The sequence below is a fragment of the Lotus japonicus genome, chromosome 1 (assembly GCF_012489685.1).
Source record: "Lotus japonicus ecotype B-129 chromosome 1, LjGifu_v1.2".
Classification (NCBI taxonomy): Eukaryota; Viridiplantae; Streptophyta; class Magnoliopsida; order Fabales; family Fabaceae; genus Lotus; species Lotus japonicus.
In genome coordinates, this window is record NC_080041.1 from 116,300,990 (window position 1) to 116,370,120 (window position 69,131).

At 36.6% G+C, this 69,131-nt stretch overlaps 10 protein-coding genes and 1 pseudogene across 13 annotated transcripts in view; 6 read left to right on the forward strand and 5 right to left on the reverse strand.

Annotated features, from left to right (window-relative positions):
• Positions 1–2,161: 2,161 nt before the first annotated feature.
• LOC130729623 (heat shock cognate 70 kDa protein-like) lies at positions 2,162–4,473 on the reverse strand (annotated as a pseudogene).
• Positions 4,474–8,761: 4,288 nt separating this feature from the next.
• LOC130729626 (putative disease resistance protein At5g05400) lies at positions 8,762–10,979 on the forward strand. The gene is made up of 3 exons (XM_057581434.1): positions 8,762–8,941; positions 9,103–10,314; positions 10,649–10,979. Exons 2-3 carry the CDS (start codon positions 9,116–9,118, stop codon positions 10,734–10,736), a joined length of 1,287 nt encoding a protein of 428 aa, XP_057437417.1. The 5' UTR covers positions 8,762–8,941; positions 9,103–9,115; the 3' UTR covers positions 10,737–10,979.
• Positions 10,980–11,307: 328 nt separating this feature from the next.
• LOC130720932 (uncharacterized) lies at positions 11,308–12,302 on the reverse strand. The gene is made up of 2 exons (XM_057571640.1): positions 11,502–12,302; positions 11,308–11,400 (listed from the first exon to the last, which is right to left on the reverse strand). Exons 1-2 carry the CDS (start codon positions 12,300–12,302, stop codon positions 11,308–11,310), a joined length of 894 nt encoding a protein of 297 aa, XP_057427623.1.
• A 3,048-nt stretch (positions 12,303–15,350) lies between these two features.
• Positions 15,351–17,099, reverse strand: LOC130720940 (vacuolar-processing enzyme alpha-isozyme-like). Its single transcript, XM_057571651.1, has 5 exons — positions 17,033–17,099; positions 16,791–16,943; positions 16,612–16,697; positions 15,627–16,025; positions 15,351–15,503 (listed from the first exon to the last, which is right to left on the reverse strand). The coding sequence occupies exons 1-5, from the start codon at positions 17,097–17,099 to the stop codon at positions 15,351–15,353; spliced, it is 858 nt and encodes a 285-aa protein (XP_057427634.1).
• A 7,546-nt stretch (positions 17,100–24,645) lies between these two features.
• LOC130729628 (vacuolar-processing enzyme-like) lies at positions 24,646–27,193 on the reverse strand. Its single transcript, XM_057581436.1, has 8 exons — positions 26,772–27,193; positions 26,523–26,679; positions 26,310–26,392; positions 26,006–26,187; positions 25,720–25,768; positions 25,399–25,620; positions 25,105–25,311; positions 24,646–24,956 (listed from the first exon to the last, which is right to left on the reverse strand). Exons 1-8 carry the CDS (start codon positions 27,084–27,086, stop codon positions 24,804–24,806), a joined length of 1,368 nt encoding a protein of 455 aa, XP_057437419.1. The 5' UTR covers positions 27,087–27,193; the 3' UTR covers positions 24,646–24,803.
• A 4,841-nt stretch (positions 27,194–32,034) lies between these two features.
• LOC130729629 (uncharacterized membrane protein At3g27390-like) lies at positions 32,035–39,168 on the forward strand. 3 transcript variants are annotated; one of them, XM_057581439.1, is made up of 11 exons: positions 32,052–32,449; positions 32,531–32,649; positions 33,346–33,454; positions 33,557–33,752; positions 33,836–33,972; positions 34,983–35,271; positions 37,405–37,511; positions 37,597–37,732; positions 37,859–38,054; positions 38,225–38,465; positions 38,741–39,168. In XM_057581439.1, the coding sequence occupies exons 2-11, from the start codon at positions 32,556–32,558 to the stop codon at positions 38,970–38,972; spliced, it is 1,737 nt and encodes a 578-aa protein (XP_057437422.1). In that variant the 5' UTR covers positions 32,052–32,449; positions 32,531–32,555; the 3' UTR covers positions 38,973–39,168. The 3 variants fall into 3 exon arrangements, with proteins under 3 accessions (XP_057437420.1, XP_057437422.1, XP_057437421.1); XM_057581438.1 differs by having other exon boundaries at positions 32,544–32,649; XM_057581437.1 differs by having other exon boundaries at positions 32,035–32,649.
• A 3,045-nt stretch (positions 39,169–42,213) lies between these two features.
• On the reverse strand, positions 42,214–44,786 carry LOC130729630 (protein LOW PHOTOSYNTHETIC EFFICIENCY 1, chloroplastic). The gene has a single exon (XM_057581440.1). The coding sequence runs from the start codon at positions 44,603–44,605 to the stop codon at positions 42,389–42,391; it is 2,217 nt and encodes a 738-aa protein (XP_057437423.1). The 5' UTR covers positions 44,606–44,786; the 3' UTR covers positions 42,214–42,388.
• A 2,279-nt stretch (positions 44,787–47,065) lies between these two features.
• Positions 47,066–52,822, forward strand: LOC130729631 (succinate dehydrogenase [ubiquinone] iron-sulfur subunit 2, mitochondrial-like). The gene is made up of 2 exons (XM_057581441.1): positions 47,066–47,953; positions 52,363–52,822. The coding sequence occupies exons 1-2, from the start codon at positions 47,277–47,279 to the stop codon at positions 52,532–52,534; spliced, it is 849 nt and encodes a 282-aa protein (XP_057437424.1). The 5' UTR covers positions 47,066–47,276; the 3' UTR covers positions 52,535–52,822.
• A 1,972-nt stretch (positions 52,823–54,794) lies between these two features.
• Positions 54,795–61,184, forward strand: LOC130729632 (peptidyl serine alpha-galactosyltransferase-like). Its single transcript, XM_057581442.1, has 8 exons — positions 54,795–55,226; positions 55,378–55,548; positions 56,671–56,914; positions 57,099–57,299; positions 57,492–57,967; positions 59,062–59,226; positions 59,397–59,640; positions 60,010–61,184. The coding sequence occupies exons 1-8, from the start codon at positions 54,931–54,933 to the stop codon at positions 60,604–60,606; spliced, it is 2,394 nt and encodes a 797-aa protein (XP_057437425.1). The 5' UTR covers positions 54,795–54,930; the 3' UTR covers positions 60,607–61,184.
• Positions 61,185–62,098: 914 nt separating this feature from the next.
• On the forward strand, positions 62,099–66,707 carry LOC130729633 (protein WVD2-like 7). Of its 2 annotated transcripts, none has more exons than XM_057581444.1 (9): positions 62,099–62,266; positions 63,133–63,213; positions 63,763–64,263; positions 64,428–64,796; positions 64,917–64,975; positions 65,725–65,800; positions 65,905–65,967; positions 66,054–66,164; positions 66,289–66,707. In XM_057581444.1, exons 1-9 carry the CDS (start codon positions 62,210–62,212, stop codon positions 66,496–66,498), a joined length of 1,527 nt encoding a protein of 508 aa, XP_057437427.1. In that variant the 5' UTR covers positions 62,099–62,209; the 3' UTR covers positions 66,499–66,707. The 2 variants fall into 2 exon arrangements, with proteins under 2 accessions (XP_057437427.1, XP_057437426.1); XM_057581443.1 differs by having other exon boundaries at positions 62,100–62,266; positions 64,416–64,796.
• A 638-nt stretch (positions 66,708–67,345) lies between these two features.
• The window catches only part of LOC130720950 (uncharacterized), a 2,005-nt gene continuing 219 nt past the window's right edge, over positions 67,346–69,131 (forward strand). Inside the window, exons 1-2 of the mRNA XM_057571661.1 lie at positions 67,346–68,260; positions 68,622–69,131. The exon at positions 68,622–69,131 is cut by the window's right edge and continues 219 nt beyond it. Of these exons, the coding sequence (XP_057427644.1) occupies positions 67,346–68,260; positions 68,622–69,131 (1,425 nt within the window). The remainder of the gene's footprint in view (positions 68,261–68,621) is intronic.

Sequence of the window (69,131 nt, forward strand, 5' to 3'; positions counted from 1 at the left end):
ACAACTCATTATTGAAATGATATTTTTCCTTCCTATTAAACGTTTTTATCAAGATCCTTCTGCAAGTTGTCCCAAGCTATTTTGGTTTCCTCACTTTTTTCACTTGACAGATAAAAAGTGGTGGCATTTCAGAAACAAGTTAAAGTTTATGCAAAGATTTTTATGGCAGAAAAATATAAGTCTCCTACCTCAATTCTAAGCAACATGAAATGATTCAAGTAGGTTCCCTTATTGCCTAGCTGGTGCCTACCTCTTTTGATTCTATTTCCCAGCTTGTTGCTATTGCACTTTCTTTTCAATACATCAGAAATGCAGAATGCAAATAAAGAAACTCTAAGCTTGAACCATGTCATTAACTTCATAAATTTAAAAGAGAAGCTTCTGGATCAAATTATAAAGACACCAAAATGTAAACTGTCAAGAAAATGAGTTAGATTTAGGGTTAAAAACTATAACCGTCCCTGAACTTTGAGCGAGTTTTGAAAACCGTCCCTCGCCGGAAAATTATCTGAGAACCATCCTCAGACTTTCAAAAACAATATTAACCCATCCCTCCGGTTACCATAGCTCCGACAACCCCCTTATGTGACATTCCACATCAATTAATGAGATGACGTGTATTTTTTTTTAAATTTAATTTATGTCTCTAATTATCTAACACTAATTTTAATCCCTAATCAGTAAACATAAATCCCTAAATCTATCTACACATAAAACCCCCAAATCTGAGTTAGGGTTCATCGTGTTCATCTTCTTCTTCTTCGTTTTCTGGGAAAGCAGAGGAAGAACCAGGGGACGAGCGCGACCAGGAAGACGATGATGGATGTAGGGTGCCATAGGAGGCTGATGCCCACCACGGAGAGGACGATGTTGAAGTAGTTCACGCGGAAGTGGGTGAGGTTGCACTTCACGCGTAGCCTGGCTTCGCCGAGGGAGCACATGCGCGTGAATGAGTAGAGCGCGAAGACTTCCTCCCATGGGCGGCGCGTGGGGAAGACCGGCTTTGAGGAGGGGGTTGTGCGAAGTGGAGGCTGGTGGAGTTGGAGGATGAGGGTGAGGGGAGGGAGCTGTATTGCGGTGGTGGTGGTGGTGCTGAAGATGAAGCAGATGATGAAGAAGGCATCACAACATCACAGAGCTGGAAGAAGAAGAAGGTAATCAGATTAGGAAAGTTGGAACCCTAACTCATGAATTGGGGAAAAGGAAATCAGATTTGTTTTGGGATAATTGGGTTAAATAAAAAAATTAGGAATTTTTTAAAATTTTTAATAATAAAAAAAATTACACGTCATCTCATTAATTGACGTGGAATGCCACATAAGGAGGTTGCCGGAGCTATGGTGGCCGGAGGGACGGGTTGATATTGTTTTTGAAAGTCTGAGGATGGTTCTCAGATAATTTTCCGGCAAGGGACGGTTTTCAAAACTCGCTCAAAGTTCAGGGACGGTTATAGTTTTTAACCCTTAGATTTATGTAGAGAGAACTTTATTTGCCATCTGTGATCCCTAAGTAAACCTTTCACATCAACTACATCCAAAATTAGAACATACAATTGAGCTATTTTTAGCAAGTCTGCCCACTCTCTAACATTTTGACCTGGAAACACTTTTTTGTGCCCTCAAGTAGGTGCTACATAGTAAGTGATAGTAGGAATTGAATTTTACTATGTAAGCTTCAACTTAAGCAATTTCTAGGTTGTAAACAAAATAGTTAAGATAGAATTTGGAGTTTTAATGGACCAATTGTATATGACTTTCCAGCACTGGTGCTCCAAATCAATTTGTGAAGGTGACAGGCAAAGAAGTAATCTAGTGGATTCAGTTTGGTGTGTGAATATATCTTGGTTCTCAAAGCATTGCTTGTTGTGAAAATGAAAAATAGAGAGATAAGGAGTATATGAATTCTACATTCAATTCATAGCAATCTGTTACATTTAATTCAATTGAAAAAAATAAAATACAATTGCAGAAAATGAATTCTACATTCAATTCATTGCAATCTGTTACATTTATAATGCAAAAGCAAAACTAGAAAAATAGAAGAGTGGTTCTCCTTGATTTAGGCCACTAACCATTATCCCCAAGATTAAGCAACCAATCCATTGTTTTCATGATTTAAGCCATAAACTGTAACAAACTTAATTATTTCAAACACTACATCAGGAAAAAACAAATTTAAAACTTACTTTACTGTACTTAGTTGCAGCCCTGAAGCATATAATTAACACTCCTCTTGCTTTAGGCACTGTAAATTCCATTCAGTTGTCTCAGTGACTCTAACTTACTAACTGGCAGTTGTTTTGTAAACAAATCTACCATATGCTACAACTTCATTCTAACATAATTGTTCTTTCAAGTAAGGATAGCCCTAGAGGTAACTTGATCCTATTAAGTGGAATATTCAGAATGTCAACTAAAAACATTAAAAACATTCAAGCAAAATTATTAAACCAACTAAGCTTCTTCTTCAACTTGCGCCTGGTCGAAGTAGCAATGGACTGGGTCGGCCCAGTAGTGCTTCCATACTCTTCATCACTGTCCTTATGAGTCCAACCATTGTTGATCTTGGCCATCACAGGTTCAAATATGCTCTTAAGCTCCCTTAACAAGTCAACAAACACAAACGCCTCTTTCTTCTGGCCACCATCAAGCAACTTTTCGCCCTTTACAATAGCTGAATTGATTTCTACTTGGACCATTGGGGGAAGCTTAGAACTGACACTCTCATCCCTCATAAGCTTTTTCATGTTGTAAAGGTAATCATCAACAGCTCTTACCGCTTCAACTTTCTTCTTGAACTTCATATCTTCAGCCTTATAATTATCAGCTTCTTTAATCAATCTCTTAATTTGTTGAGAAGATAGTCTTCCTTTGCAATTGGTAATGGTAATCTCATTCTTATTACCAGTTATTTCATCCTCAGCAGAAACAGTTAGAGTACCATTTTCATCTATAGCAAAGCACACATCAAAAGGATAGCCACGAGGAGCACGAGGGAGGCCAGAAAGAATAAAAGAGCCTAACAAATTGTTAACACTGGCTCTTGTCCTCTCACCCTCATAAACCTCAATCCAGATACGGGATTGGTTATCTTCAGGTGTGATGTATCTTTGTTTCTTCTTTATAGGAATAGTGGTATTCCTTGGAACCACTATACTCATGAGATCTCCTCTTGTAAATATACCAAGAGACAGTGGTGAAACATCCATCAATACCAAGTTTGGAACATTCGTAGCGCCATCAGTCAACAAAGCCGCTTGCACAGCTGCACCATAAGCAACAGCCTCATCAGGATTGATGCCCTTGCATAGTTCCTTCCCATTGAAAAAATCTTGCAAGAGTTGCTGCACTTTGGGAATCCTAGAAGAACCACCAACAAGGATAACATCATCAATGTCACTCTTGTCCATCTTAGAGTCTTCAAGACACCTCTCAACTATCTCCATACACTTCTTAAAGAGATCAATGGTCAGTTCCTCAAATCTGATGCGAGTAATTGTTGAACACAAGTCAGTGTTCTCAAATAAAGCATCTACCTCAATGGTGGTATCTGCGGTGAATGAGAGTGTCCTTTTTGCCTTCTCACACGCACTAATGTCCTTCTTGTGCTTCCTCTTAAACTCCTTAACAAAATGGTCTACCATTCTGTTATCAAAGTCCTCTCCTCCAAGGTGAGTGTCACCAGCAATGGCCTTCACCTCGAAGCTGTCATCCTTGATTGTGAGAATAGACACATCAAAAGTGCCTCCACCGAGATCAAAGACGAACACATTTCGCTTTCCAGCAAAACTGGATTTATTTTGAAGGCCATATGCGAGACCTGCAGCCGTTGGTTCATTGATTATCCGCATAACATTGAGGCCAGCAATGGCACCAGCATCCTTGGTGGCTTTTCGCTGAGAGTCATTGAAATAAGCAGGCACAGTGATGACTGCATTCTTCACAGGTGACACCAAGAATGCCTCAGCAATCTCCTTCATCTTTGAGAGAACCATAGATGAGATTTCCTCAGGAACAAGGCGTTTTTCCTTACCCTTGTACTTAACAACAATGGTGGGTTTGTCATCAGTTCCTGCAATGACCTTGAAGGGCCAGAGCTTAACATCATCCTGAACAACTGAATCGCGATATTTTCTACCAATCAATCTCTTTGCATCTGCAAAAGTAAAAACAATATGATGTATAATTCATTTTGTTCTGGTCAAAACATAGCAGTCATGAATGAAATTAAGATGCAAAAACTATAGAATATTAATTACCAAAGCAGTGTTTGATGGATTTACTGCAGCCTGATTTTTTGCAGCATCACCAATTAATCTTTGGGTATCTGTGAAAGCAACACAGGAAGGAGAGGTTCTGTTTCCTTGTTCATTGGGAATGATCTCAGCTCTATTGTTCTGTCCTTGCCATATAGCAACACATGAGTAGTGCCTAAATCAATTCCTATTGCAGGTCCCTCACATTTTTTGGCCATTAATCCCTTCATAAAATAAAACAGAATGTAATGAAAAAAATTGAAGAAAAAAAATTCAAATTATATGACATCAAATTACAATACAGTAATACTTTTCATGTTTTTGTCGCAGCCGTTACCGACATAGATACCTGCCATCCATGCCTTTGAAGAGTTACAAAGAAGCCTTTGAGATACCAGGTCCCTCAACACTAACAATTTGGTGTTGAGGTACTCATAACCAAATTAAGAATTTGTAATTTGGCATATGCATGTGAATGATTATAAAACATTTCAAACTGATATTTTATGATAAAAATTAAGAATTTCTCACCAAATGATCCTGATTAACATAGTGATAAACCTCAAAACCCTGATGAAAAGACTAATTAACAGTAATTGAACTCTAAGTATAACAAACTATTAGGTACTGTTATTAGTACCTAAAATATGTTTCCTTTCCTTTCCTCCACTCTCTCCATACCTAAAAATTTCTCATTCTCTCCCACAAATTTGTCATTCTTACACATAGACATCAACAAAGAAAGAGGAAGATCGAAAAAGCTTACGCGAAAAATGGAGATGAATGATCTGGAGAGGCTGAGGCAGATGATGGCAGAATTGGGTTGATTTGCAAGAGAGTGAATGAGTGAGTGGCTTTTTATTTAGTTGTTTGATTTGTTCTCTTTCTCTGTTGTTCTGTGCTGCATTTGCTATCTTCTATGTGAGTGAGTGAGTGAGTGTGAGGTGTTAATTCCATTTCCAGTAGAAGGAAAATTGAGTGCATCTTCACATTTTTTGGAGAGCTAGATTTGCCACCCCAACCATTAGATTTCACGCCCCAAATTTTTGGATTTTCAAGTTCCGAATTATTTCGGAATCTTAGATTCCGAAATTAATTCGTGATTTTTAGTTCAAAATACATCTAACACCACACTTTTGAGTAAAAAACCACACTTTTGAGTAAAAAACTGCTTCGGAAACCTTATTTCCGAAATATTTCGGAAACTGAGTTTCCGTAAGTGGGGTGACATTTCTAATGATTGGGGTGCCAAATCTAATGATCCATTTTTTGTTTTCATTTTCTATTTTTCGGAAAAGTTGATTGTGATGATGAGCTACCTAACCTAACCAGTGTGAGTGAGTTCAAAAATCATAGGATATAGCAATAGCATAGTGATAAAAACCAAAACTTCTTGCTTGTGTTGTACGTAATGGAAACTGCACAGCCAGTCACAGCTGAAAAAAGATGCACACAGCAATTTGTGCAAGTTTAATTGGGAGATAAGATTTCACACTAAGGTCCAACTATATTATGCCACGTTAGAAATAGTTATATTGATTTTTAGCTTTAACTAAATAAAACTATATCTTTTGATTTGTTGAAATCAATTAGATTAAATTTACACTAATTATGCACATTGCCAAGAGCTTGTCTCCGATGCATTGTCTACCTGAAGATCAAAGTTGATGTGGCAAGCTCAAATTTATAAGGTAAACTAATATGACATTTTTAATAAAATAAAGAGTATTAATTAAAATCACGTGTTCTTTTGTTAGATCACTAGTGTTTTTCGTTTTATCCAAAACTTTATGGGAATTGATTTTAATGTCATTCCAATTGGTTTTGATGTCATCCTTTAAATGATAATTTGCTAAAATACCCTTATAAATCAATATCATCCCTTACCTATCCCATCACCATTATATGTAATTATGTACCATGTACCATTCTCTTCCTTCCTTTTCTTCTTTAATCTTTATCATTCTCACCAGCATCCTCTTCATTTTCTTATTTAATCTCCATCATTGTCACCACCATCCACCCCCTTCCTTTTATTCATTAATCTTAACCTTCCGTCACACCATCCACCCTCTTCCTTTTATTCATTAATCTTAACCTTCCGTCACCACCATCCACCATCTTCCTTTTATTCATTAATCTTAACCTTCCGTCACACCATCCACCCTCTTCCTTTTATTCATTAATCTTCATCTCGCCCATCATTAGCTCTTACAATCTTTACCACTAAAACAAAACGTTAAGCAAACCGAGTAAAGTAAACACACAACTTTACGGTTGTCTCTTAAACAGTCAGAAAAATTGTTTTTTAATTACTTTACAGATTGTGGATGTCAAAAATCATCACAAACTACTTGTAATTGATACCACGGAAATCATTATTGTCATTAACGTTGTCAGATTTAAGAAAGGAAGTTAGGTTCTTGGAGTCTATGTAATGTATTATAATATATACAAGGTAGTTGTTATTAACACCCCCTCTCATCTAATTTCACTCCCTCCCTCTTAAGTCCGTGAACTGCGCACTTTTAAATGCGTGTAAAAAAGGGGGTGAAATTAGATGAGAGGGGATGTACAATGACCTATATCCAAATTAAATATGCAAACCATGTTATCAACTTAGCTGGCTTGTTTAGTTAAATAATGACTTTTATATTTAATTTCTCAATTTTTTAAATTGTGGTGAGGTTTTAAGTCAGCATCATAATCTTATGTTTAGGAGGGATGCTTTCTCTCAAATAATTGAAGGAGGATGCAAATAACGCCTTCATTATTTTATATGTTAATCATATTTTATTAACATATAAAACATATTATCAGACATCTCACCTACTACTTTGACCAAAAGGAAAAAAAGGGGTAAATGGTCACATTGGTCCCTGGATGTTCGCACCGACTTCAGAATCGTCCCTGGATGAATTTTATTAGGCTCGCGGTCCCCAGATGTGGCAAAAAATAGTCATATTAGTCTCTGACGTTAAAATCCCCTAACGTCCGTTAACCCAATTAATAAAAGTCAACATTATCTTTCTAATTTTCTTTCATTTTGGTCCCTTTCTTCTTTCTTTATTCATCTTCATCCCCTTCTTCCATCATCTTCACCAAAAACTCCTCCCCTTCTTCATCAACCCATTCCCATTTTTTTTCTTCTTTTTTTTTCATATCATCATCATCAACACTCTTCTTCTCCTTCTTCAACCAACCATGCTCAAACCTTCTCTCCCAGATTTAACACAAACCCAAGATAAATCTCAGATCTGTGTCCAAATCCCTAAACCCGGATTTGGGTACTGCTCTTTGGGGAATGAGAGACACTATTTTTTTTTTTTCTGGAAAAGCCAAAAGATATTATTATCAAAGCACAATGGGTGCTTCACCCAAGAGTACAAAACCTAAAACAAATTACATAGAACAGGTGCTTAAATCAGAAATTTGCACCACCAACCCAACAACCAGTGAATAGAAACAAACAAAACCCAGCACCCCCTAGTGCTGCAGATACACCCACAAACGCAGCCACATACCATACAAACAGTCAAAGAAAACACTGATATACAACCTATAACCTCGCCCTCCCACCATCTTCTTCTTTATCTTTCGAAACAAAAAACCCACCGAGGAACCCAAGCAAAAGAACGAAAATCTAGAGAAAGAAATAGAGATTTGAGAGAAAGATAACCATAACCCAGATCGCAGGAGAACCCAAATCGCGATTAGAACCCAAATCCTTTGCAAACGGCGGTGCCTTTCTTGCAATCGGTTGCAGGTGGGGGTGGGGTTAGGGTTCTGGGGTGCGAAAACAGTGTTTGCAGATCCAATCGCAGATCCTCTCTCTCTCACCCTCTTCTCTCATAAACTCAGATTGACGGGTTTGAGGTAAAGGGTGGCGGTGGGGTTGAGGTTAAGGATTTCGGTGGGTTGTGAGTGGTTTGGGTTTCAGTGGCGGTGGGGTTGAGGTTAAGGGTGGCGGTGGGGAGTGGGTGGGTAAGGTGGGAGAGGGAGGAAGATGAGAAGATGGAGAAGATATCTGGGTTTTTTCAGTTAAAGAAAACACTGATATACTCAGAAAAGAATCGATGATGGATGATGATGAAGATATCTGGGTTTTAGGATTTTTTAAAATCAATAGTTTTAATTTGATTTTTAATTAATATCTTTAATTGATTAATTTGAGGAAATTTAGGTTTTTAATTTGAGGAAATTTAGGTTTTTAATTTTAACAAGATGAAGATGAAGGAGGTGAAGATTGTGGGTGTTCTGGGTTTCTGAAGCATGATGCATTGATGGGGGGTGGGTTTTGGTGAAAATGATGGAAGGAGGGGGTGAAGAGGGTAGAAGAAAGAAGAAAGGGACCAAAGTGAAAGAAAATTAGAAAGATAATGTTGACTTTTATTAATTGGGTTAACGGACGTTAGGGGATTTTAACGTCAGGGACTAATATGACTATTTTTTGCCACATCTGGGGACCGCGAGCCTAATAAAATTCATCCAGGGACGATTCTGAAGTCGGTGCGAACATCCAGGGACCAATGTGACTATTTACCCGGAAAAAAGAGAAACAACTAGTTATCCTTTTAGTGAGAAGCTTTGGCTTATTAGGCACAGAATAAAATCATCATTTTCTGATTGCTGGTCATCTCCAAACAGAACGAGCGATCTCCATCTTTTGTGGCAGAAACATTTGGAGTGAGTTTCACTTCTATATTTATTTTCATATCTCGTGTTTTTCTTTTATTGTCATAAAAAGTGTTGTCATCCATTTTTCTCTAATTTGTTCGGTTATTGTTACGGTACAAATTAAATCATTTTATTGTTGTAATTTTCTTTTCTTTCTCACTCTATTGTAGTTTGTTGCATGAGATGTTACCGGCCGTCCTCCTCCTCCTCCTCGTCCTCGTCCCTATCATCCTCTCCATCTCTTTTAAGTTAGACTCTAGAAAAGAATGTTCAGACGAAATTTCAAAGGCACTAAACAATAAGAAATACCATGTGATAGGATTGTATGGAAGTAGGGGCTCCGGTAAATCAGCACTACTGAAATCTAAGTTGAAAGTGTATGAAAAGTATTTTAGTAGAGTTTTTTATTTCGCATTTCCCAATATGTCAAAAAATCAAGATATCAAGAACATTCAAGAGCAAATTGCAAACAAGTTAAAATTTTGTTTTGAAAGACATCACACTCATGCCCAAAGAGTATCAATGATAAATTCAAAATTAATAAGTAAGGGTGAAACTACTCTTATCATCTTGGATGGTTTACCGACAATGTACAAACTGCGAGATCTAGGTATTCCTTACTGTAGGAAAGGGTTCATGGTCCTTTTGACCACACGTAATAAGGTTGACTGCATCTCGATGGGTTGTAACCATTCTATTCGTCTGAATCCCTTATATAGAGATGAAGCTTTTGAGCTGCTAAAAAATCTTTCAGGCTTTCGCGTTCCATCTCCCCTATTTGGGGTGGCACTAGAAGTTTCTTCTAAATGTAATGGCTCACCTGGTCTAATTAAAGATGTGGTGTCTTCATTGAAAAGTAAGTCCATTGAGAAGTGGAAAGAAACATCGGTCAGTCTAAGCCACTCCACTGCCCGCTACCAAATTTTTCTTAACTTTAGAGGAGAGGATACTAGGGGGAGTTTTACAAGGCCTCTTTATCAATCTTTGTGCTCTGAGGGATTTGAAACCTATATGGATGAAGAATCATTGGATCCTGGCGCCCGAATTCACAAGCTTCTTGATGACATTGAAGAATCAAGATCTGCAATTGTTATTTTATCTGAGAGTTATGCTAACTCTGAATGGACTCTTAGAGAACTTGTCAAGATTCTCGACTGTCAAAAGAGGAAAAACCAACTGGTTTTGCCAGTTTTTTATGGAGTGGAACCAACAGACATAAGGAACTTGAAAGGGAAGTTTGGTGAAGCAATGGCCGAAATTGAAAACAAGTTTGGAAAAGATTCTAACACAATACATGAATGGAAGCAGGCTTTGCGTGATATTTCCTACTTGAAAGGAGAGCCTTGCCATGTTTCCAACTTGAATGGAGAGCAGGACATAAGGTACATAAACTTCCAATTAGTTAAATATGTAATTATTTACCCAAAGTCCCAAATGCATCCACTTTCATATAAATGGTGTCTTGATCGATAGCATAAGCGTTTAATAACGAAGTTTATTACCTCATTTAATTTTGCATTTTTACCAACATTTTAAATGGCTTCATTAACAAGGAATTTTGACATGCATACATGTATTGCGTGTGACCATATATTTTTGTGAAGAACTTTAAATCAAGCTCAATTTATGCAATTTCTATGAATTAAGTTGCTAAGGATTGAAAGAAAAGGAAAACGGTTTGCATAATGAATTGAAAGGCTTTATGTACTTTTGCAGGATCCGAGATCAATTAATAGAAAAGATCGTAAGATTTGCGCGTGATCAAAGACATCGCTTGCATATACAGAGCATGTATATGAACTAGAAGAAAGACTGCGTCTGCTTCTCTTCCAGTGAGTGCAACAGAAGACAGAACTGTTTGTAAATGGTTATTGGATCAAAAATGGATTTTGGTTGTAATTTGTTTTGGACACATTTATTTGGATAGTATTTACTCATAAGTAATAAATCTGTAGAAGAAGTGTAGTTTTTTTTTTCTTTTTTCTGCTGTGACCACATGGAATACTTGCATTGTCTTCAAAGCTAGAAATGTGCTTGTAACTTGTAAGTTTCTTAATTGTTGTTTCTTGTTGTATTTGAAACGATTCGTTTTGAGTTAAAAAAAAAAAGATTTAAATAGTATATATACATATGTATATAAATATAAAAGATAAGAAAAAAAAACTATCTTAATTGGTTTTTAAACACCCCGTAACCCCCAGTACCCATTTCTTTTCCAAAAGCTATATCACACATTTCTTTACGCTCTCGCGCGCTCTGTGTTTGCCTCTCTCAATAATTTCTCTCTCTCTCTCTTCCACTCTCTGCATGAAAATCTTAGACCATTTACAATGGTTTGTTTAAATTACACATTCTCAATACCACATTTTCTCTTCTCAACACTTCACATCATCTTCTCTCTCCAATTCAACCAGGGGCGGATCCAGACCTTGAATATTAGTGAGGCTAAACATGAAAGCAATCATAGACTAAAAGAAAAATATTATAGATAAAACCATGAGAGAAAGTTTCTCATGGAAATAGAATAGTTTACATTATAGTCCAAGAGTTTACAATGAAAATCGTCTACCATTATTTGAAAATGTGCTAAAATAACATCATTGTCAATTGTTCCAAGAACATCTCTTTCTATAAAAGTTACAAGACGATCATTTAACCATTGATCACCCATTTTGTTAAATAACTGACTCTTCACAAACTTCATGGCTGAAAACACACGTTCCACACTTGCAGTAGCTACCGGCAAGACTAAAGCCAACTTCAGAAGCTTATAAACTATATCAAATGTGTTGCACCTTTTTGTTTCCACAAGTTTTGCACAAAGATCTGAAAGTCCTTTTAACTTTGCAAATTTTGGATCACTTCGAACATTTCTAACATAATTCTGAAGCTGATGTCGCACTACCACTTCCGGCACATCAACAAAATCATTTGGATAAAGTTCAACCATCCTCAATAATTTTTTCACATCAAAAGCTTCAAAAGATGATGAGGGATTCAAGCATGAAACACATTGTAAAAGTTCAGTATTCTCTTCATCAAACCTAGCATTGAGCTCATGCAACTGCAAATCTAAAACACTAAATAAACAATCATGCTTATAATGATGCAAATTAGAAACACTAGAAGTGATAGCATGTCGTCTAGGTTTCTTCCCTTGCACAAACGGTGCATCTAAATCAGGCACATCAATATCATGCTTATTGCAAATTTTCATAACCTTAGATATAAGTTCTTCCCATCCATCATTCATCATTTCTTGCAATTCTTCTTTGGTGGCTTGGACAAGTGATAAAGCATTCAAAAGATCTTGATCACGCTTTTGTAGTGCTTCACTTAAATCATTTGTAAATCCTAAAATCTCAACCATCATGTATAACATGAAAATAAAATCAAAGGATTGAAGCACTTCTAGCAGAGTGAGACTGAGAACAGAGAAGAAGCGTGCGTGTTTGAGAACTGGTGATAGAAAACAAATAATTTTTCTTTTTTTTTTAACCATATAATTTTTTAAAAAAAAAAACAATAAAAACCGGTGTGGCCAATGCCACACCTGGCCCCTTAGTGGGTCCGCCCATGAATTCAACACTCTCTCAACAATTACTCACTCCAATGGTTTTCATTCAACACCCTACCCCACCACTTTTTTATTTCATATTTTTATTTAATTTTATATTTTTGTTTTTATTATTTACATAAAATTACAATTATTGTTTTAAATTAAAATAAAACAATAAACACTTAACAATTTAATTTTTTTTAAATATAGACAATAATTTATTTTATTTCCTTAACTTAAAAATGGAAGACAACAAACTAATTATAAAGGAAAGATAATAAGATGGTGAGAGAGATAATGAGATGGTGAAAAAATTAGGTTTTTTTTTTCTGTGTCCAAATCAAACGAACCAAGTCTCTATTTATAAAGGAAAAAAAGTTATGAATTTTGGTTAAAAAAAATTTTCAATTTTTTTTTCAACAAGATAATTCAGTTTAAAATTTTTAAAAACAAAAAATCCTCACTCAGATTCTCTCTCCTGCCCTCTCTCTCCTCTCCACCATTCAGAAGCCGCCAAGTGGCACCAAACACCCCTCACAACTTTGTTGAACACTCTCAACATCTCACTCTTCCACCTCATCCTTAACAAACCCTCAACAACCACTACAAACTCTCAACATCTCTCTCAACTCACCATTGCAAATGGTCTTACACAGTGAGTATCGAATCTGGTAAGGGCTTTAGGGTTCTGCATCCCTTCTTTCTGTTCAGTCATTACAATTCCTGCCTGCACACTTTGTTTCCTCTCTGGTTTTTCCGGTAATCTAGCTAGGGTTTAACCTTTCCTGCTTAATTTCATTCCTTTATGCTTGTGCTGTCTTTGTCCATTTGTGTCACATGCTTGATTTAGCCATTTTGCTATTCATATTTAGTCTGTATTCAATGCTATTAATCCGTGTGTGTGTGTGTCAGAAATATTCATCAATTTCTTCTGAATTAGACAAGGGGATTCAAGATCATATGCTTACCTGGTATAAAAAATTCCTGCATATTTTCATGCTTTATGCTACTTAGAATGTTAGATAGGTCCTTCATTGTTTGATAGCATCACTTGCTAGTTTCCACTTGTCAAAATGTCTTCAGGAACACTATTTTTTCTGTTCAAATGCTGATGGATTGAATATATAATGTAATAACCAATTAGAAATGAATATTTGTTTCCATATGATGGTCAAGGAAAAGTCACTTGTGTGGTACTTTAGCACTTGAATGTCTTTGGTGGATTTTTCACACTTTGCTAACTTGAAATTGCATTAGTACTAGAAGAATTCCTAACGTTAATCTCTACAGGCAACAATCTTGAAACTTGCTGTAATGATTGATTGATTGGTACAGAGGATCGGATTTTACATCAATGGGATCATTTTGCAAAAGGTATAGCTTTCTTCCATTGTTTGGGGATGGCACTATGGCAGACAAAGTATATATAAATCTATCTGGTTATAGCAGTATTTTATCTCCATATTGGTTGTTGTTTATAGTTCATTTCTTGTCAAAACAAGAGATACTAATTGGGAAGGAAAATAAAACAAGAAATTGGTGAAATGATGTTGGATCTTTGTGTTAAATGCAGGAAGAACTTATGCATGATGTCATTCGAGAATGGCCTTGATATGTGAAGGTGCCTTTATTTTATTATTACTTGTGTCTACTTACCATTGGAAAGCCACTGATGAACATATTTCTGGCCTTGTGGTTGTGGGGTTAGTGTTATACTTTGGTTATTTATAGATTATATTTTGAGGGAACAATATGCAAAAGGTATTTTCATGTTTTCTTTCCCTTCCCATTCATTGGACTTTTCCTACCAAAGTTCCATCCCTAACTATGATTCCCCTATAGTACCTGATAGGTCTTTTTCTGAAGCAATCATTTTAAGAAAAGTGGAAAAGAAAATTAAGCCTAGGAGTAAATGAACCATTCTTTTGCAACCATTAAGCAGATACCCATCTTATTTCCAAGATATCAGCAGATACCCATCTTATTTCCAAGAGGTGATTGCTATCACCCTGTGTGGAAATGAAACAAGTTGTTTCCCCAAGGATACAACTTAGGATGTTTAGAGGTGTTCTTCTAACTGGGGTGACATCAATCTTTGCCCCATTGTTGGTGACATTGGTTCGTAACAATCCTTGTCATGTTTGAGAAACGTCTTCCAATCCCAGGATGAAGATAGGGTTGGGGCTTTGAACCTATTCAACAATATACCAGCTATCAATTTAAATTATTTATTTCTTTTGGTAGCTGCTTAATTTGTTTGGATCATGATATCTTAATTCATTGGTATGATCTGTGAAAGATTATCCGTTGGAGGATTTCTGATTTAGTTGGTTTAGGTTGTGTGACTTTCATGCTGTCCAAGGTTAGTACATCTGGTCTACGTTTCTCAAGTTAAGTTCACAGGCCCAGGTTGGTTTTTACAGGTGATGTTAATGCTTAAAGAGGTAGTGGAGTTTTTCATTGAAGAGTAGTATTGGTTGTTGGCAGGTTATAATCAGGAGGGTCTTCTTTTTTTTGTGGCCTCTTTTTGAAGGGAAAACTTGTTCTTCTTTGGCTTCTAATTGTTTTTCTTTTCTTCTAGTTGCTGTCTTTGTGGGATTTGGTTTATGTTTGTTTATACAGACTCAGGTTTGTTCTGCAAGGCATGGTCAATTAAGAAATCATAAGTGCTCATAAAAAATAATACAATACTTTAATTTACCTCTGAATTGGCTAATACATATTAAGATTTACTAAGAACGAGGATAATGAATTTCGCAGAATTGAAGAACAGTTAAGTTATTAAGATATTAGCTATTACATTCCTTAGGAGGAATTTATTAATATATTAGTTATTACATTCTTCTCTTGAAGAGGAATCTAAGAAGCGTTATTTTTCCCAGGACAAGCTTGCAATGATGCTGCAATCAATTGCTTCTCAGAAATTCCAGCATTGCACATGTTGGCAAAGGCCCTTGTGTATTTCCTTCCATAGCTTGATAAGCCTCCACAATGCCTCTCGTAAGTTTTCATCTACGCGAAAAATATATAAAGCAAACATAATTAGAATTTGCATCAGAGTCTGCTGAAAATTTGTTTCAAGCCGACTCGTGGATAATTAAGAATTAGATTTGTTAATTATATATGCATAATTACCAGTGTCTTAAAACATTCCCAGTCATCAACAAGAGGGTGCCCTGCTGGACGAACATGAACCATGGTGTTGGAGCTTTTGTCTTCTCCAAACAAGAGGTTCCCTATGAGATGGACACTCTTATCCACATGCTCCCTGTGAGCCATTTCAGCATCTAACTCTTTCTGAGCTTGTAACTTCTCATTAGAACCATCCACAGCCTTTTCCAACTGAAACAACATTAAGAAACATATTAAATAGTCAATTACAATATCTTCCCAGCTGGTGAGATTGAAGTTTTGATCAACTTCATGATCGTGTGAACCAAGGTATGTGTCTAGAAAATTACTGCTCATCCTCATATCTCCATATTGCATCACGTGAGAATGCATTTCTTTAGGCCTAATTGTTCTCTTGCGAACCTATATATACAATTTTCATTATATATGTTCAGTCAAGGTTATATATACATACATGGATCGATGAAGCAATTAATTAAACTTTAACTTACAGTTTCGTATTGTTTTTCCAGAGTTTCAGTCCTCGTGTCATGCCTATCACTGATCCACAATCAAGACAACTAATATTAATTGCATATCTCTAATAAAATAAAATAAATTTTATATCGGAAAGATAAATTTCACCCTATAAATTAAGATAGCGAAACGAGTAATTATGATTAAATTAAACCATATATATAATATATATTGATACCTGTCTTCCATCCATGAAATGCTGTAGAGGTCTCCCAAACAAGCGCCATACTTTTTTTCCCGACAGTAACTTGCCCAACCATCTTCATGTGCATTTGCAGACGTGGTGGCATAGATGTTTATATCATTTGGAAGAAGTCCTTCAAACATGCTCCCAGAATCACACGCTTCCAAGTATATAACTTTGAAACATGTATATATATATAATTAAATTCGTGAAATACCATTATTCATTGAAAATGATTAGCGCTAAATAAATCATAACATAAATAAAATACATGTACTCACTACTCACCATCTTTTTGTATGAATTTGCGGCATGTTTCTTCTTCAACGCATCTACAAGTTCGTCGGCTATAATCAAACTCTCACCTGGCATGCCTGATCAAATAATTATACGTGTTAGTTTAGATAATAATTTGAATATGAGTTTGTAGCACAATGGCAAAAATCACAAGGCAATGGGTTACTAACCGAGTAAGCCAGGACTGCCGTGGTCCCTGTAGTAAATGAAAACGATGTCGTCTGGGCCACTGTCCAAAACCTTCCCACTACCTCCTATGGTAGCACTTTTGTTGCCACTAAGTACAGCGTAGAAGTTTTTTGCATTCACCTCTTTTCCGGTAACTATATATGTTAAAAATATGCAAATATATATCATATATTATACAATAAATATGGATACACCTTGGGAACCCCTTCATAAACATTTGGACCATTTGGTTTGTTAAATATTTGGCCAGACCATCGGTTTTCTATATTGTTGGCAATGTCATCATACATGAAAACAATGATGTTTTCATCTGGAAGACCACCTTTCTTCAGAATCTGGTAGGCATGGCAAATATTAGCCTGGTGCCGGTAGTTGTCGAACCCATTAGAACCAGCAACCAGCAAAGCCTATCTCTTTCCCTCAGTTGATGTCACTGCCATACTCATCCAGAGTAATGCTATCAGTGGAATCAAGAAGATGATCCAGCAATTCATTTTTTATTTTGTGTATGAGTTTGGCAGTGACATCAACTGAGGGAAAGAGATTAAAAACTGGCTTTTAAAAGATTAAAAATAATGATTTCCCGACTAACATAGACTCATACCTATAGGTATGAGGCTAAGAGGGTCGGGAAATCTTTTTAATGAGGGTTACCCATCAACTAAAATTTTAGTTGACGCATGAAGATTCAAACCCTCAACGAGTTATGTGGAGGTGATCGAGAGCCAAACTTGCCACTTTTGGTCAGTTATATTAACCCACCAAGTTGGCAATGAAGCTTTGATCACAGCATGTCATAATCTAGAATTTATTTATTTTATTATTTATCCTCTATTGTTGATTATTATATTGCCCCTTTGTGGACATCTGATAAAATTGAAATGATTATTATCTTAAAAATATATAATGAATATGATCATTATATATAGAGATATAAATTTAATGGGGATTAATTATTAATATTGTATGTTAATTTATTATAAGCTATTATATGTAAATATACAATTATGGTTTGATTACACATAAATAGAACTACAATTAACTTCGAATTTTCTAAAACACAAGTTAAAAATTATTTGACCACTTAAGCTAAATTGATTTTACCTAATTTTTATCTTTAATAAATTGGACAACCTTAATATTAATAAATTAAAATAACTCCAGAAATTAAATACGAGATAAAACAATAGGATCATGCATGCACATAAATATTCCCATTCTTATTTTGTTCTCTCAGCAGAAATTGTTAAACTCTACCGATGACTTAACCGTGTGTGAGTTTTGTGAAAAGTTTGACGACAATAATATTAATTTGTGATCAAATTCCAGTTGTTAAATATACTATATGACTTTCCGTATATGAATACTACTTTGTTTCTATTAGATCAAAGGAAAATTTATGTACCGTTAAGTGCATGTATATGTATTTTTTTTTTGGTACATCGGAAAATTTATGTACCGTTAAGTGCATGTATATGTATAATTACTCAATATAAAAATAACGTATTAAAATTTAAAACTTGAGCTGGCATTAGTACGTTTTTATTGCAAAATGGCATTAGTATGTTGGCATGTGTGGATATGATGAAGGCTTTTCCGACCCATTTAATTTTCATATCATTTTGTAGCTAGTGATCAGTCATCATTCTTCCAACTTTTAACAAAAAAAACAGAGTTTATCAATTTTTTAACCCAAAAAAAAGAGGTTTTAAATTTTAAGTTTTAACATATGGCTCATTCAAAAAAAAAAATACATATCAAGCCTCGATAGAGCTAGTACGTGTTATTAGAACCGAAATTACTCAATCTCTTTTCGTGAGTTCTTCAAACTTCATTCTACAAGGACATAATAGAATTTTCCAAAACATTCCAAATGACAGCCATGCACGCTAATATCTATTATATTTAAGACCTGGCTCATCTGATTTATAGTAAGGTGAGTGAGTAGTTTTGAATTCAGATCTAAATTACTAGATGAACTCTCTCAGCCTCCACCAGCTTTCATTCATCAATTTTTATAAATCACTTTTACATAATCCTCGTTGATAAAAAAAAAACTTTTACATAATCCTCGAAGAAAAGTAGTTAGCAATAAATTTGTAAAGAAATTTATTAACTTCCTAGGTTACCCTTATTTAATTTTCTATAAATTTCTCTCTCCAGGTTAATATTTCAAAATTTCATAATCTTTTTTCATATTAAATATAAGGATACATTTGGAAAAAAATTTATTTCATGCTTCACTGATATATATTTGAAAGTGACTTATATTGATGAACAATTTTTTTGGGTTAATGGTTAAATTAGTCCATGATTTTGTAAGAGTTTAATTTTAGTCCTTCAATAGAAAAATGACGTTTCGTGATAGTAAAAAACAGCCAATAATTATATTAATGATCGCTACTAAATGTCATTTTCCACATAGGGACTAAAATCAAATTTGCTCAATCATTGCAATTTACCTAGGGTTTAACTATATTCACGATGCTTGTTCTGTCTTTGTCCGTTTGTGTTACATTACATGCTTGATTTAGCCATTTTGTTTTTCATATATATTGAATCTGTAGTCTCAGAAAGTTCATGAATTTCTTCTGAATCACTTTATAAGGTTGCAGGGTTGTCTAATTTAGACAAGGGGATTCAATTTCAAGGTGATCGATCATGCTGATTCACTATTGTTTGATAGAATAGGATCACTTGCTAGTTACTACTTGTCAAAATGTCTTCAGGAACTATATTTTTTCTGTTCAAGTGCTGATGGATTTTTTGCACTTAAATGTCTTTGGTGGATTTTTCACACTTTGCTAACTTGAAATTGCTTCAGTACCTGAATTCCGATTCGTGCACACGCTGATTTTATCTCCGAATATATTGGTTGTTGTTTGTAATTCATTTCTTGTCAAAACAAGAGATATTAATTGGAAAAGAACCTTTCAATGGAACTCTTAGTTGAAAAATTGTTTTACTGCTTTGGATGGGTTGTTGTGGGTTGGGTCGAGGAGCACTTTGTCTTCTTGTAATTCTTGCTCTGATTTGTAGTTCTCCTTGGAGGGTCACTTTTGATTTTGGTGATTAGGTACTCTTTTTCCTTGTCCAGGTTTTCCCAAGGGGGTTTTATCCTGGTAAGGTTTTAATGAGGCCTTTTCCCTGAAATCTCGCTTCAAGGTGGGGGGGGGGGGGGTCGGGTAGTATTTGCTTTAGTGGGTTTTCTTCAGTTGTATATTTCATTGCTTGTTACTTTTCTTTCATCACCTTCCTCTTTGTATTGGGTTGAAGTACCCCTTGTACTTCTCTTCAATATATTATTTGGCTTATCAAAAAAAAAATTAATTGGAAAAGAAAATGAAAGTAGAAATTGGTGAAATGATGTAGGACCTTTGTGTTAAATGCAGGTACAACTTATGCATGATGTCATTCGAGAATGGCCTTGATATGTGAATGTGCCTTTTCCCATTGCAAAGGTGTGTTCTCATCACTTCATTTTATTATTACTTGTGTCTACTTACCATTGGAAAGTCACTGATGAACATGTTCCTGTTCTACTTTGGTTATTTATAGACTATATTTTGAGGGAATAATAGTTGACAAAAATATGCAGAAGGAATTTTTATGTTTTATTTTCCTTCCCTTCATTGGACTTTTCCTACTAAAGTTTCATCCCTAACAATGACTCCCCTATAGTACTTGATAGGAAAATTAAGCCTAGGAGTAAACGAATCATAAGACTAAATGAACTTGAAAAGAAGGCGGAGGAGTTCCAACTTCAGGAGAATGAAATTGCCCTGAGAAAGGATAGTGGTGCTGAATTTTGGAAATGTGCCCACATGATTGAATCACTTATGTATCAAAAATCCAGAATTAATTGGGTGAAGATGGGTGATGCTAATTCAAAGTACTTTCATGCGATGGTGAATTATAGGAGAAAGAAAAATGCTCTTCTTGGTTTACTTTTGAATGGTGACTGGGTGGAAGACCCTCCTATTGTGAAGGAGGGGGTAAAAAACTTCTTTGCTCAAAAATTCAGAAGTGAAGGGTGGTCACGTCCGAGACTGGATGGCGTCCCGTTTAAGTCTTTATCTGAGGTGACCTCGAGTCTGTTGGAGGATGAGTTCTCAGCTGAAGAAATTAAAGAGGCTGTTTGGAGTTGTGCAAGCGACAAAAGTCCGGGACCTGACGGAATAAATTTCAGGTTTATCAAAACTTTCTGGAATTTAATGCAGGATGATTTTATGAGAGTAGCTGCTGAGTTTCATAAGAATGGGGTGTGGCCCCGGGGAGCTAACGCCTCTTTTTTAGCTCTGATCCCAAAAACAAGCTCTCCTCAAGGTCTGAATGAATTCCGCCCGATCTCCCTAGTTAATTGTATGTATAAGGTGATTTCCAAAGTTCTTGCAAACAGGATCAAAGGTGTGATTTCTGATGTTATTGATGACTGTCAATTTGCTTTCGTGGGAGGGAAGAATATGCTTGATAGTGTTCTTGTGGCGAATGAGGTAATTCATGAGGCGAAGAGAACGAAGAAACCAACTTTTGTTTTAAAAATTGATTATGAGAAAGCGTACGATTCAGTTGAGTGGGGTTTTCTCTTTTATATGCTTAGACGGATGAACTTTGGTGAAAAATGGGCGAGTTGGATCAGAGGTTGCCTAGAGTCCACATCTGTTTCTGTGTTAGTTAATGGAAGCCCCTCAGATGAGTTTAGAATGGAGAAAGGCCTTCGTCAAGGTGACCCATTAGCTCCGTTTCTGTTTATCATTATTTCAGAAGGTCTCAACGGTCTCCTCAAGCAAGCTGTACAAAATGGTCGTTTCTCCCCTTTTAAGTTTGGAACAGCAGATGGTCCTATGGTTTCCCTCCTACAATTCGCGGATGACACTATCTTTATTGGTGAGGTGTCGATGGAGAATATATTTGTTGTGAAATGTGTGCTGAGGTGTTTCGAGTTGATAGCTGGCTTGAAGGTTAATTTCTCTAAAAGCAAGATGGCAGGTGTAAATGTTCAGAATAATTGGTTTATTAGTTCAGCTTCTATGTTGCACTGCATGCAAATGCAAATCCCCTTTGTCTACCTTGGTGTTCCGGTGGGAGGCAATCCCAGGAGACTCTCTTTCTGGGACCCGATGATCAGTAAGCTGCGAGCGAGACTATCTAAATGGAAGCAGCGACAATTATCTTTTGGAGGTAGGATCTGTCTAATTAAAGCTGTCCTTTCATCTCTCCCTCTCTATTATTTGTCTTTTTTTAAGATGCCTTCTGGGATTATTGCTAAATGCAATAGTATTTTGAGAAGATTTCTCTGGGGAGGTTCTGAAGGTGAGGATAAAATTGCATGGGTGAGATGGGAAAAAGTATGTAGGCCAGTGAGTGAAGGTGGTTTAGGCATCAGAGATTGGAGACTTTTTAATTGGGCTTTACTTGGTAAATGGAAGTGGCGAATGATGATGGAAAAAGATAGCCTTTGGTGCCGAATTCTGAATACTAAGTACAATGGAGGGGTTTCTCATAAGGACTCCTGTTGGTGGAAAGATTTGATGTCTGTTTGTTCGGGTCCTATTAATGGGAGGTGGTTTGATGAGGCTGTTAGTAGGAGGATAGGGGATGGAAAATCTGCATTATTTTGGCAAGAGGATTGGTGGGGAACGGGTGTCTTAAAGGACAATTTTCAGAGGTTGTATATTCTTTCTTCCCAAAAGAATGCTTCAGTCTTTGATATGGGGGAGTGGAGGGATGGGGTCTGGCACTGGCGTTTTTCATGGACAAGAAATCTGTTTGACAGAGAATTACAGCGGGTTGATGAGCTTAAAAGACTACTTAGAAGCTTCTCTCCTAAAATGGGGCAGGGCGATTCATGGGCTTGGATAAAAGAGGGCTCTGGCTCCTACTCTGTGAAGTCAGCATATGAAGTACTTCAAGGGGATGTCCTGGAGGACGAAGGGAGTCTCTTTAATAATCTGTGGCGAGCTAAAGCGCCCTCTAATTCGAGAGCACTTGCTTGGAGGGTCCTCCTTAATAAAGTGCAAACTAAAGTTGAATTGGTTAGAAGAAATGCCATCCCGACTAATTCTGGGATCTCATGTGGATTGTGTCTATTGGAGGATGAATCAGTATCTCACCTCTTTTTCTCCTGCTCAATAGCTTGGAAGGTTTGGATGAAATTATGTAGATGGCTTGGGGTAAGTACTGTTTTACCGATGAATGTCAGAGCTCACTTTCTCCATTTTGGTTTCATCTTAGGGGCAGGGAAGAATATGAAATGTGTATCAACTCTGCTGTGGATTGCTGCAATATCCTCTTTATGGTTTTATCGTAACAAAGCAATTTTTGAAGGTGGTGTGGTGGACGTTGAAAAAATTACAGAACTGATACAATTTAAAGTTTGGCTATGGCTTAAAGCTAAGGGGAGGAATTTCCAGGCCTCTTCTTCAGATTGGATTCTGAATCCTATTTGTTGTATTACAGCTTTGTGACTGCTATTCTGTGGGGACGTTTGATATTGCTTGAATCCCTTGTCTTTTTGGTACTATTACTGGCTTAATATTCTTAGGCTTGGAGCTGTTGCTATATTATGGTGGAGCTAGGTTGATTTGTTGGGGGATTGATACCATGCCTTGTTTTTACTAGCTGCTTTGTTGGTGTAATGGAATCTTTGCTTGATATAGTTGAAGCTGTACTGCTAAACTGGCTTCGGGTGGTAGTGCTATGGATTTATTTTCATTCAGTTTCAATTAGTGGGTGGGTTTTGTAATTTCTCCTTGGAGGTATTGTTATGGCCTTCTAAAATATGTACTCTTTTTCCTTTTCCAGGTTTTTCCCAAGGGGGTTTTCCTGGGAAGGTTTTAATGAGGAATATTTTATTATGCTGTGCTTTCAAGGAGGAGGGGGTTTATTCCTGACATGTTTTTTCACTGTTTTTTGCTTCTTTCTTACTACTTTATCTTTCTTCCTCTTTGTATTGGGTTGAAGTACCCCTTGTACTTCATTCAATATATTCATTTGGCTTATCAAAAAAAAAATAATAATTTTGCAACCATTAAGCAACTATGTCTTGTATTTACAAGATTTCAGGCGTTACCCGTCTTATTTCCTAGAGGTGATTGCTATTACCCTGCGTGGAAATGAAACAAGTTGTTTCCTCAAGGATACAACTAAAGATGGTTAGAGTTGTTCTTTTAACTGGGGTGACAACAATCTCTGCCCCATTGTTGGTGACATTGGTTCGTAACGATCCTTGTCATGTTTGAGAAACGTCTTCCTGCAGTCTCAGGATGAAGACAGGGTTGGGGTTTTGAACCTATTCTTCAACGTACCAGCTATCAATTTAAATTCTTTATTTCTTTTGGTAGCTGGTTAATTTGTTTGGGTCATGATATCTTAATTCATCAGTATGATCTGTGAAAGATTATCAGTTGGAGGTTTTCTGATTCAGTTGGTTTAGGTTGTGTGAGTTTCATGCAGTCCAAGGTTAGTACATCAGGTCTACGTTTCTCAAGTTAAGTCCACAGGCCCAGGTTGGTTTTTAGAGGTGATGTTAATGCTTAAAGAGGTAGTGGAGTTTTTCATTGATGAATAGTATTGGTTGTTGGCAGGTTGTTATCAGGAGGATCTTCTTTTCTCTTGTGGCTCTTTTTGAAGGGGAAACTTGTTCTGCTTTGGCATCTAATTGTTGTTCTTTTCTTCTAGTTGCTGTCTTTGTGGTATTTGGTATATGTTTGTTTATACAGACTCATATTTGTTCTACAAGGCATGTTCAATTAAGAAATCATAACTACTCATAAAAAAGAATACAATACTTTAATTTACCTCTGAATTGGCCAATATATATTAAGATTTACTAAGAACGAGGATAATGAATTTTGCAGAATTGAAGAACAGTTGAGTTATTAATATATTAGCTATTACATTCCCGAGGAGGAACTTATTAATATATCACATTCTTCTCCTTAGGAGGAATTTATTAATGTATTCGTTATTACATTCTTCTCCTAAAGAGGAATCTAAGAAGCCTGGGTTTTCCAAGGACAAGCTTGCAATGATGCTGCAATCAATTGCTTCTCAGAAATTCCAGCATTGCACATGTTGGCAAAGGCCCTTGTGTATTTCCTTCCATACCTTGATAAAGCTCCGCAGTGCTTCTTGTAAGTTTTTATCTGCGCGAAAAATATATAAAGCAAACATAGTTAGAATTTGCATTGGAGTCCGCTGAAGTTTTCTTTCAAGCCGACAGGTGTTAATTAAGAATTAGATTTGTTTTTTTTTTTGAAAGTAGAATTAGATTTGTTAATTATGCTTAATTACCAGTGTCTTAAAACATTCCCAGTCATCAACAAGAGGCTGCCCTGCCGGACGAACATGAACCATGGTGTTGGAGCTTTTGTCTTCTCCAAACAAGAGGTTCCCTATGAGATGGACACTCTTATCCACATGCTCCCTGTGAGCCATTTCAGCATCTAACTCTTTCTGAGCTTGTAACTTCTCATTAGAACCATCCATTGCCTTTTCCAACTGAAACAACATTAAGAAACAAATTAAATAGTTAATTAAAATATCTTCCCATAAAGTGATATAGAATTACCATGAAATTAAATTTACCTTATGCCTTAGATAAAATAAGCGTGCATCTCGTTGGCTAACAAGTTCTGATGGATCACTAAATGGAATTGCATTATTGGTGGGGAGATTGAAGTTTTGATAAACTTCTTCATGACTGGGTGAACCAATGTATGTGGCAAGATAATCACTGCTCATCCTCATATCTCCATATTGCATTACGTGAGAATGCATTGTTGGAGGACTAATTGTTCTCTTGCGAACCTATATATATACACAATTTTCATTATATATGTTCAGTCAAGATATTATACATACATACATACAAGGATCGATGAAGTAAGTAATTAAATTTTGGCGTACATGTTCATATTGTCTTTCCAGAGTTTCTGACCTCGGATCATGCTTGTCACTGTTCCACAATCAAGACAACTAATATTATCGATCATAAAGAGGCATTTCATTTAGTTAATTGACTAAAATACTCTCAGATCCACATTTCTGAGTACTTATAATTATTATCTCTAAATTCCTATATATTACAAGTACTTAACTCACATATACTTTAAAAAAAAACAAATAGATAACAAAGATGAGTAAGGTAATTATGATTAAATTAATTGAACTATATATATATATAGATAGATACCTGTCTTCCATCCATGAAATGCTGTAGAGGTCTCCCAGACAAGTGCCATACTCTTTTATTAAGCAGTAATATCCCCAACTATTTTCCTCTGCATTTGCAGCAGTGGTTGCATAGATGTTTATGTCATCTGGAAGAAGTCCTTCAAACATGCTCCCAGATTCACATGCTTCCAAGTATATCACCTTCAAATATATATAATTAATTTCATGAAATATCATTATTTATTAAAAATGAAAAGTGAAGAAAATAACTTGACATTAATATAATAAATTATAACATAAATAAAATACATCTACGTACTCACCATCTTTTTATATGAATTTGCGGCATGTTTCTTCTTCAACGCATCTACAAGGTCGTTGGCTGTAATCATATCATCTAGCATGGCTAATCAAATAATTATAGAGGAAAAAAGTATTAGAAATATCGAATAAAGGGTTATATAAAGTTATAAACAAAAGACTTAATTAGATGTTTTTTACGTGAATACAAAATCCCAAGGCAATGAGTTACTAACATACTATGCCGGCATCGCCGTGGTCTGTGTAGTAAATGAAAATGATGTCGTCTGGGCCACTGTCCAAAACCTTCCCACTACCTCCAGTGGTAGCACTTTTGTTGCCACTAAGCACAGCAAAGAAGTTTTCTACACTCACTGCATCTCCAGTATAATCCTAAACAAATTTTATTGCTCCTTGCTTAGGTTATACCATACATATGTAAATATATATCATATATATCATATACTAATAAAATAAATATATACCTTGGGAACCCCTTCATAAACATTTGGACCATTTGGGCTGTTAAATATTTTTCCAGGCCATTTGTTTTCTTTATTGTAGGCAATGTCATCATACATGAAAACAATGATGTTTTCATCTGGAAGACCACCTTTCTTCAGAATCTGGTAGGCATGGCAAATATCAGCTTGGTGCCTGTAGTTGTAGAACTCATTAGAACCAGCAACCAGCAAAGCCCATCTCTTTCCCTCTGTTGATGACTGGTGATCACCAGTCACTGCCATACTCATCCAGAGTAATGCTATCAGCGGAATCAAGAAGCTGATCCAGCGATTCATTTTTTATTTTGGGTGTGATTTATGAAAGAAAGAATGCTAATACTTATAGTGATTGATCTTTTTCAAGAGCTCTCAGTCAGTGTACATAAATAATTCAGCGTCCAATGTATATATAGTAGCTCATGGGACGTGAGGTGTGAAGTTCTCTTTACTTAATGGGAATTATTCATCAATTTAATTAGTTTACTTTCATAGAATTTATATTTTATACAAATTAGGGATGGTACAGTATAAATCTTGCTACATATGGAATTAATTGTGATAAAATTTAATTAAATTTATTAAAAACTATTAATCCATGTTAAAAGTGGATCATCTTCTAAGAATGTTTATTGAGAAATAAATAAATAGATATTTAATATTTGATAAAATTACGATATAAATTTAAAATAAATTTTTTATTTTAATATTAAATGATTTTATATTTCTCATTTTGAGCAATTATTTTAAGATTTTGTCTAGCATCCATCATTTATTCGATTATGTATCTGCCAGCTTGTAACTTATAAACATAAGTAGGATTTGTAATCATGTGAAATAAGGTTTGTAACTTCAAAAAATGACACTAAAAGAGTTGTTCGAAAATTAGTTATTAATTAGCTGCAAATTTATTATTTTCGTAGCTAATTCGCATTCGATAACAATGTTTAAATTGCCCCTTATTGTTGAACATGCAACATGAAATGTTCTCCCAGACGCGGCCATGACAGCCTACCGGCCATTTCATCTTTAAGGGTGGAGGGAGGTGGGGTTTATCTCGTATTTAATTTCTAGAGTTATTTTAATTTATTAATATTGAGGCTGTTTAAAGTATCCAAGATAAGTGAGGAAAAATCACTCTAAGCTTAAGTGGCAAAATAATATTTTCACATATGTCATAGAAAATTCTGACTTAATTGTAGTTTAACATATTTGTAGTCAAACCATAATTGTATATATATAATATTTTATAATAAATTAACATACATATATTAATAAAATTAATACCGACTAAATTTAGATTTCTATATATAATGATCATTTTAATAATATATTTTTAAGATAAATAATCAACAATAAAGAATAAATAATAAAATAAATAACCAAGAAAACAAAAAGTAATTTCTTTTATAAGCATCAAATGAGCTCTTAATGAATAAATTGATAATACATATTAATTGTTTTGACATGTATATTGTTCAACTAAATGTGTTATGTGACTTCATTAGATTTATAGAATGAAGAATTTAATACATAGGGGTGACTTCATCTTAGAGGCACATCCGGTTCCATTGAGGTCTCATATTGATCTTATCTCTTAATGCATGTGTCTGATCTATAATTTATTTATTTTATTATTTATTCTTTATTGTTGATTATTTATCTTAAAAATATATTATTAAAATGATCATTATATATAGAAATCTAAATTTAGTCGGTATTAATTTTATTAATATATGTATGTTAATTTATTATAAAATATTATATATATACAATTATGGTTTGACTACAAATATGTTAAACTACAATTAAGTCAGAATTTTCTAAGACATATGTGAAAATATTATTTTGCCACTTAAGCTTAGAGTGATTTTTCCTCACTTATCTTGGATACTTTAAACAGCCTCAATATTAATAAATTAAAATAACTCTAGAAATTAAATACGAGATAAAACTAAAGGCATTTGAAATAAAGCAATGTGCGGCTAGTTATAAGGACCATACATGCACATGAAATATTCCCATTCTTATTTTGTTCTCTCAGCAGAAATTGTTAAACTCTTTCGATGACTTCACAGTGTATGAGTTTTGTGAAAAGTTTTACAATAATAATATTAATATGTGATCAAATTCCAGTTGTTAAATGTTACTTTCAGAATATGAAAATGTTGCTTTGTTTCTATTAGTTCAAAGGAAAATTATGAGAAAACATGATTAATTATACAACTTAGTTTTACATAACAATGTACAAAATATCTAATTAGCTGTATCTTCTATACGATTAAAACTTCCCTAATCCGTTAAGTACATTTATGTATAATTACTCAATATAAAAATAATGTACAGCTTGTTGGCATATATGATGAAGGCTTTCCGACTCATTTAATTTTCATATCATTTTGTAGCTAGTAGTCAGTCACCATTTCTTCCAACTTTGAGCCAAAAAACAGATCAGTTTATCAATTTTTTAACCAAAAAAAAGATTTTTTAAATTTTAACCTATAAGTGGCTCATTCCAAAACGAATACATATTAAGCCTCGTTATAAAGCTAGCACGTGTTCTTAGAATCGAAATTATTCAATCTCTTTTCGTGAGTTCTTCAAAATTCATTCTAACATGAACATAATAGTATTTTATAAAACATTCCAAATGACAGCCATGCATAATGGATGCTAATATCTATTTAAGACCTGGCTCATCTGATTTATAGTAAGGTGAGTGAGTACTGACTAGTTTTGAATTCAGATCTAAATTACTAGATGAGTTAAACTCTCTCGGCCTCGATCAGCTTTCATTCATTAATTAAAATGCTATTTTTTAATTTATATAAGTGCATGAACAAAATTAATCGAATAAAACTTTAATTAAATTAAAATGAACTACTTAAATATCTTTTGAGAAAGAGTACCGCTATATCACACGAGGAGCTTATGCACGAGGAGGCACGAGTGACGTGGATTAGTTAATGAAACCCACTTTTTGGACCATCTCCCTCCTTTCTCTTATTCTTTCCATAATTTTCCTCTGCAATTTTTGCTGCGTGCTGAAACAAACCCATTGAGGTTGCTCTTCTTTTCACATCCAACCTCAAGTTGTGCCATCGACCCATGCGAACCAAACCTGCAAGCCTGTAGCCCCAGCCCCATCATACCAACCATCGAACCCCAACTTTGCCATCGGGACAACCTCCAACCACCGCGTTCTCCTCCTCTCAGTTCAGATCTGACTCACTCGCGCTGATGTAAGTGAGTATGTAACCTCCGCCGTGGTTAGCCACTGTACTACCGTAATACACAACCAGAAGTCAGCAGTTAGCCACCGTCGATCCCATAACGTCGTCGTTGAACCCTTCTCCCTCATGACCGAAAACCCCAGCTCCGCATCATACCCTTCTGTGCGCTCGAACCACTCTCTTCCTCTGTGGGCTCTCTCCCTTTCTCTGCAATTAGGACAAAAGTCTGCAATTTGAAGCTCTATTCATTTAAATTTGGTTCTTTATTTTGATCAATGTCGCAGTTCAGATTTGTGTGATGTTGTGAACTGAGGGATGATGCAACATCAAGATTGCCCCTGTTTTATTTTTTTTATAATTATTTTTAAGAAAAAATGGTCCTCGTGCGTGGTCGTGCGTAGAAGGCTCGTGCCTTTTAGCATTTTCCTTTGAGAAATAATTCAATAAGAATTTAATGGATATCAACTGCAATGAATTGCTAGTTTCAAGACCCTAGATTCTCATATTTCATAGAGAATTCATGGGCTGAAATACAAATTTAAGGGTGGGGTCACATGTCCTCAAAGAAAAATTAAAGGGGCTCAAAGCAAGACTGAAAATATGGAAAACAAGGAGATTTTTGGACACCTGCAGAATAGGTGCAACACTGATGTCTAGAAAAAAAAAATGAATTGGATTTAAAAGAGGGAGAGGAAGGTCTAATCCAAGAAGAAATTAAGCTGAGAAATAAAGGACTTATTGAATGAGTTCTAATCAGTCTTGAGGCCAAAAAATCATTGTTGTGTCAAAAAGCAAGGTCTAAATTGATTTTTTTTGAAAGCAAGGTGTAAATTGATAAAAGAAAGGGAGTTTTTTCACCCTATCGTTAATTGAGCAAACAAACCAATTTTATTGTGGGCTTGATTATTGATTGAAGATGGGAGGAGGACTCAGGGAGAATGAAACAAGAAATTAGACAATTTTGTGAGGATAAATTTTAGTAAAAAAACGTGGTTTCATATTATATTATGTACTCCCTCTGTTTTAGAAAAATTGTTGTTTTCGGTACTCTTTTAATATTTTAAAATGTTTATTGTTTTAGAAAATCAACGCATTTTTTTCCACTTATACCCTCATTTAATATATTTTCTCTCACTTATCATTTTTCATATTAACCAATCACAAGTCTTCTCTATTAACTACATTCTTTTCTATCTAAGTATAATTTAATAGCTGCACATAATACTAGTAAAATTAAATAATGACATTTTAGTAACACTATACTATCAATAATTGTCATCTTACTCTTTGTGTCACAGCCTTAAGTAGTTGTTATTCCCACTCCGACATCTAGTCCAAGAAACTTTTTTTTTTTTGCAGTCTGGAATCAAAACAGAGTTAAACTACAAAGTTGAAGAGAAAAATAAAGTAATTGCACGTTGTGCCCGAATGCAAATTCCTTCATCTGCTATTTTATTTTGAATTTCGAAAATTTTTTATTCCACCATAAATCTTCAAATATTCTATCTTGATTTACTGTGGTGGTATCATAATTTTTAAAAATCATCTGATATCAATTATGTTAAAATTTTGCAGTTAAATGCACTTTAAATTTGAAGCTAAACGCAGTGCATCACCTATGCACTGTAAAGTTCGTGACAACAATATTTGTAGAACGAAGGAAGTATTACCTATTTTTTTTATAGTCATGTATTACCAAATTTGCTATCATATTCTACTATTTATTTAATTTTTTTTCCCGAATAATAGCTCAAGCGGTAAGAGCTAAGGAATATATGAATTGAGGTGAGAGGTCCTGACAATCTCCAAAATGCAATCTATCTTTCCGACGAAAAAAAATTCTTTTATTTCATTTTCCAGTAAAAAATCCAACCATACTTTTTTTTTTCTGAACTAAAAATCCAACCATACTAGTGCAGTGTAAACCTTACTTTACTTACTTACCTGTCTGATTTAAAAATGGGTACTCATTCATCTCGTTAAATACAAAATCACAGCTCACAAGTAACCAGTCACATGAAGCCGACAGAACACCCTTTAGACCTGTTTTTGCTTCCTGTCTAAGCACTAATAATAAACGATAAGATTATATTATGAACATATCGACACAAACAGGTGCAAGTTGTAAATCACTTAAGGATGTGATGATAAGACAGGATTTGCCTGATTCTAAAGCTTTAGGGGATTCTGATTCTTTTTCCATGACTTAAACTCCTCCATTCATATTCAACTGATTTTTTCAGGCTGAACTAGTGTTTCAACAGTAAACAAATACAATCCCACTCTACCCTTTTCAACAAACTTGTTTTCAAAGCTGAAGAGTTGCAGAAACCAAGAACATGGGGATTCTTGGAGACCCACTTGTTGTTTTTCTGATATTTTGAGGTTTTGTGCAAGTGTGTTGGCAGAAAATTAGTTTTTAGCTTCTGGGTATGCTTTAAGGTGTCAAAGTTTGGATCTTTTATACTGGGGTGTTGTGATTGAGGAGCTGAAAGCATGATGAGTTTGTAGTGTTCTTTTGCAGAGATCTGGTTAAATGGAACCTCCTACGGGATTTTGTGCTTCCTTGTCGAGCTTCATTCGATTTCTTCCTTTCTTCATTGGGCTTCTGCTTCTTGGCAACATCAAAGGTGAGTGTCCATGCCTCTGTTCTGTGTTATTTTGGAGGTTATTGGTATGATTTACTTGGAATTTACATGCTGAAGTTCAACAAAACAGAATTATTTGTAGGAAAACGTCACTTAGACCTGTTTCTGCACCAAAAATTGGGTTGGGAGAGAGAGGAAGAGAAGAGAGATAAGTGAAATCTATGATACATGATGTGAAGTGATACAGATATAGAAAGAATCATAAGGGCATGTGGGGTGGATTTATGGGTGTCTCTACTATTTTAGAAAATGCAATACTAATTGTTTGTCTTTGCATTTTTTTTCTTAATCATACTAATAATTTTTTGCCCAATGATGGAGATGCCAGATGGAGTTTGGTGTGCTATTTTACACGTGTTTTCTTTTGACATGTATTTGTTGAGTAATTATTGGTTCTTATTAAGTTAATCCCTATCCTAAGAATAACTAAATTATCATATTTTATTTCTGATTAGTCTCATAGATTTGTTGATGATTCAATATCAAAGAAACACAGCATTTTGAAACCTAAAAGAGAATGCATTTGAATGACAAATATTTAATATTTTAAGGTTAAAGTTTAATATATTCTAGGCAAAACAGAGGAATTGAAACAGCTTGTATGCTTGTTTAATTTTCCACTACAGAATTTATGATTGTGAACCTTACTACCATTGCTCAAACTGCCAATTTCTTCAGGTGTCATTTTCTTCCCATTGACATGCTTAATAATAACAATTGGCAACTCTGCTATCATACTTGGACTTTGGCCTGCACATGTTGTTTGGACATATTACTGCGTTGTGAGGTGCTTCCCTTGACTGCGAATCTTTCTATTTTTTGCTCATTGATCTATTCATTTATAGTGAATATGTAATTAGTTTCTCATAGTGATTTCCTTAATGAACAGAGCTAAGCACATAGGGCCTTTTCTGAAGCTTATTATCTGCACATGTGTACTACCAGTGCTGTTGATTTCATGGCCGCTGGTTGGTATTCTTGGAAGCATTGTAGGTGGAGCCGCCTTGGGATATCTTTCACCAATATTTGCAACTTTTGAAGCTGTAGAGGAAGGAAAAGATGATAAGCTCTTCCACTGTTTCATTGTATGTGCAAATTTCGTTGTTAAAATGCTTGTTATTTGTGTTACCCTGTTGTTCATTACTGAAATTTCACTCTACGTCCTCAGGATGGTACGTGGAGCACTTTAGAAAGGAGCTGCATGGTTGTTAGGGATGTAAGAGATGTTTGTTTCTATTCCTACTTTTCAGTTATGGATGACCTACGAGAAAAGGGACCTCCAAATAGAAAATACTATGAGATCAGGTGTTTCCATTGTATGCCTCTCAGTGTTTGTTTATATTATCATGTCTCTGAAGCATTCTTAATTGCTCATGCTGTGGCCTGGGCGATGAATATATACCTCTTAATCATGTCAATCACATCTAAGAAGTTGATATTATCTAAGTACTTTCTTTTGGTTGACAGTTCCTTTTTGACTTTTTCTGTTCTTGTAGGGAAATTGGTTGTAGGTCTACACACATTCAAATTTTAAGCCTTAATTGTATAGAGAATATGATTTCAATTTGAATCACTAGTTTATTAATTTGGGATATTGTAAATTGAGTATTAAAATGAAACCATTCAAAACTTGTTTTTCCAAATAAAGTCTGAGAAGGAAGAATCGTTTCACAAACTTAAGGTCAATTTGACATTCTGCAAAAAATATGTTGCAAATCTAACCCTTGCAATCTTAGATAGGTCAAAGCTCTTCTATATTTCATACTTTTGTCACACTGATCTTGGGAATCTAATCATATGCATAATTGTCCTGCCAGACTTAATAACGGCATTGCTTGAGCACATTATAGTTGAAAGTATTGACTCAAGAGATTGGATATGTATAGAATATATAAGAATATGAGTTCTTTTCATGGGATATCATGGAGTTCTGGTGAAGTTCCATTGAAAAGTAGAAACTTAAGTATGGAAGTTATAGTAACCACAGCGATTCTCTTGATCAAATTTCCGCGAAATTTCACTTCTTTTCTTTTCACCAATATGGTGAACCAAATGATACTAATTTTTAACTACTGTTCTCTGCTATGCAATTTGTGTTAGTTATATCTTTAGCATGTGCTTATTCAACCATACCTCTTCTAAACAAAAACATTCTGTATTGCTGTTTAGTAGGAGCTTAAAACCATGAGAAAATGTGACTTTGAAAAGGATTTCTGAATCAACCTGACTTATATTACACAAAATATGGTGTTACTAGACTCAGAACTTGTTCTATATGATCTATTTTGAAATTTTAATGATGTTTCTCTGTGCAGGCTGCATTATCTTCCTGGTGCTTTAATGGCTACAGTTATCGGAATCATAGTTGATGTGCCGGTTATTTCATTTATTGCCCTATGCAAAGGCCCTTACATGCTTTTCAAAGGGTGGCACCGGTTGTTTCATGACCTCATTGGCCGTGAAGGCCCTTTCTTGGAGACAATATGTGTACCTTTTGCAGGTCTTGCCATCCTTCTGTGGCCACTGGCTGTTACTGGGGCAGTTTTGGCATCCATGTTAGCAAGTTTCTTTCTTGGTGCTTATGCAGGGGTTGTTGCATATCAGGTCAGTCCTCCTATCTTTCACCCTCTTTTTGTGCTGTTGTTATTATAGCCAGTTATGATATTCTAATAGAGATACTGGTTCAGATAATAGGAATTCACAAAGTAGAGAGAGAATTTTATTGAATAGACTTCGTCTCTAGATTAAAGCAAACTATCATTCTTTAAACACCATTGTTAAAGCAAACTTCATATTCACAGATTTTTATCGTGCCATATAACAAATTTTCCATTGGCCCTAATTGCATTCCAGGTTTTGGAATAAGTGGGGATGAAATAGGCCTAATGAAAGTTCTTATGAATGCCTTGAAGGCATTTTATGCATCACTGATAGGTACTCACAGTTGGATAGAAGTGTTAGTGAGTTTGTTAGTGGGTTAGAAGGTTAATAAGGCTTGATGCCTATACATAAGAGGGAGTCAGTGAGGGATGGTTATCTTTTTATTCACTTTGGAAATTGGGTTGAGAGAGCGTTAGGTCTCTCTGGTTTTAGGGAGGGTGTTCGGGGTTCTTTCCGTGCATATTTCCCTTAATTCCTATTTGGGAATTAGGGTTTTACCGTTGAATAATATCTTATTTGGCTGGGTTCTATCAATCAATTTGCTATTTATATCTTTTTTCTGTTTTACCCATCAAAGACCATACCTAATAACATGTTTAGGTTTTTATTGCTTTAGAAATGATGCTTTCTATAGGGCACCATAAGACTTGGTCATTTTTTGTTACTTGTAAGGAAAAAGTTTTATTTTGCTTTAGACTTGCTGACGCATATTTTGACACAAGTTTATGTCAGTTTGCTTGAATCTGATTGAGCCCACCAAGAAACGATATTTAGAAGGAGTTAACTCAATTTCTCTACCTACAATTACAATCTGTAAAGTATGCTTAGAGCAAAGTTATAAATTTAACATAAAACTGTTTTCATTCTGGAATTGTTGGTTCATAAATGGTATTAGATTGTGGTGGGTTAAAATTGTTTTAGAGTTCGATCCCTGTAACAATTGGAGGGGACCTGTATAAAATGCAGTTCTGCCTATCATTCACAACTGGAGGGACAATTCAAATTGAAGTTGTCAACTGATGCCTTCAGGCATATCTAATCTGAGGTGCTTTACGTACTCTAAACCTAATCAGTGAATTTGCTATCCCAGCTAGGCTGAGTTCTGGTCCTATGCTAATACCCTCAGTTCCACTAAAATGTGTCCTTTTAGGGCCTTCTACGGAAGTATAGAGTGAATTTATTGACAATAGAAGTTAACTAGTTGATGGATGAAAGGAATGAAGTGTTACACAAACTCAAAACTATTTTGGTCTTGGTTCAGACCAAAATGAAGCAGTACAATGTAAGAATACTAGGGATGTGAGTTATCTTCCCATTGTGTTAAAGGTTCCATATTATGAAAACAGGTCTTCTGCTAAGAAGATTAATGAGAAGCTAAATCCAAGATTTTTAGGTGCCTTTTGAGGCGGAAGCTTCTAGAATAGAGTTGTGTGCATTAATGCATTTGGCATTCCACAAAAAAATTTAAGAATGTCAGTAGCTACACCTACCGGCAGCAAACCATTATCACCTGTGCCTTCAGAGGATGGGGAGCTAAAAGTACATCCTGCTGCTGGGGTTCTGCAATTTAGTGGGAGTGCTCATTCAGTGGCAAGATTTTCCACATTTGAGAATCATTTGGAGAGCTATCAGACCACACAGGCCAATTTCTCTGAATTTCACCTTGTCCTCAATGTGAAAATGGTGGTATGGAATATTTTCAGATCCCCATCAACTCAAGTATAATACAGGAGATGGAGAGGGAGAGAGGTAAGAGATTACTGTGAATTGTTTCAACAGAATTTTAAGTGTCAAGGAAAAGGGCGAGTAGACAAGAATCTGTTATTGGGGAGTGAGTTAAATTAGGGGAAGGTTTAGAGTGAACAAGTGTGTATTAATCAAGTGTTTTGAGAGGTAGGTACTAGGGAGGTTGCACCACTTCGATCTATCAGGCTTTTCTATTTTCTGTTTATGATTTCCTTTTGTACTGATCATTTTCTTCCATTGTTTCCTCCTGTAATTGTAGAAGTAAAGGAACCTTCAGTTTGAATACAATAAAATCTGTGTTCTATTCACCTGACTAGTAATTTCCTGCAGGAATCTTCTTTCAAGTCGGGCCTTTGGTATGTCGTTGCATCTTTGTCTCTTTATGATGAATACTGCAATGATATTCTTGACATGCCAGAAGGAACTTGCTTCCCTAGGTTTTTTTCTGCTCCCTTATATTTATCAATGTTAATTGCAGTTAATGTTTTTATGTTGGGTTCTTACACATTTGATATCTGATAGGCCTCAATATCGGAAAAAGGTTGATTCATCACAGAGAACTTCTCGTTTAAATTCCATCTCAGGAGGCTCCTCCCGAAAAGCTCCGTCTCGCACATCTTCAGTGAGAAATAATATTGCCGAGTTGAAATCACTTGAGGTATCTTCATAGTATTTTGTGTACAAATGTTCAATGATGCATGGCTCAAATATTACTTTTATTCTTTGGATGTTAATGTTTTGCATCTTGGGTCTGTACTAAATGATGTGTTCATGCCTTGTGTAGCTGCTGGATTGCTTATTCAGTGAGTGTTTCCGTGTAGGAGGAAAAATGATTTCTGAAGGTCTAATTACAGGCAAAGATATAGAAGAAGCCGGATCCAGTAAAGGGAGTAGTGTTATTAGTATTGGCTTGCTAGCATATTGCCTGCTCCAGGGACTCTTGCGCTCTGCGAAAGCCAGTTCAATGGGTATATTGATCAGTAAGTGAAGCCATGGCAGAAGTTCTAGTTGTCTTTTTCTTACCCTTCTTCAGATTTTTATTCTATTTTCTTTCTTTTATATCTTTTCACTGCCCTTTCTTCTTCTCTTTTTCAGTTTATTTTGTCTGAACTATCTTGATGAGACCATTTTGGTCACTTCCTCAATGTAGGTGATGATACTGAACTAACAACCTCAAACAGACCAAGTGAGATATTCTTTGAATGGTTCCTTAATCCGCTTTTGATCATTAAGGAACAAATCAAAGCTGAAAATCTTTCTGCCTCGGAAGAGGACTACCTCTGCAAATTAGTTCTCTTAGGTGGTGATTCCGAGAGATTGAAAAGCTCAACAATAGGCCCGGCTCCTGAGTCCGAGGTCAAGCGTGCTGAACTTGATGCATTGGCTAGAAGGTACTAATCCATCAGACCAAAAACTTCGATTTAGCAGCAAAGACACACTAGTCCCTGAGAATGCAAAATCCCCACTATTCACTAAGAACTACAAATATTGTGTTCAATCTCTAGCAACTAATATGACCCATTTTTTTAGGATTGGTAGGGGTTTGAATGAAAATTTTACATTCTCAGGTTTTAATGTGTCCATTGGCAAAGTTTTACTATTGATATATTTTTTCTTCTAATAATCCTTCCATTTTAAGCTTCTTTTGTCTTAATTTTGTTACTAGACTGCGAGGGATCACAAAATCGATGACAAGGTTCCCAACCTTCAAGCGTCGCTTTGATGATCTCGTAAGAACATTATCTGATGATCATGCTGAGAAGCATGGAGCGCCTGCAATGACCAGATCAAAGAGTGCCTTTGGTAGATTGATTAGTTTAAAGTCTTTCAGAGGGACAAGAACAAATGGGTCTGTTCAAGGGTCTCAACATGTTGCAAGAGACGAAGAAAGTTCTTGATAAGAATTCCTTGTTTTATATTGTTAACCCAAAGAAGCAAATTATCATGTCACCAGTGCTTTGTTCAATCCAAATTTACATGTACACTAGTTTTTTGTTTTGTAGTTACATGTACACTAATTCATGATACTGTAATGTACAATCAAAGTGTATATTTGTGCAAAATGTGGCCCCAAGTTTAGGCTGTTGTAGACTAGTGTAATGTTGTTCCCATGTCTTTCTATTCATTTCTCATGTCAATAAGTCTCTTGAGGAAAAAAAATTAACTGTTAACTTTAGGAATAAAAGCTAAGTGAGCATTCTCCACGCCCTTATACTTTATCTAAGTTACACATTGATCTGACCTGATCGGCTGAATGAGGCTGATGATAAAGGAAATCTTCAGCCTATGTGCATGGAGGGTAAAGTTAATCAACTTGGGGAATTGCCTCAAGAAAGATAATACAAATATGGGAAAGTTACTGTAAAAATCCCATAGATTCTCTTCCCTATCACGTCCTTGCTTAGCAAGGAAATCAACAAAAATTACTACATTCCATAAACACGTTCACAACATCAATACAAATTGATCTCCTCCAACAACTTCCAACAAGTAACTCTTATGATAAGATTTTTTAATGGGTGTTCAATTTCTCACCCACCAACAAATTTTCGCACTCCATTTATATTCTGAGATTTAAATCTCGGAAGCAAAAATTTTCGTGATTTGAAATCTCGGAAGTTAAAGTTTCCGGGATTTAAATCTCAAAAGATAAAAATGGGGGGGGTGTGAATTTATGTTGGTGGGGTGACAAAACAATGCATTAAAAATAGCTGGAACCTCTCCTCGTAGCCTATAACCACCCAACTTCTTTAAAAAAACCAACCAATGACTTCCTCCTTTTGATTTCTTTATTTTTTTATCAGACAATTATTTTTTTTCAAGGAGGATTTTGTTTTTATTCTGCTATGCCATCTTATGTATTTCATCTCTTACTACTTGATGTTCCCCATCCACATTGAACTTCAGATATTTGGTGCCCATTCTCCAAGTCTACAATGTTTTGCTGCCTCTTGTATATTTTCCAGCCTATCTATAAAATGAAGAACATAGTAATGACAAATTGTCCATCACCCTAGCCTCATACGTTGGAGTTCCCATATTTCATCCTTCGTCTTCAAAATACTAGAAATCTAATCTTCTTGTTTTCTTCCTAATTGCACTCCGAGATACATAAAATGCAATACAACCTAGCTTGAAAGAAAAACTCTCCACTTCCGAAGAACTAACATTAACACCAATTAAGGATGATTTGGAAAAATTGACTTTTAGCCTTGATGCAAAAAGGAAGCCATCAAGGATGTCTTTCATATTAAGATGATTAACATTATAAGATCCTTCTCAATATGCACACCTTAAACAAAACATATGTCTACCTTCGCCTGATTCACATGCTTGACAATTAATTTGAACACAAATTAAATGATAAAGGGGAATATGGATCGTCATGCCTCAATCCATTTTTGGTGGGAAATACTCAGTTCGTGACCCATTGGCAAGGAAGTCATGCTGACAAAATTTAACACCTAATTTGACCATCTTTGCTCAAAATTCATGAAGAAACTCCAATCAACATTGATACATATCTTGTAAATATGTAGGGTGCAATTAGTTGTAATTAGGTAGCATAATGTTTGTAAATAAGGTTATAATGATAATGCATATTTATTGTGTAACATCCCGCATTTTAATCACCAATGTAAATTGCCATAAACGACGATTATAATGTATATCATAGAGAAGAATTCTCTTAATATAGTTAAATATGAGTAACCTTAGTGTGATTGCAGAAGAATGACAGTTTTAGTCTTTGCCATTGCTTATGTAAATGGTGTGACATCAGTGGAGATAGTACTCCTGACGAGTTAGTAAGACGCTTTAGCTACTTTCCTCGCGATGAGCAACATTACCTCAAATTAGAGCTAACCCAACAAAGAGATAAGTGACATGAGATTCTGGCAACTCGTAGCTCTGATATCTAAAAGATGAAAAATGCTCTCACTTCCCACATTGTCTCGAGTCAAACGGTGAATAGTGAAGGATTCGTTCTGTTTTGGATCATGACAGATTTAAATTCACGAACAACCAAGCGAGGCTAGACACTATGCTTAATTGAAAATGACTGTTCATCATCATGAACCTCAATAATCTTCTTTGACCAGCAGCTATCTGAACCCTTGGAGATTAATAAGCCATAATCAACCACAATAGAGGGAGAAGAGAAGAGGAGGGAGATTACGTGTGGCATGAAGGGAGATTAATGGTGCAGCGCACTTAGGCAGATAATCAAAGATTATACTCACTCAACTAGCCCTGGCCATATATAAACATGATTTCAGCTCCATTGAGGTTCCAGAACCCTCATTTTCGTGTCTGAAGAGATCAGGTTAGAGAGAGAAAAACTTGCTCATTATGATGTGTATTAGGAACTGCGACTAACTTGCTCATTCTTCATTGTGTGAGTCACAGTTTTCATGGACTCCAAGGTTAGAGATGAGTGCGAACAACACTCTTTTGAACAACTCCAGCACTAACTTTCTATTATTGATCTATTTTCAAAATAATCAAGATATTTCTCTCTTATTGAAAAAATGCGTTAACTTTTCAAAAATAAACCAACATGAAGTGTGTTGAAGAGTGTTACTAGCATCAAACAATACATACAAATGAGAAGTTTGCTAGACTTCCGAGCATAAAAAACTGGAAAAGATAACTTTACTAACAAATCTTTCCTGGCAAAGGATAACAAAACACTGTTGCTCATTTGTAGGGCAAAATGACATTTACTTTTCCAGATTCCAGTGGCTGGGGAATGCCCCTCCCACATGTTCTTCAAGCTGCTATAGCTGACTATATCAATGAATGATATTGGGATTTTGTTTAAAAAATAAAACAAATATTTCCGTAATTGGGCCAATTGGGAAAACTGGCAAAGGATAACATGATGCCAAAAACAATACTTACATAAACTGGCATAGAAGATTATGTAAATGTTAAGTTTAATTCTATAAGAAACTCAGAAAATTAAAAGAGTGCAGAATACAACTATTAACTTCTACAAGACATGTCTTTCTAGGGAATATTTAACTTTGACATCACTTTTAATTTTTAAACCCTATTGGGTAAAACTTCTTAAAAGGAACAAATTTCTCTTTCTTTTCAAATATTTGAGCAGAATTTGAACTATAATTTTTAAAATAGTTCCGCAGAAAGTGTTGAGATCTCTATTATCCTAACAGAAGTGAAAGAAAAACATGAGTGTGATTCGTGTACCTTCTCAAGCTAAGGATACAAAAGGCTCAAGCTACAGCAAAGTACCAGAATGTACAGAGGTTATAAAATATTTGACTATGCTAGTTTCAATCTATTTAATTACTTATGTTCTTTGTCGTGTCTGTGAGTGATAAATTTCTCTTCTATCAAATGGTTTACTTCTCCTGGGAACATCAGCCAAGTTGCAGAATTCAGTGAATGTTTTTCTAATCTGCACATTCTTCTTTTTATCTGCAGGACGAGGCCCCAAAACACCGAAATCGATGGTGGCGCCATAAGCCTGAGCGGATTGCACAACTGCATCATAAGCTTTTGAAGAAAGTTCAAGTCCTTCCTTCTGGGCTCTCAAATATAACTCATATGCCAGCCTTGGTTTTCCATCTTTTGCAAGGGCCTCAATCAGCATTCCGTAAGTAATCTCATTGGGAGCGATGTCCTGAACTTTCATACGGTGAAACCATTCATACGCTGCGCTGCTCATACCATTCCGTGCAGAACCACTAATTATCGCATTGTATGTCACAACAGTTACCTCAATTCCTACTGCAACCATCTCCCTGACGATGGCATCAACTCTACTGAAATTTCCTTGTGCAGTATAAATTGAAGCCATAATTGTGTAGGCATAGGCATTTGGTTCAATCCCAACCTTGATCATATGATCCCACACGCGGAGGGCTTCTTCATAGAGTTTTCCCTTTTCAAGAGCACTCAATAAAGCCCCATATGAAATTACAGTAGGCTTTTCACCATTTTCCACCATTCTCTTAAATATTTGCACAGCTGCTGTAGTTTCCGAAGCTTTTGAACAGGCGACAAGAACTGCATTCCATTCCCTACTTCCAGGTTTTAGGCCTTTCTCTTCCATCTTGTTTAACAACCTGATACCCCATCTCCAAGTGCCTTTTTTCTGGGCTGCACTGAGCAGAAAGTTGAAGTGAGACATCATCAGTTCATATGACAAGTTGTTCGGCTTCGGCCCTTTGTCTAATAAATCTTCATATATTTCCAAAGCTGCCCACCACTTCTTGGTTTTCCCCATCAACCAAATGACATGGTTGCAGACAGACAAGCTGATCTTATCATACCGTACTCTGATCCGGACGTACAGCTCTTTTATAACATTGTAGTGGTCTTCACGGGTACAAGCCCATGCAAGTCGTTCAAGTTCATCCCGTGGCAGTGGAACACGAGCATTGTCCATATCAACAAGAAACTTTAACACATTGTTGCTCAAGTTCTCACTACTGACAAGCCAACCGCGCATTTTCTGATAGCAAATACGGATTGTAAACTTCTCAAGCTTTGAGAGTTCTTTCTCCCAATCTTCCCCGTCACCATCCCTACCTATTTCACCTCGACGATATTTTTCTCTAAACTCAACAAAGAAACGCAGAGCTCCATAGCCATCTTGCATTCTCCGATATGCCAACAGGGCTTCAGAATAGGATACCGGGGATGGAGTAACGCCGTTTCTCTGGATCTCCTCAAGCATATTGAGAGCTTTGTCACATTCACCTTTCTCAATGTAAATTGCCATCAAGGTGTTATAGGTCACAACATTATAGGTGATTTCATCTTGCTCCATCTCACACAGAATGGCATCTATTTCCTCAAACTTTCCAGTTTGCTTAACTACACCTAACAAACCATTATATATGAAAAGGTTAGGACCGAAATCACCATTACTTTCTACCTTCCTCTTCTTCATCCAATCAAAAAGAATCAACGCCGTATCCATTCTCTTTTCTTTACCAAACCATCTAATCATGGTTGAATACACCTGAAGGGGGAACTCCCCCTTATCCTTAAGAATCTCCTCCACATCCTCCAAAGTCTTAGCAGCCTGCAAGCTCATGGAAACCGCTCGAACATCAACCTTACAGCGACACTCTTCTGCGCCATTTCCCTCACTATTGGAAGAGTTTACACCTTCTGATTCTGACTCACCATTAACTGGTAAATGTTCATCAGAACTAGCATGTTCCTCAACCAATTCACTCCCCATAGCTTCCTCCTCCAAACCCCACCCCAATGGTGGAGCCAAATCTCCTACCTGACTCTTGATTGGCTTCAAAAGGGTATCAAATTTGAGTTCAGAGTAACCAAACAAAAACCCACTTCTGAAATCAAATTTTGGGTGCCCAGAAATGATTACAGTACCATAAGCACCTGAATTTCTTGAACATGGAAAAACACTAAAACTAGTACAGCGAGGAATAGAGAAAACAATACCCAGTTTCAGCCTTCTTCTCCTATTTAGAACAAAGCCAATAGGAACAGGACCTTGGGAGGGTAAAGTGCTTATAGTGTGAATCATAGTGAGAAATTGATGAACAAAGAAGAAATGACAACTAGAACAAGGAGATGAAGTTGATCATGTGAATGATTGAGGGAGCAAACACGGAAGGGTTTCTTACCTTCGGAGGCTCGCAGGAATGAGTCGAACAAAGGGGACTAGTGGCGAGTTTGCTTCCACGCAGTCATTGGTTTGCAAATAATCGAATGGATAATAAACACAACAAATATAATAATAATAATAATAATAATAATAATAATAATAATAATAATAATAAATTAAAAATAATAAACACTTGTGATGTCGCATTTAAAACTAAACTCTACAGATTCTGTTGCAATGGGTCGTCAAAAGTCTACACCAACACTTTTAAACCCTGCAAGCATGAGAGCTTACAACTAGGTAAACATGGAGAGGGATTGGTTGCGTTCCAAGTTAGAATCTGAAGAATGAATAAAAAGTTGAAGATAACCCGAGAAAAGAAGTATGTAAAAAGTGAACACCTTTATTCTCCTAAATAAGGGCACTCGTATTTTTTCTAAGCAATGGTTGATTTTTCATGTACTTCTTCCTCTTTTCCAAGCTTGTGCTAAGGGTTCATTTTGGCGACTTTGAAACTAACGTTTTAGCCTTTCTCTGCATTGCCTCTTCATAATTGCACCCAAATTCTTGGAATCTTGTAAGAGATTTTCAATCTCTAAGATCTTTGATTTTTGCGATTTCCTAATTTCCTTTTATATAAATTACTTTGAAATCTCTATTTGTGAGTTTCATCACGAGATTTTGAATGGACAACACTGCTCAAAGAGCATTTAGAGATGGTAATCCAAGGAGACGAACAATCTACCACTATAAAACAAACACTCATGATTTTGCTCAGAGTTTCTTCCCCCAAAGTCATTCCTGGTATTTACATATCCCATTAGAGGTATATGATCTCATTTGAAGCTGACCAAATTAACCATGAGTGGGATTAGGTCTTCATGACGTAATTCTAATGCTAGGAACATTATGTTTGTGGAACTTCCAAGATCCATCCGTGTACCTTTGCATTGGCTATGGTAGTCAGGATCATCATTGGTAAATTTTGGTTCACTCCATCACCTTAACTTACCTCCATTCTAAAATATATTTTATAATCATCCATGAGATGTTCATAAGTTGAATCCTAAAATTAAATCATAAATGACCCCACTCGTCATTTTCAATTGTTTTCTTCGAGCTTTTTCAGAATCTCCTATTTCAGCCATTGTGTCGGCTATGGAATTAACACTTTGTACTAGTCGTTGGAAAGAAATAGTTAAGACTTCTTCTAGATATATTTGTCCATGGCTCCAACACAAAACTTTGGCAAGTGGACATGATTCATTGCCACCATTGACATGTTGAATGATGTGTTGTGTATCACAACTTTGCAAAACCAATTTCAATATTTCTTTAGTTTGTAGGTCAATAAATAGAACTACCTCTCTATGAAATCTTGGGAGAAAATTGTGATGTCACTCGAAAGCTTTACATGGTTACATGCCTAAGATCATATGAACACCATATATGCCATGCAGGGCCGGCCCTGGGCCTGTGCAAGCAGGCCCACAGCCCAAGGCCTCCAAAAAATAAGGGGCCCCAAAAAAAATTCGAATACTTTTTGCAGCGTTTTTAATTATAAAAGCGCTGTAAAAGTCAATCTTTTAAAGCGCTTCGAACCGCTGTATACTATTTAACAGTGGTGAGAGGTTCGAAGCGCTGTAAAAGACCTTTTTTTTGGCTTAGTGTTTCTATTAAACTTTCTCCAAAAAAAAATTTAGGGGTCCATTTTTATTATTAACCCAGGGCCTCCAAAATGTCGGGACCGGCCCTGATGCCATGAAATTATCCACATGCTTTGTTGGATCAATTTTTCTGGAGAACAACTTCATATCCATGTGCTCTGGCAAATCTTGTGAAAGATTCACAGTACGGATCTCTCTAGAGAAACAAACATGAATGTCATCTGCAACCCGCAAAGAATGAAATCTTGCTAGACTGAGGCCTTCACGAACGCTTGGATCAAGGTCTCCAAGCAAGAGGATTATCTCAATCTCAAGTGGTGCTGGTTGAATCTTCTAACACGGTGGTACCATATCAAACACATCGGTATAAGGTACATGTAAATGACTCCAATGCTTAAGGTTTAAGAAAAATATTGAACTAGCAAAATAAGCAATATTTATGTAATTAAACAATCAAAACGTATTTATAGAGCACGATGTAACCCGTAATTGAGGCTTTGAGCTTTAATGAAACTTTCTAGAAAGTCTTCCTAGAGTAATTGGCTACACTAGGGCGGCATTTAATGACAATGTGTTAGCCTTGCCGCATGGTGAACACGCTCCCGGCTCCACTGTTCCACATCTACCAACGACTCCTATTCCGCCACGTCCTCACCGGAGCAGAACCCACGCCATCAAAACCAAAATTCATACACGAAAGCAACAATAACCACGAACCCAAATTTTCAAATTCCAAAACTATCCCAACAAAACCTCCAAATTCCCCACGCAACCCTCACTTTGATAAATAACAACTCACACCCACCCCTCTTTTCTTCTCCATCACAATCGCATCACATCGCACTCTCTCATTTCAAACAAACGCCGTCGTTTCCCTCTCTCTCTCTCTCTCTCTCTCTCTCTCTGTTTCTCTGAACACAACAATGGCGACGTTGATGCTGAAGAAAGCGTTGTCTAAGGTTCCTCCCTCACCGGCATCATCACCGCCATGGAGGCTCGCTCTCCTCCGTGCCCACGCGTCGGAGACCCAAGCCCAGCAGGTGGAACCCAAAGCCAGTGAGACAACCCGGATGAAGAAGTTCCAAATCTACCGATGGAACCCTGAGAATCCGACGAAGCCGGAGCTGAAGGAATACACCATCAACCTCAAGGATTGCGGCCCTATGGTCCTCGACGCTCTCATCAAGATCAAGAATGAGGTCGATCAGACCCTCACCTTCCGCCGTTCCTGCAGGGAAGGCATCTGTGGCTCATGCGCGATGAACATCGACGGTTGCAACGGGCTTGCTTGCCTGACGGAGATTCCGTCGGAGGCGAAGGAGACGACGGTGACGCCGCTGCCTCATATGTTTGTGATTAAGGATTTGGTGGTGGATATGACGAATTTCTATCAGCAGTATAAGAGTATTGAGCCGTGGTTGAAGAGGAAGAGTCCGCCGCCTGTTCCAGGGAAGGAGATTCTGCAGAGCAAGAAGGATCGGGAAAAGTTGGATGGGATGTATGAGTGTATTCTGTGCGCTTGTTGCAGTACTTCTTGCCCTAGTTATTGGTGGAACCCTGAATCTTATCTTGGTCCTGCTGCTTTGCTCCACGCTAATAGGTATCAATGCTTTCTTCAATCTCTCTTGTTTATGAATATTTTTGGGTTGTTGTTGGTTGTGGTAAACGGTTTGATTTGGCTTGATTAGTTGTGGTAAACTGTTTGATTTTGCATAGTTTTTGTCTTGTTCTGTGACTGGGAATTTTTTCACATCATCATTACTGTCTTTTACTTGATCCAAGTCTTTTGTCTTCCTTCTATAAATTTGGTATACCCCAAATTTATATTTCTTCACTTTATACTATATGCCAACTTTAGGAATTAGGACACTTGCCTGAGTCTAATGTTGTTGAACAATTGCATCCCATAGTCAAGAAGCTTGTATTGTGCATGCTGTTGTTTTGAATTTCTTGTTGAAATTGAGGGGATTAAGAAAAAAAATTATGTAGTGTGTGTGTTGAAATAAAATCAGTGAAATAAACTTAATCTACTCACTGTTATTGTATATCAGACACATGATGACCTCTATGGTATATAGATATAAGAGCAATAACTGATAGGATTAGCCGAATAGTGATAAACTGCTAGTGCTAGCTGACAAAATAAAAGATAAAAAACAACCTATATCTGAAAATTAAACAAAGATAAGAAACTTCTATCTGAGCAACAACATACTATACTTGGACTCTATCTACAATGATCTGGTCTCTATCTACAACTAACTTCCTTAAACTCTATCTTTAACTAACTTCCTCTTCACTCCCCTTCAAGTTGGAGTGTGGATGTTATGAAATATGAACTCCCAACATGCCGAAGCCTCGGTGAAGATGTCAAGTTGTTGTTGTATGGTAGAGACGTGAGCTAATAGTGCTTCTTGATTGTAAGTGTTCACTCATGAAAGGACTATAAACCTCAATGTGTTTAGTACCTTAGTTTTCTCGTGGAATACTAGGTTTGATGCTGTTAGGCAGCTTGGTTATCACAAAACAATGGTGTAGGAGAGGCATAAGAGACTTGCAGAGAAGAGAGTAAGTTGCACAGCCAAATCATTTCACTTGTGGCATGAGCCATTGCTCAATATTTAGCTTGGCTAGAAGAGAACAAAATAGTTGTATGCTCCTTGGTCTTCCAAGAGATGCGAGCTTTGCTGAGTGTCATAAGATACCCAAAAATCGATAATCTAGTGATTGGACAGGCCTCCCATTCTGGATCACAATAACCAATAAGCTTCAAATCATTGTCTTTAGGTAGACGAATTCCTTGCCCAAGGGATATTTTAAGTAATTCAGGACACGTAGTGCACATCCCAATGAGCTTGCCTCGGTTCCTGCATGAATTGGCTCAAAATGTGAACTGAATAAGTGATGTCTGATCTTGTGATCGTAAGATAGATTAGTTGACCAATGAGGCATCAATCCTGTGGTGGGTCTGAATATGGTTCACTAGTAGGCTAGTAGCAAATAAATTATGGTGCTTCTCCGCAAGGAACCATCTAGGCTTGCAATGTATCATCCCCACATTCATTAAGAACATAAAGTGTGTACTTTCATCAAGTGTGTACTTTTGTCGATATAGGAAGAGTCCTTCAGGCCCATGTTACAACTCAATACCAAGAAAGTACTTCAGTGCATGTAGATCTTTCATGTGAAGATACAACTCGAAGCTGTCACAAGAAATTTCATCATTCCCTGCCATGATAAAATCATCCACATATACAAAAGTTGCCAAGAAAACTCTCCCTGAGGTGTATGTGAACAAACTATGATTTGCACTAGATTAACAAAACCCATATTGTTCCATACTTTTGTGACAATTTAGCATATGAATTTCGTGAAGCTTGGCTTAAGCCATGCAGAGACTTCCTCAAGCGACACATGTGGTTTGGCTTTGACACACTGTAGCCTGAGGGTACTGACATGTACACATTCCACTCTAAATCTCCTTGGAGGAATGCATTGCTCATGTTCATTTGATGAAGTTTCCATCATGATGGCCGCAAGAAAAGCTTAGTGCTTTATTGAATATCGATCATAACATATGTAGTCAGGTAAGGGGCAACACTTACTAGAAGAGTGTAATTGTTACAGTGACTTGCAAGGGGGTTTGTGTGAGGCAACATAGCAATAATAGTCCGCAAGATATGCTGGTGTCTGCCTGGTTTGTGGTTTCCCTGGCACTACTTCGGTTTCACAAGATATCTCCTCTTCGTGTTGTTCAACTTATTTAGCATTCTCATGCTCACAAATCTCCCCCTCACTGTGATCATCATGCAAGTTAATGGGTTCCCTTCCCTGTTTTCACCTTCTTTCTCCTGGGAATTCGCCACCTAATCTGTTTCAAGGACGTATTTAGTGTTAATGAACTTTTGCTATCACCTGATTCTTCAATAGTTTGACCTGTCACCTGCTCCTTAATCCTTATAAGGAGAGACATGGCCATAAAACACCACGTCCCTAAAAGGTAAGAAACTCATGTGACTCCAGGTCATATATTTGCCATCTTTTTTGGCCTCGTGGGTATCCCAGAGATATACCTCTCCATATCAACTTGGTTTCCCTGCCTTTCTCTGCCATCATTTGATACTCTTCCCTCAAGATGTGATTGAACACCTTTTGAAAAGATGGCTAGGGAATAGTGTTGAGTATTGTCCCTTTGATAATCAAAATGATCACCATCGAGATCACCAAGAAACAGATGATCATGGTGATCCTCTTGTCTCTAAGCCATTTTCTTTGATGCACCACACATGCACTGTGGCAGTGATTGCGCCTCTCCTAGCTCATCAGTAAGACTCTTGAATTTTCTGTACCTTGGTCACTGTCATGTTGGGTTCCTGCTGAATTAGATTAAGGGTACGCCACAATTAGTGCATTCAGGATGCGTTTGTCTGGGCAAATCTTTCTTCTAGATCCAGCCATATATTATGACCCTTGCTGTTGTCTCGTGAGAAATGCTCCCATGAAACATGGGATCTGTTCAGTTGATGATCCAAGAAGTCACCATCATCAAATCAGCCTTCTCCCAAGCATGAAAATCTGATGATTCACTCAATGGCTTCTGAATCATTCCGTCAGAAGAAGCCAAGCTTCATTTTTGCACACAGAGCCATATTCATAGTCCTTGCCCAGTTGCGGTAGTTTCCTTTGAGGACACTGCCACAAGTGGTGTTTCCGGATTATCTGAAGTACTCGGATAATAAGTTGAACATGTTGCCTTGTTGCTGATGACAGAGGTATTTAGCCTCTTCTCCACCTTACATCAGGCCCTTTGATCTCATGCTCTGGTGCCATAATAAAATCAGTGGAATGAACTTTATTTTATTCACTGTTGTTATGTATCAGATACATGGTGACCTCTATGGTATATATAGATACAAGAGCAACAACCGATAAGATAAGCCAGATAGTGATAAGCAGTCAGGTGATAAAATAATACATAAAATACAACCTATATAATCTTCTATCCGAGCTACAACATACGACTTGGACTCTATCTACAATTAACTCTATTTGTAGCTAACTTCCTCTTTATGTTGTTTTGTTTTTGTCTGCAAGTTGGTTTGTGGTGACTGAGTATGCTATTTGGTGAACTCTGTGGGTTTGTTATATTGTTTTGTTGAGCTAAATCACATTCGAAGTTTGGGGTGAGAAAGGATTGTGGTTCATTCTGCCATGCTATGCGTGATTTTTTTGGGGTTTTCTTACATGACATTTAGGGGAAGAGGAAATTGTTTGAAGCATGGTCTTAGTTATTATTTCAATTCATGTTGCTGGAAAACTGCGGGGGCGCTTGGGTTAGATTGAGAAAATTAGCTTGCGCAGAGACCAGTGTGGATGTGAAAAAATTTGAGTTGTTCTTGATGCTAGTTTGTTTTTAGCTAAGTATAAGAGATTGGTTTTTAAGTCATTTTTAAATTTTAGTTTGTGAAGAACAGGATCTTCTCCCTGGAGTTTAGCTTATCTTTTGTTCTTTGTTTTGATGAATTTTCTGCGCTAGTATTCCCCCCCCCGCCCCCCCAAATGTTGTTTTTTAGCACTCTGTGAATCACAATAGGGTAAAATTAATATGATATTATCTCACAATCATTTAAATGTCTTGTCTTGGTCGATTGACATTATTGGAAGTGCTCCTCTTTTTAAGTCATTTTTTCAAGAATATGAGACAGTAATTCGGTCTTTTCTGTTATCAAACCTGCATGCAATGGCTCTTTTAACCAACTAAGGTAGTATTTACTGCATCATTTAAGTTAGTCAGCACTTCAGTGAATCATGTTGGTTAATTTCTAATCAAACCTATTGAGATCCATCTCCAGTTCTCTATGAAATTCATTGCACATGATCAATTGCATTGTGAATTTCTACAAAAAATTTCAAAAAATTTAAACAGAAAGAAAATGACAAGGAGAATCTTTTGGCAGTTTGGTTGTCCTTTGTTCAAAGCTTATATATTGTATGTGATGGTATTTGTAGGTGGATAAGCGACAGTCGTGATGAGTACACCAAGGAGAGATTGGAGGCCATTGATGATGAGTTCAAGCTCTATCGGTGCCACACCATATTGAACTGTGCTCGTGCCTGCCCAAAGGGGTTGAACCCTGGAAAGCAAATCCAACAGATCAAGTCAGCTCAGCCAAAAGCTTGAAATTCTCCTGAGAAGCATGATGGTGTTGCGTTTGATAATTGTTGATGGGAGGTGGGGATACTTTAGCTATATTCTTAAAAAAAAAAAAACTGATCATTATGTTAGACTTGGGTTTGAAAGTTTACATTGCCTTCTATTTTTGAAATAAATGTCAAAAGCCAATAGGGCCCCATCTCATAAGTTGACTGGCTGTGTAACATGTACAATCTAAATACTCTCTGCCCTTGATCTTTTCCAATAAGAGCACTGTACTGGAAATAGCAAGGCATGCTTGCTTCTGTTTGTCTACACTATAACTCTTATCTCCAAAGGTTTCTTTTGGGTTTGCACCTTATGCTGCGTAACCAGCCATTATGTTCCTTGCCCATTGTGTTAAATTCTGGGTCAGATTAACATTTTTGCTTCTTGGTGTTGGAACCTACAAAATTATTTCCAGTTTAAGCATAGGTTTAATTTTGATGGAAATATTTTGAAATATCAAAATTAGGAGATTCTTGTTTTAGGTGCGGAACTGTGGATGCTAGTAGCAACTTTGCCCCATTTTGAATCATTATAATATATACATATATATTTGTTTTTTTTAAGCATTTTGAATCATTATATGATTGTCCAAAAAAAAATTCACTATTACAATAACTTTCAAATTCTTAACTATTCTTCCCTCTATCTACTTCACCTAAGACACAATGAATATACTTTTCCTTTAAGCTGCTTTTCCTTCAAGCAAATAGCGACAGATGATGGAAAAAGAATAAAGATATGACAATAAAAAAGTAACAATGTTCCATTTTTATGTCTCCCATTTTTCTATCCAAAATTTTGAGATGCTGCACTTTGATATTAGGCAAAATGTAGAAGTAAAAGAATTTGACATGTAAGCTTCAATGGGGCTGTAATGTTGAATTAATAAATTAAACCAACTAGGGTGTGGATTAGTTGCTGCGAGCTTAATCACAAGACTAGACTTGAGTTCAAGTGAGGGGGCTTGCAAGTTGCAAGTTGCAACTACATTAATAGTTAGATGGAGAGTTTTGCTGCCTATAACAATCCTACCTAATTGAGTATGATGCCCCAACGAAAGATACATATAATGTTATTAAAGAGAGTTAGGACAATGTTAGTGGATAGGGACTTCATTATAAAATGTTCGTGCTTAAAATGTTTGAAACCACAAGGATTTAATTAAAAACTTAATAAGCTATATGGACTCATAGATTAATTTTACCATACAATCATTTACTATTGGGCTATTAGCCAATGTGGTTTGGAACATCAAGGATAATAGATATGTAAAAAAAAATCTTCCAATTGGTTGGGTTAGATGGTATGTCACGTGTTTTACTAGGCTCATGACCTAGTTTGCATCAGATTATGAATAAACTAGAACTATTTAATACATAAAACAAGACTTTTTAATGACCAACTGCAGTACTAGGATCGAAAGACTAGGGGTAGACCCGTGAGAACGAGTAGTTGCTCGCAAGACTTGAAAGTTAACTCTCAATCAACATCCCACACCTTATGCCTAATTGAGCCCTTCTAAACCTAATCAAACCCCGTCACATCGAGACCCATCAATGGGCTGTCACAACCAACATTGGTAGCCCAAGGAGGGCCAAACCTACACGCAAAGACCCGTAGAGGCATGTGATTGAGTCAAGGTCAAAACGATCAAACGACCCCCAACAAACCGATTAGTCTTTTATTCGCTAGACAAAGAGAAGCGATACGAAACCTCGTACCCGATGGCTCATACCTCATACTAGAACAGTCAAAGTTGGCCACTATATAAGGGGGTCATTCTCCTTTCTTAGAGGTAACAATTTTCCCATGTCAATACTCACTTTAGTTATCATGCATTCACTGACTTAAGCTCCGGAGTACTAACATGCAGGCCAACCTCCGACAAAATCACGACCAGCCACCGCCTTGAACGCCCAACACTTTACCCGCGCCCTGCCCCTTCCCGTCACCAAACTCCCTCACCTGAAGATTTGATTAGATTTGTCTTATCATGGTCAAACTAAAGTCTTAGAAAGTTTAGTAAAGTCATCCAAAATCCCATTTAATAGCATCTCTCAATGGTTAGTTGAGTGAATGAAACTATGCCTTGTTTATACCTAAGGAGTAATCCTCTAAATTGACCTCTCATATTCTCTTGGCACCCGGACTACTATTAAAAATAGCACAAAACATTCACTATGGGGCTTAGCCCCTCCATTTTCCAAAAAAAGAAAAACATTCATTTACACTAGTCACCTATAAATATTAACACAAAACTCATTTTGACTTGGATATTCTATTCATTTTCACACAAGCTCTGTGCTAATCGCATGGCTCCAAATCCAACTGAATCAGATCTTGCACACAAAACCAGACCTTGAAATCTTGCTACAATGGCGAAATTCTTGATTCTGTGGTCGGTGGTCATGGTGGTGGGTGTGGCCATTTGCACTGTTTCGGCTAAAAAAGCTCCATGGAAGATGCACACGCTGTTTTCGGTGGAATGTCAGAACTACTTCGATTGGCAAACGGTTGGACTCATGCATAGCTATAGGAAAGCCAAGCAACCAGGACCCATTACTCGTCTTCTCAGTTGTACTGATGAGCAGAAGAAAAGTTACAGAGGGATGCATTTAGCTCCTACTTTTGAGGTGCCCTCAATGAGCAAACACCCCACAACTGGTGACTGGTAAAATCTGTGTTGCAAATTTTGTATTGATATCTGTCATTCCCCATTTTGGAGTTTTATGCTAAATAAGACAAATTAGTACCATATTACACAAGTGGAATTCGTTTTGGTATGATATGGGGGTAGAATCTGAATTTTGTCCTCTATGCAGGTACCCTGCAATAAACAAACCTGCTGGGGTTTTATATTGGCTCAAACATAGTAAAGATGCAGAAAATGTAGACTTTGTTGTCATTCTGGATGCTGACATGATAATCCGAGGTCCAATTATACCTTGGGAACTTGGTGCAGAGAAAGGAAGGCCTGTTGCAGCTTATTATGGGTATTCACTAATACTATTTATTTTAATTACTCTGAGTGCTATAGTGGTAAGGATAGACATTCTCCCAGTGGAAGCATGCAATTGAGCTAGTGAAGCTTTATGTTTGGCAATGAATAAACTATAAATAGAAATTTTGAATGTCTAAGCCTTTTCATTTATCTTGCTTGACCTTAATGTTTTCTTTCAAATATTTTTGTTGGGTATAGAGAGGTTGAGAACTGAAATATAGTTACAAGTTAGAGAACATGGACTTCATTGAAACCCACACTAAACAGATTCTGTTTTTTGACTTTGGAATTTGGATCAAGTTATGAAACTTGCTTTCTAAATCTCTTAAAATTAAAATGGTACAAATATCTTGTATTCTATATTCACTGGATGTTACACAAAATAATGCTACAGGTCCACTGCTTATTCAAGACTTTCCTGAATGTTTTCCTTGAAGGTTCATTATTATGGTGGAGTATTAGAAAGCTTTGAAGTTTGACATTAAAAGTACAGAATATGCATGTCAAAGACGTCGGATTTAGAAGACAGAAAGTAGCGTGTTGCAAATGAAAGTATATACCAATGGATATAAACTTATAAATCAAACTACAAAATATTTAATAGGATTGCCTAGAGTTACATGAAAACTTAAATATTCTCATTTTCAACCTATAATGAATTGTTGGGTTTTGTGAATTTAATAGGCTACTCTTCTGTAAACTAGATTATTGGGTTCTACTCATTTATTACTTTTGGGACTAAGAAAGGAAAATTGTTTTTATCTTCATTGCAAGACTAGGGAGTAAGGGAAGTGTATATCAAATAATTAAAATGAAATTGAGAATGTGAGGGTTCTATGCATTTTCTTGTTTTATTATTTACTTTTCATTGTTGGAAAAGGATTAACATGTACAGAGAAGGTTCTGTCAAATAATTTGAAAAGTATTGAGAGTATGAGTTTAATGTTTGTATTTAATGTGAGTTCAAGGTGTGGCCACATAACCATATTGGGAGTAATTAAAAAGACAATGAAGGAGGAGTTAAGAATGATTAGATTTCGCAAATGTGGCATAAAAATAAGAGATGAGGAGAAGCTGAGGTGGCAGTAGAATCATGACAAAATTCCTTCTCCAGGTACTTAAGAGGTTGTGACAATGTTTTGGCTCAACTGCACACGAAACACCCAGAACTTTGTGACAAAGTTGGTGGGCTTTTGGCCATGCATATAGATGACCTGCGAGCTTTAGCACCCATGTGGCTTTCAAAAACAGAAGAAGTGCGGCAAGATAAGGCCCACTGGGGAGCAAACATAACAGGTGACATATATGAAAAAGGATGGATCAGTGAGATGTATGGATACTCTTTTGGTGCTGCAGAAGTGAGTTTATTCACTTTTTTTTTTATATATTTTGAACATTAGAACATGGTAACTTACATGGTTCTAATAATCCAGCACTTCATTTGCAGTGCTTGAACTTATTTAACTTTAACTTTCACTAATTGTTCTGCCTTTTTTCCTTCTTCTATTCAATCATTTTCTTGGGGTTTTCTGCTGTTCACAGGTTGGGCTACGACACAAGATAAATGATAACTTGATGATCTACCCAGGTTATGCTCCTCGTGAGGGAGTTGAGCCAATTCTTCTTCACTATGGACTGCCATTTAGTGTAGGGAATTGGTCATTTAGTAAGGCTGACCATGATGAGGATGACATCATTTATAAGTGTGGCAAGCTCTTTCCTAAACCTCCTTATCCTAGGGAGGTATGTAAGCCTGTATATTTATAGGATCAAAATTGTGCTTTGTAGAGAAACAGATTTCTTTTATCCATGGCATAGTTGTCTTGTAGGAGAAGCAATTTATATTTATATAGAAGCATATATATTTTCCCATGAATTTATTCATACATCAGATTTTCCTTTGATTTACTCAAATTGGAAAGTTTCATATTGCAGGTAAATGTGTTGGAAACTGATCATAATCTACGGCGAGGACTATTTTTAAGTATAGAGTGCATAAACATTTTGAATGAAGGTCTTCTATTACATCATGCAGCAAATGGCTGCCCTAAACCAGCATGGTCTAAATACTTGAACTATTTAAAAAGTGGAACCTTTGCTAAACTAACTCAACCAAAACATGCGACTCCTGCTACTCTAGAAATGATGGGGGATCCAATACAAGAAAACGGTGGTCATGATGCTTCCAGGCTATACCCTAAAATCCATACTATTTTTTCCACAGAATGCATTCCATACTTTGATTGGCAGACGGTGGGACTTATGCACAGTTTCCATTTAAGTGGACAGCCAGGAAATATCACAAGACTTCTCAGCTGCTCTGATGAAGACTTGAAGTTATATAAGGGCCATAGCTTGGCCCCCACTCATTATGTCCCTTCTATGAGTCGACATCCATTAACAGGAGATTGGTAATTGTGTGTGTGTGTTCTTTCAATTTTTAATTGAATTATGTTTACCTTCTTAGTTAGTTACATGTCATTTCTTGGTAGACATTTATTGAGTGACACTCGGGACTTAGTTGTCAACATTAGTAATTACAAAGTCAAAGCATGGAATGATCAAAGGACTAACATTTCTAGAATCTTAAACTAACTTAGCTCAAAGCATATCACTTTGATGAGCTCATTTCCATGATAAAGTTTTCATTTCATCTGAAATTATATTAGCCATGGTCAAACTATTTGTCTGACTTAGTCGATCTTTTCTTTCTCAATTGCTTTTTTACTCTGATTTCTATTTCTATTTGGTCCTGTGTTCTTGCTAACATGGAAACTAAAATATGTTTGATTACCATTAGAAGTGTTCTTTCTAATCTCTTAAGGTCTTAATACAATATACTTCCATTCAACTTTATTTCCCTATTAGAATAAGTGAATCCCACTTGTCTGGCCTAGAGCAGTTGGATGTGATAATTATATTCTATATAAGTAACCGGGTTTAGTCGGTGGGGCTCGCATTAAACTTCATTGATTATTTAATCTATAAAACTGCTTTTTGCTACCAGACCTCCAATTCTGCTAAAGAAAGAGTTTAGTGAATTAGAGCCTTAATCTGTATAGAAATAACAAAATGACTGACGTAACTTTTTGGGAGTTATTGTACACGAAGAGTAGTTATAAGGCTGTTAAGGAGAGTACTACGAGGGTATCAATTGTATTGAGAGATAGAGAAGGGATAGGCCAAGTCTCTTGAATACCTTGTCAGGTAGAGAATTGTTCTCTGTTTGTGATACTTTTTTCCGTCTCTGTTGTGTTGATACTAGGGCATCTGTGCCGAGACTGATTGTTTACAATAAAAATTACTCTTTTGTGTCATATTCAGGTATAGTTCTATAATTCAACATTGTCTTATGTTTGGTGTTGCTTGTTTAATTGATATACAAATAGCTTGCTCCCCAACACCTTATTTGCAGTTACTCAAAACCTATCACTTTTAAATGCTTTATGTAGATGAATTATTTAGAGTTTAGGCAAGGAAGTGAATCTTTTTTTTTTTTCCCCAGGTATCCAGCGATAAATAAACCAGCTGCGGTCCTCCACTGGCTCAATCATGCCAATACTGATGCTGAATTCATAGTGATTCTAGATGCTGATATGATATTGAGAGGCCCAATTACACCATGGGAATTCAAAGCTGAACGTGGCAGGCCTGTTTCAACTCCCTATGAGTAAGCGCGCCTGGTGAATTTGATTGATCTTTGTGAAACCTGTTGTTTAGTTGTTGTTGATGTAAATGTAGTATTGATGGATGCATGCATGCATGTATTTGCTGATTTTGTCTTGCATATGCAGTATGATGGCTCATTTGTTGTCTCTTTTTTAATTCTTCACCTGCCAGTTACCTTATTGGCTGTGACAACGAGCTTGCGAAATTGCATACTAGCCATCCTGATGCTTGTGACAAGGTTGGTGGTGTAATCATTATGCATATAGATGATCTGCGGAAATTCGCATTACTCTGGCTGCATAAGACTGAGGAGGTTCGGGCTGATAGAGCTCATTTTGCCAGAAATATAACAGGAGACATATATGAATCTGGTTGGATTAGCGAGATGTATGGTTATTCATTTGGCGCAGCAGAGGTATTTTGTTTTTATATTCTTATCATGTATACTCTGCATACTTGATTACCTGTTCATCTAAGAAGTAAGAACAAGCATTGAGGATCGACAAAGCAGCACAAAAACTTAGATTGTTGTTTTGAACTCTTATATAATCTACTTGGATATGGCTTCCTTTCTGGATGTATTTATGCTTCATTTTTATGAATGTGATTATAGGCTGCATAAATAATTGTTGATTGTAATGACCTCAAAATCCCATCCTCCATGCTTTGTTTTATGTATAACATGGTTTGTCGCACTGTGTATTGGTATATTACCTATAGTTTTACATTCTCCTTAAATTATGAAAAGATTTCACTGTTATAACTTGCAATGGTATTGATGCAGTTGAAATTAAGGCATACGATAAACGGAGAGATCATGACATACCCAGGATATGTTCATGAACCAGGCGTCAAATATAGAGTCTTTCACTACGGATTGCGATTCAGTGTTGGGAATTGGAGTTTTAACAAGGCAGAGTGGCGAGATGTCGACTTGGTCAACAGATGCTGGTCCAAGTTTCCAGAACCACCAGACCCCTCAACACTTGATCATGATGATAAAGACAATTTCCAGCGAAATCTTCTCAGTATTGAATGTGTTAAGACACTGAATGAAGCACTGCACCTGCATCATGAGAGAAAAGAGTGCCCCAGAGCAGGTTCCTTATCCACATCAAAAGGGGACAAGATAGAGGAATTTGGCGACTTCAATGGAAAATTTGATTCAAAAAACAATCATATGTCAGCAAATGATTCTGAGGGGCTGACAACTGTCCCTAAAGATAGGATAGGGATACCTAGTTCTTTCAGGTTCTGGGTGATATTTTTATGTTCATTTTCTGGATTTGGTTTCCTGGTCATCATTTTTGTGGTGCATTCAGGTCATAAAAGAAGAGGAATGAAAATGAAACACCTCAGAAGCAGGAGAAGAAACTTGTAACCAGGATACACGGGGACTTGACCGAGGCTTGATGTACAATCTTTGCTTCATTTATTCTTATGGTATAAAGCCAGATGGTAAGAATTTAAGACTACCATCTAGTGATCACAAAAAAGCCATGTTAATTGAGAGTGGCGTGTGGCTTCATTCCTACAAATCAAGACAACCTGCACGTTCAGGAGACCTCGCATTTGATATTTCATATGGCATTGAAGATTGGGAAATTTTCCTATAGATATAGCACTTCTGTAGTTATTTTCTAGTTTTTTTTGTCAAACCTGTTCAGGAAACTGCTGCAGTCCCTCCCAACAGATGTCTTTCCCAGAGTTTGAACATGTGCCCTCACATTTACGGGGATTTTGCTTGTCTACCACTAGTTCTTTTGTTTAGTTTGACAGTACTTGTACTATTTTGTAACTAGACATCATAAAATGAAAGAAATATAGAACGAGAGACTGAAACCATACACCTTCAAATTTAAAAAAAGGTTGGTGTTCAGCTAGGATGATGTGAGTGACCGAGTGAATTATGAGTTATGACATTTTATTTTTATCATTCTTGTAACATTTTTTATGATCCTTCCTTATTGTTCAGGACTCTTGTTAAAATGGTGGTGCTATTTATGTGCATTGCGAGCCGACTATTTTAGATCTATTATTACAAACTTGTAGGAGTACTGCACTTGAAACATGATTGTAATCAATAAACTTTGCAAAGGCAAGGGAACTCCCCATAGCTTGTCAAACTTCACACTAGGTGATCTGGTCCGCCCTCATTAACCAGAGCTGGCATAGCTAAAATCTCAGCAACTTCAGCAGGCTCACAATCCTCAAACCGCACTAAGTTCCAACCTGAAGAATTATCATGCAGGTCCGAGAGTGTGAACTCCAAACACTAGTCTGGGATAGGTGAGGTGAGGAAGCTACCTACAGAAGGATTCGACCTGAATATAGCCAGACAATCAAACCAAAACATCACATATTTCAATATTTTTGTTAACGTATTTTTCAACCATGGTCATCAATAACACGTACCACAAAATCTCATGTAACATAATGTTTGTTCAAATAGGCGACACTCGGTCACATGGAGGACGCACACAGAAGATGTTGTCGGAGGTAAAACTAAGAATGAATTTGCATTTTTGTTATTCCACATTCTAACACAATTTAAATATGCTTTTCGGTAATCTAATGTCTCTTGAGTTATTGCAATGAATGTACTTTTGGCCAACTTTAAATTTAAATACAAAACATACACTAAGTTCTCGTGTACCTCCAACTTTTAATGAACTAAACAATTTGAAGAGAGAAATAAAAAGAGAAATTTTGTGGTGTGAATACTATTTTATAATTTGGACAAAGACTATGGTGGTTCCTTTATTTTGGGATTATCGATGGTCCCATGGATTATTTTGTAATTAACTCGCTTCACTTCCATGGTCCCACTGGTGGTCCCTTTTTCACTTCTTCTTCCTCATGATTCATGAACATCACTTCCTTCTCTTATTGGATTGCAGTGGTTCACAGCGGCGATGCGGCAGCTTTGTCGCAGGAGAAGAAACTAAGTAGTGAATGTTCTCCCTCTCGTGGCCAAGAGCGCGATGGTGATGCCCATTTCTCATAAAATTCAATGTGTTGGCTACAAACTCCATTTACAGGTTAGAGTTGCTCACCGCAAAATTTTCAAATCTAAATGAAATTTCGTTTTTGGTGGTTTTTGGGTCGCCGTCCTCCTCCTTTCAAGACACAAATAATGTCATAAGAAGTTTCACAGGAAAAAATGGAAGCAAATGATGGAAGCTTGCAGCGTCCTCCTTCCACGGTGGTGGCCTCGACCTTGCTCCTTGGTGGTGGCTGATCCTCCAAAGAAGATGATTTTTGTGAGGATTGAAAAGTCTTCCTCATGAAGGAAAAAGAGAATGAGAGTGTGGTGAGAGGGTTCAAGAGAGAAAAGTGATGAGAGAATTCAAGATAGATGATATTACATTTTTACCCTGTAATCTCTAATTCAATTCTAACTACTCATTTTAAGAATATTCTTAGATTCCAAGATCTAACGGTGTTTAATGGTGGATTACCGGTGATAAAAAAATACGACTTATTCTTCACCTATAACTTGTTTATAATTTATATTCAATCGTTTCTACACTAAGCCATTTGACGTGAAGGTTCACCAAATTCAAACTTGTCAACAATAGACATGTATATTGAGTTTATCTTTACAAAATGTGGGTCCAAACCATAGTGAAAAAGGTTGAGAGCCTCCTCCCAACATGATTAGGGGACCCCTATCTCTATCTGTAACTGAAATAGATTGCAATATACAACATAATGTACTTTTTTGAACCTGTTTTAGACTTTAAGTTGCTAAGCTTTTCGAATCACATGGACTTGGACAGCTTTTTATTTGAAAATTCAAAATTTGAAACGGCGTACAAAAGAATGCAAACGGCCACATAAAATAAAATGACACTACTCTTACTTATTGGATCATATTAATTTTGGTAAAGTTTGGATATTGCAGAGAAACATGGGAGACTCATCACCCTGTGTCATGATGCAACCATTCTGTTATGCCTCTGGATTTTCCCATGAAGACAGCAAGGTAACTTCAAACTTCACCTCTCTGAGACTCTGACTAAGATTTTGTACTAGGAATAAAAGAAGGAAGAAAACAACAAAATCTCAGTTGTCCATTTTTGTTTACCCTAGCTGAATTGATTGCAATTTTTAGCCTAATGGTTCTTTAGCTTTATATCCTCATTAGTCTACATATAGGTGTCTGGAAATTATCTTAATTTGATTAGTTGGGTTTCCATAGCTAAGAACCTTTTCTTGCCTTTTATTCCTGCAATTAGTCACGATCAAGGTTTTAAATTAAGGTCTGCGAACGCAATTACAGCAGCAATATTATGATCAGGGTTTTAAATTGTGAATGAATTGCAAACACATGCAGGTTGATGCAGCTGCAATTGCGGCGCAATTGGTGCTACGGACCACAATTTAAAACCTTGATTATGATTTTACTTCAATTGTAGCTGCCGCTTTTGTTTAGGGACTGCAATTTAAAATTTTGGTCATGATTAGACATTCTATCCTCTATGATTCCTTTGTTAGTTTAAATTGAAAAACCTGTGAAACTTGGTCCTTTCAGAGCACCTCAAATTATGCACTTGGGCAATCAGTTTCATTTGGGAGGTTCATGTCAGAGTCCCTGGAATGGGACAAATGGTCTTCATTCTCTAACAACCGCTATGTTGAAGAGGCGGAGAGGTTTTCGCGACCCGGTTCAGTTGCGGAGAAGAAAGCTTTCTTTGAAGCTCACTACAAGAAACTTGCTGCTCAAAAAGCTGCTGCTTTGCTAGAACAAGCAAACAGTGCCTCACAGACAGAGCAAGAACAAGAGACCGAAGTAGATAACAGTAACAATCATGATTCAGAGATCACTAGTCCAAAATCTAAACTTGTTTTCAATGAAGAAAATGCAAAAGTTCTGCACCCTGAGTCAGATGCCACTAGGTATAATTCAAATTCAAATTCAAATTCAAATTCAGTGTTGGTTGCATTGCAAAACCAGCTTGAAGATGTTGATACCCATAAAGACCCAAGTGAAAATGTTAGGGGAAAATCTCCATTGGACACACCAAAACTTAAGGTAAGTTCTATTGATTTAGTGCATGTTTTGAAACTCGTTCGAAAACCACAATGAAGCTAAAACCCTGGTTTTCGAATGAGTTTCCAAACATGCACTTGGTGCCAGGAATCTGAATATTTTAGTTCTTTGAGCTCATGTCACTTGCATGATAGGAGTTATTGCAGGAAGGTTCCAACCATGATCATGAAGTTTTGCTATCAGTGGGCAAGAAGAAAGCATCAGTTTCTTCATTCAAGTTTTGGAAGGGCATTGGGACCTCCAAGTTCATCTCTACACCAGTCAAGTCCATAACTCCTATTATTTCAAATGGAGAAAATATTGCTATCCCAGTGAGCAATGAGCCTGCATCAAGCTCTGTTGATAAAAAGAGATTAATTGCTAAGTCTTCTCACATGTCACTTAATTTCACACTTGTCAAAGAAATTAATAGATTGTCTGCATCAGTCATGAGGAAATTTGAAAGTACTAGAGTTGGTGCTGGTTCTTCCAAGGATTCAAAGGATAGCTCGAGTCCTCTAAGAACCCCAAACAAGGTATTTCAGCCTCGTTGCTTTGCCTATTCATCAATATACCCTCTTACAAAATCTCCAACTCCCAATTTGTCATGATCTTCCAAGTTTTAATTTCTGAAATTAGTCATTTTGTAATTGCAGGCCTCGAAGAAAGAGTTACCAAAGCACTCTTCATATATCCCATTAACAGAAGAGAACAGGTACTTGAATGGAGTTAATCATATGACAATAATGTTTTCATTCAACTGTTTTCTAGCTGATCACATCTTCTACCGTGACTGAACTTTGTAGAATCATAGGTCCAAACAAACTATTTATTAGTTATGAAATGGTACTAGTTCTTTTCAGGGTCAGCTTAAATATTATTTAGATTAACACGCCTCTTAATTGTCCTAGAGTGCCAGCCAGAATTCTGAATTCTTTAGTCAAGAGTAACTAAGCAATTTGTTTTGCAGCATTTTGATAGATATGGTAACTGAATAGAATTAGTTAATAGAATAAATGTTAGTTGGATTGATGAAAATGACATGTTGCCTATAGGAAGAGAGGTTGAGACTTGAGAGGGAGAGTTGGTTAGTCATTTGGTTATAATCAGGTATTGTGAGGACTGAGGAGCATGTTGAGAAATCTCACATTGACTAGAGGTATAGCTAGAAGAATCATCACCCTTGAGTTAGCTTTCTAGGGTAGAGTTAGGCCAAACCCGAATTCTAATATGGTATTAAAGTCTATCCTCACGCTTTAGATGCCTTACTTGGAATGAATACTCATAATGAGAGAATCCATTTTATTAGCTCCGTAAACATTGTCATCCTCACTAATTAGTAACTAAATGGATGGTGTTGCAAGTACCTTTACTTACCAGTGATCTCATCCACATTTTGAAGTGCCTTCATTTTTTTTGTTATTTTTTCTAGACTAATATTTCCAATGATATCATTGCATGCAGAGATAAAATGAAATCTCCGATTATATCCTCCCCATTCCGCTTGAGGACAGAAGAAAGGGCTGCTATTAGAAAAAAGGTAAAATTCCATTCATTACTTTTCTCTTCTGATTCAGTTCATTATGACATTAATGTAATACATTTACTAAATTACTTGTATTCCATTGATCTTCATCAATTCAGAAACTTGAAAAACAGATCGATGCTAGTGGAGCACAGAAAGCGCAACTGCACATAAAACTCAAGGTAGGTTGATATATGTTAATTGCCATTGTGTTCATTAGCTGGTTCATGCAGCTGTGATCAGTCACATTCAATCCTCTTATATGTAGGAAAAAGCACAGATAAAGATTAAAAAACTACGTCGAAGCTTTTGTTTCAGTGCCGGGCCACTTCCTGATTTTTACAAGGAAAGAGAAGAATCGAAGAGAGGGAATAAAGAGGTATATTATCCTAATCCTAATTTGTTTACAAATAATGATCCAGGACAAGTATTTGAGAACAAGTTGTTACTATTTCTCCATTACAACAAAATTTGATCTAAGCTGAATTGGTGATTTCTTGCAGGATCCACTGACACCCCCAGAATCACCCAAATTGGGAATAACACCCTCTCCCATTGTAGTAGAGGGTAAAATCTCTTCATTTCCCAAGAGATTTTTCCATGAGAAGAATGGTATTGGCAGCTTGGCACAACCTCTCACTTCAAATTCAACTGTGATTTTGACTCATGAAAATACATCTCTAAACATTCAGATTGGAAACCAACCAGAGTGACAGAAATTACTAATAATTTTAGAGTACAGTTTCATCTTGCAGCAAAATATCATGTTTTAATTGTAAATATAGGCTTCATGAAAATGAGGCCTTTTGGTGTGTGTTTTGGGTACATAGCAAATAGCAATATGTTATACCCTGATGTTATATCATATTCACTCGTACTCTTTTTTTTTCTTCTTCTGTTTATGATCAAATGTCTTCTTTCACCATATTTTTCCTGCCATTTTATATTGTGATGAAAAGTTTATACACATTTTTTTAGTAGAGTTATTGGGTGGATCAAGTTTGATTTAGGATCGTAAATTAAAAAAAATCATTGTATATAAGAAGTGACTATTAATAGTATTTTTCTTTTTAAGCCCTGTTGTCTCATTAATTAAGATGCAATATATGATACTCCCTCCGTCCCTAATTATAAGCTAAAGTTATGACTTATGTTTTGTCACTAAATATAAGCTAAAGTTGTAAAAGCTAATATTTTTTTACATATTTATCCTTGTAATTATTGGTAGTGGAGCACTATTAGTAGTATAATGATTAAAAAGTGCTATCTTAAATAGGGGTAGTCATGAAAAGTTGTACTTTTTTTTGAAAATCAATGCATCAATTAAGACTTTCTTAATAAGCGTGATTTTTACAACTTTAGCTTATAATTAGGGACGGAGGGAGTAATAAGTTAATAAGATCCTCACTCCTCCAGGCCTATGTAATATAGTTATTAAAATAAAATAATAGCCTTTTTTTGGACGTAAACAATAAAATAAAAATATTAATAGCCTTTTATTTTTGGTCGAAAAAATAATAATAATAGCCTAAAAAGTAATTTATTGTTTTGTTTTTAGTCATGAATCTGGTTTCATTGGATTGGATAGGGCCGAGCCTAAAAAAGAAACACTGGGACAAAGCCCAAGTCTTCCATAGGGCAAAGAAAAGAAACATTAGAAATAGCCCGCAAGCTGACTACTTGAACCTCAGCAAAGGAGTGCCATCAACCACTAAATGCCAGATCGCTAACATTCTTAACATGCCTGCTTGGGAGACTCCAGGGAAGTACCTAGGGCTACCTGCTGAATGGGGGAAATCAAAAACTGCTACACTGGGTTGGATCAAGGAACGTGTGCTTCAAAAAATAGATGGTTGGAAAGAAAAGCTCTTAAATCAAGCAGGAAAGGAGGTGCTTATCAAATCAGTCCTACAAGCAATTCCAACCTATGCTATGTCCATTATCCGCTTTCCAAAAAAGTTTTGCAATTCAATCTGCTCCCACATAGCAAGGTTTTGGTGGAAGAGGCCTGGCAAGGACAGAGGGATCCACTGGAAACAGTGGAAGGACATCACCAAAGCTAAGGGGAGGGGTGGACAGGGCTTCAAAGATTTTACACACATGAATACAGCCCACCTAGCAAAACAGGCGTGGAGAATCATGGATGACCCGAATTCTCTATGGGCCCAAGTGCTTAAAGGGCTCTACCATCCCAATACGAGCTTCATGCAAGCAAAGAAGAAAGCCTCAGCTTCGTGGGGATGGAACAGTATCTTACAGGGAAGAGACTTTATAAAAAATAACGGGAAGTGGATCATCGGGGAAGGGAATGAGGTCAACATCTGGGAGGACAACTGGGTTGTCAATCCCCCACTGCAGGACCCATCTGGGAACCTCACCCACAGGGTTGTCAACTCACTCGTGCCTACCATGCCAGGCAAGTGGGACATCCCCAAATTAGTAGCCTTGTTTCCCAAGCCCTTAGTGCAACAAATCGTTTGAATCCCCCTGAGAATCGCCAAGCAAGAAGACAAGTTCTGCTGGCCGTTCTCAAAGTCTGGCGAATACACGGTTAAAACGGGCTACCAAGTGGCTTTCTCTCTGGAATCTCCTGCCCAACCACAACAGGTGGTTCCCTACAACGAGCGTGCGTTCTGGAATCATGTCTGGAGCATCCAAGCGCCGAAGAAAATTAAAATGTTTCTCTAGAAGTGCTGCTTTGAAGCTATCCCGGTGAAAGAGGACCTGCATAGACGAAGGCTCATCAGTAACCCCACATGCCATTGCTGCCATCAGGCCGCTGAATCCACAGTTCACGCTCTCCTAAAATGTAATTGGGCTTCTCCAATTTGGGCAGCCAGCCAGCCAGCTCAACTTTTCACCAGCAATTGATAATGCCATCTCCTTCCAAGCCTGGCTCAAAACCTCCCTGGAAAACCTGAGGGCTATGAAAGACTTTACAGCATTGGGCTCCCACATCCTTGCCCACACGTTGTGGAACATTTGGAAAGAAAGGAACGAGAGCTACCATATCAATAGGAGACCCAATGTTGAGGCAACAATTTCAAGAATCAACCTGGCAATTACTGAGTTTAACGTCCCTGGTGATCCGCAGGCATCTGTCCCGTTACACCACCAAGGAGTACGAGCCACTAATGATCAAAGAAGAGACAACCTCCCTAGGAGACCCCAAGCGCAGACAGCTCACATGATCAATGTGGATGCGGTGTTCCGTTCCCCCTCTTCCAGAAGTGGAATGGGAATGATCATTAGGGAGCCCAACGGAAACAGAGTGCTCTCTCACTCCAGAAGCTTCACTGTGGCATCCCCTCTAGCAGCAGAAGCAGCAGCAGTCAGGGAAGCCATG

Excerpts from the sequence above, each read along its gene's own strand:
- LOC130729632 (XM_057581442.1), top strand. The coding sequence starts at position 54,931 with ATGGCGAAATTCTTGATTCTGTGGTCGGTGGTCATGGTGGTGGGTGTG. Across the intron at positions 59,227-59,396 it reads CCTGTTTCAACTCCCTATGA|TTACCTTATTGGCTGTGACA; the intron begins GTAAGCGCGCCT and ends TTCACCTGCCAG. Across the intron at positions 59,641-60,009 it reads ATTCATTTGGCGCAGCAGAG|TTGAAATTAAGGCATACGAT; the intron begins GTATTTTGTTTT and ends GTATTGATGCAG.
- LOC130729631 (XM_057581441.1), top strand. The coding sequence starts at position 47,277 with ATGGCGACGTTGATGCTGAAGAAAGCGTTGTCTAAGGTTCCTCCCTCA. Across the intron at positions 47,954-52,362 it reads GCTTTGCTCCACGCTAATAG|GTGGATAAGCGACAGTCGTG; the intron begins GTATCAATGCTT and ends TGGTATTTGTAG.
- LOC130720940 (XM_057571651.1), bottom strand. The coding sequence starts at position 17,099 with ATGTATGATGACATTGCCAACAATATAGAAAACCGATGGTCTGGCCAA. Across the intron at positions 16,698-16,790 it reads CGGCAGTCCTGGCTTACTCG|GCATGCCAGGTGAGAGTTTG; the intron begins GTTAGTAACCCA and ends TTATTTGATCAG. Across the intron at positions 16,026-16,611 it reads CAAATTCATACAAAAAGATG|GTTCGCAAGAGAACAATTAG; the intron begins GTGAGTAGTGAG and ends TTGTATATATAG.
- LOC130729628 (XM_057581436.1), bottom strand. The coding sequence starts at position 27,086 with ATGAATCGCTGGATCAGCTTCTTGATTCCGCTGATAGCATTACTCTGG. Across the intron at positions 26,393-26,522 it reads CGGCGATGCCGGCATAGTAT|CCATGCTAGATGATATGATT; the intron begins GTTAGTAACTCA and ends TTATTTGATTAG. Across the intron at positions 25,769-26,005 it reads ATTTCATGGATGGAAGACAG|TGACAAGCATGATCCGAGGT; the intron begins GTATCTATCTAT and ends ATTGTGGAACAG.
- LOC130729629 (XM_057581437.1), top strand. The coding sequence starts at position 32,556 with ATGGAACCTCCTACGGGATTTTGTGCTTCCTTGTCGAGCTTCATTCGA. Across the intron at positions 37,512-37,596 it reads GAAGGAACTTGCTTCCCTAG|GCCTCAATATCGGAAAAAGG; the intron begins GTTTTTTTCTGC and ends GATATCTGATAG. Across the intron at positions 38,466-38,740 it reads CTTGATGCATTGGCTAGAAG|ACTGCGAGGGATCACAAAAT; the intron begins GTACTAATCCAT and ends TTTTGTTACTAG.
- LOC130729626 (XM_057581434.1), top strand. The coding sequence starts at position 9,116 with ATGTTACCGGCCGTCCTCCTCCTCCTCCTCGTCCTCGTCCCTATCATC. Across the intron at positions 10,315-10,648 it reads AATGGAGAGCAGGACATAAG|GATCCGAGATCAATTAATAG; the intron begins GTACATAAACTT and ends GTACTTTTGCAG.
- LOC130729630 (XM_057581440.1), bottom strand. The coding sequence starts at position 44,605 with ATGATTCACACTATAAGCACTTTACCCTCCCAAGGTCCTGTTCCTATT.
- LOC130720932 (XM_057571640.1), bottom strand. The coding sequence starts at position 12,302 with ATGGTTGAGATTTTAGGATTTACAAATGATTTAAGTGAAGCACTACAA. Across the intron at positions 11,401-11,501 it reads TAGCACATTTTCAAATAATG|TCTATGATTGCTTTCATGTT; the intron begins GTAGACGATTTT and ends TTTTTCTTTTAG.
- LOC130729633 (XM_057581443.1), top strand. The coding sequence starts at position 62,210 with ATGGTGATGCCCATTTCTCATAAAATTCAATGTGTTGGCTACAAACTC. Across the intron at positions 63,214-63,762 it reads TTTCCCATGAAGACAGCAAG|AGCACCTCAAATTATGCACT; the intron begins GTAACTTCAAAC and ends TGGTCCTTTCAG. Across the intron at positions 65,968-66,053 it reads AACTGCACATAAAACTCAAG|GAAAAAGCACAGATAAAGAT; the intron begins GTAGGTTGATAT and ends TCTTATATGTAG.